General features: G+C 36.2%; 1 protein-coding gene and 1 long non-coding RNA gene across 2 annotated transcripts; both read left to right on the top strand.

Annotated features, from left to right (window-relative positions):
* LOC107627378 lies at positions 41,406–42,627 on the top strand. Its single transcript, XM_016330216.1, has 2 exons — positions 41,406–41,732; positions 41,830–42,627. The coding sequence occupies exons 1-2, from the start codon at positions 41,406–41,408 to the stop codon at positions 42,625–42,627; spliced, it is 1,125 nt and encodes a 374-aa protein (XP_016185702.1).
* On the top strand, positions 63,097–68,959 carry LOC107627379. The gene is made up of 7 exons (XR_002357605.1): positions 63,097–64,320; positions 64,454–64,550; positions 64,677–64,751; positions 65,080–65,212; positions 65,335–65,487; positions 65,619–65,747; positions 65,856–68,959. It is a non-coding gene; the product is annotated as an uncharacterized LOC107627379 (long non-coding RNA).

The following is a 72,089-nucleotide window of genomic DNA, read 5'->3' as shown; positions in this document are numbered from 1 at the left end:
ATGCGCACGCGTCACCCACGCGCACACGTGACGCTTGGCACGTGACCCACTTAAAGTAAAATCGCTGGGGGCAATTTTTGAGCTGCCTAGGCCCAAATCTAACTCGTTTCTGAGGGTATTTCATGCAGAATTAAAGATTGAGCAAAGGGGGAGCAATTGGTTGTAGCTTAGCATCATGTAGTTTAGTTTCTAGAGAGAGAAGCTCCATCTTCTCTCTAGAATTAGGGTTCTTAGGATATTTCCATCTTAGATCTAGGTCCAATTTCATGTTTTCATCTTGTTTCCTTTATGAATTCTTGCTTCGACACCTTCATTCTCTTAGTTTGTGATGTTAATTTTACTTTTATGCCTCTTTTATGTTCATGCACTCATGTTGGATTTGGATCTCTTTTAATGAAATTTGATGTTGATGTTCTTTTATTGTTGATTTGAGTTGTGATCTTACTTTTCTTGTAATTGGTAGTTAGTAGATTTATATTTCTTGCTCATGATGGTTATGGATCTTGTTAATTCTTGCATTTTGTGATGTTTACTTTTATTGCACACTAGATGTTTGATAGAATCTTTCCTCTAGTTTTTGAGTAGTTTCCTTGACTCTTAGTCTAGGCTAATGGAATTGAGTGACCTTGAGTCATTGGGTCTCATTGAATTGGTGATTTGAGAACCCTTTGTGGTCAATTGGATAACCATTGATACTAGCCTACTACTAAGTCAATTAGTAGCTAGGTTAGAACTTATGGATTGATGTTGATCAAGCCATTTGATATACTTCAAGCATAGAAGTAAACTTAATGAGCTCGGTTCCTCATAATTGTTAATATATGGTTTGTAGATAAGGATGGTGATCTCAATTACCTATTCCTAACCAAGAGTTCTTTATATTGCCTTTATTAATTCTTGATTTACTTTTCTTGTCATTTATTTCCTTGCCCTTATATAAACCAAACTCCTTGTTCCTTCATAGCCAATAATTGACCACTTTATTGCAATTCCTTGTGAGACGATCCGAGGTTTAAATACTTCGGTTAATTCTTATTGGGGTTTGTACCTGTGACAACTCAAATCTTTGATGTGAGAATTGTTTGTTGGTTTAGAACTATACTTGCAACGAGAGTTAATTTTGAGAAATTCTATACCGACACAATAATTCTCTATATCACTCGGCCGTGTGGCTTATGAGTGGATATGAGAGGTGTGTGTATGAAGGGTTATGAAGAGGGGTATTTATAAGAGCGGGGTAGGGTTAGGTTCGGCCATGAGTGGGGTTTTGGGCAGGAAATTTGATTTTGAAGTGGGTGGGGGTTGGTGGGAGTTATGATGGTTTTAGGGAGGTGATATGGATGTGATTGGGCTAAGATATATAGGAAAGTGTGTATGGGAAAGTGTGAAAGTAAGTGGGGTAGGTGAAGATGCTATGGGACCCACTGATCCTGAGAGGGTAGGAACTTCAAATTCCCTGCCCTCTTGCACTGGTGTTTGAACGCCTAGGGTCTGCTTCATGGCTGGCGTTTAACGCCAGCAACGCTGCCCATTTGGGGGTGTTGGACGCCCAGCCAGAGCTCCCTGGCTAGCATTCAACTTTTAATAACACTCCACCTAAAGTGTTCTATTTTCACTGTTTTGAAATTTCTGTTTCTGTTCTGATTGCTGCATATGATCATGACCCTAAAAATAGCTGAAAGAAAAATAAAATGAAAGAAAATAAAAATAAATAATTAATCAAGGTTGGGTTGCCTCCCAACAAGCACTTCTTTAACGTCATTAGCTTGACGGTTAACTCCTTACAGAGTGAGTATGGGCTCAAAAGTTCACCCCTTACAGTGAAATTTCTTCCTGTCTTCTCATGAATGAGCTCCACATGCTCTAGAAATAGGACACGACTCACTGTATATGGTATGACTGGGTTCTTAGTGAAGACAACTCTCATGCCAGGTGAGAGGCCTTCAGTGGGGACTTCTTTGTCCCTTCAGCCTTTAGGTACTTTCTTCCTAGTACCTTTGTGCTTAGAGCTTATTGATGGCTGCCAAACACCAAACTTAGAATTGATATTTGGGAGTTCTGCAAAGCTCTGCATAGAAAGAGAGGGTTGAAACACTAGGTGTTGCACAGTTATCTCTCTTTTAGAATTGGGATGTAGCATCTTGAACAAGATGTGATCCTCCCCTAGTTGTAGAGTCAGTTCTCCCTTAGCCACATCAATGATAGCATTGGCAGTGGCTAGGAAAGGTCTTCCAAGGATGACAGAGTCATCCTCATCCTCTCCAATATCCAAGACTATGAAGTTTACAGGGATGTAGTGGTTTTCAACTTTTACCAAGACATCCTCTACTAAGCCATATGCCTTCTTCATTGTCTTGTCTGCCATCTCTAATGAGATGTTTGCAGCTTGTACCTCAAGGATTCCTAGCTTTTCCATTACAGAGAGTGGCATGAGGTTGATGCTTGACCCTAGGTCACACAGAGCCTTGTCAAAGGTCATGGTGCCTATGGTGCAAGGAATCAGGAAGCGTTCAGGATCTGGAAGCTTCTGAGGTGGCTTCTACTGAACCAAAGTATTGAGTTTTTTGGAAAGAATTGGAGGTTCTTCCTCCAAAGGCTTTGTACCAAATAGATTGGCATCCAGCTTCATAAGAGCTCCTAGGTGCTGAGCAACTTGCTCTTCCCTAGTGTCTTCATCCTCATCAAAGGATGAGTATTCATAAGAACTTATGCATTGCAGGAGTGCATTCAAAGGAACCTCTATGGTCTTTATGTGAGCCTTCCCTTCACTCAAAGTGGATTTTCTGGAGCTACAGAACTCGAAATGGCGCGCTTCTAATTGCGTTGGAAAGTAGACATCCAGGGCTTTCCAGAAATGTATAATAGTCCATACTTTGGCCAAGAATAGATGATGTAAACTGGCGTTTAACGCCAGCTCTCTGCCCAAATCTGGCGTCCAGCGCCAGAAAAGGAGCCAAAACCAGAGTTGAACGCCCAAACTAGCACAAAAGCTGGCGTTCAACTCCAAGAAGGACCTTTACACGTGCAACACTCAAGCCCAGCCCAAGTACACACCAAGTGGGCCCTGGAAGTGGATTTATGCATCAATTACTTACTCATGTAAACCCTAGTAGCTAGTTTATTATAAATAGGACCTTTTACTATTGTATTAGACATCTTTGGATCATCTTTTGATCACCTTAGGATCTTAGGATCATCTCTGAACGCATAGTTCTTAGACCATGGGGGCTGGCCTCTCGGCCATGCTTGGACCTTCACTTATGTATTTTTAACGGTAGAGTTTCTACACTCCATAGATTAAGGTGTGGAGCTCTGCTGTTCCTCAAAGATTAATGCAAAGTACTACTGTTTTCTATTCAACTAATCTTATTTCGCTTCTAAGATATCCATTCGCACCCAAGAACGTGATGAAGGTGATGATTATGTGTGACGCTCATCACCATTCTCCCCTATGAATACGTGCCTGACAAACACTTCCGTTCTACATGAAATAAGCTAGAATGAATATCTCTTAGATCTCCTAACCAGAATCTTCGTGGCGTAAGCTAGAATGATGGCGGCATTCAAGAGAATCCGGAAAGTCTAAACCTTGTCTGTGGTATTCCGAGTAGGATTCAATGATTGGATGACTGTGACGAGCTTCAAACTCGCGAGTGCTGGGCGTTAGTGACAGACGCAAAAGGAGGGTGAATCCTATTCCAGCATGATCGAGAACCGACAGATAATTAGCCGTGCTGTGACAGAGCATGTGAGCATATTTTTCACTGAGAGGAGGGGATGTAGCCACTGACAACGGTGATGCCCTTGCATAAAGCCAGCCATGGAAAGGAGTAAGACTGATTGGATGAAGATAGCAGGAAAGCAGAGGTTCAGAGGAACGAAAGCATCTCCATTCGCTTTTCTGAAATTCTCACCAATGAATTACATAAGTATTTCTATCCCTATTCTATTATTTATTATTCGAAAACACCATTATCAATTTCTATCTGCCTAACTGAGATTTGCAAGGTGACCATAGCTTGCTTCATACCAACAATCTCCGTGGGATTCGACCCTTACTCACGTAAGGTATTACTTGGACGACCCAGTGCACTTGCTGGTTAGTTGTATCAAAGTTGTGAACCATGGTATTGGCACCATGTTCTTGGCGCCATTGCCAGGGAAAGAAAGAGCCATGAATTTTACATAATTAAAGTGTAATCATGATTACGCGTACCAAGTTGCTCACGTTGCCAGGGATTGTTCGAGCCTGGACATCACAATTTCGTGCACCAGTTTCCATATTCCCTTGAGAAGATGGGAATGGTGGTCTGTTGTTAAACCTATTCTGGTTCCCTCCACCTTGATTATTGTTGAAGCCTTGCTGAAGCTTCTGCTGATCCTTCCATGAAAGGTTAGGATGATTCCTCCATGAAGGGTTGTAGGTGTTTCCACTGGGTTCTCCCATGTAATTCTCCTCCTCCATGGAGGGTTGATCATGATCATAAGCATCTACATCAGGAGATACTTATTAGGTACTGCCAGCTGCAGTTTGCATTCCAGTTAAATGCTGAGAGATCATATTGACCTGTTGGGTCAAGATCTTGTTCTATGCCAATATGGCATTCAGAGTATCAACTTCAAGAACTCATTTCTTTTGAGGGATTCCATGGTTTAAAGGATTTCTTTCAAAAGTGTACATGAATTGGTTATTTGCAACCATCTCAATGAGTTCTCTTACTTCTGCAGGTAATTTTTTCAAGTAGAGTGATCCACCTGCAGAGCTGTCCAATGAAATTTTGGACATCTCAGATAGACCATCATAGAACACGCCTATGATAGACCATTATGAGAGCATGTCAGGAGGACATCTCCTAATTAGTTGCTTGTATCTTTCCTAAGCTTCATAGAGGGATTCACATTCTCTTTGTCTGAAGGTTTGAACTTCCACTCTAATTTTGTTCATTCTTTGAGGGGAAAAGAATTTAGCCAAAAAAACATTAACCAGCTTTTCCCAAGAGTCTAAGCTCTCTTTTGGTTGAGAATCTAACCATATCTTAGCTCTGTCTCTCACAGCAAAAGGAAAGAGCATAAGCTTGTAAACGTCAGGATTTACTCCATTAGTTTTTACAGTATCACAGATCTACAAGAATTCAGTTCAGAGCTGAGGCTTAAGATCAAAATTGTTAGCTCCAATAATAGGTACAGAGATACTTCTGCGATAAAAGTCAGAGGTAGGCATGGTGAAGTCACCAAGAACCTTTCTGACATCTTCAGGTTCGGCCATGTCTTCTATTTCTTGTTCAAGATTTTCTGAAAGGTTTCTTCTAGAGTATTGTGCTTTAGCTTATTGTAAGCTTTTCTTTAAAGTCCTTTCAGGTTCAGGATCAAGATTAAAGAGAGGTTCTTTATCCCTGTTCCTGGTCATAAACAAGAAAAGAAGAAACAAGAAAGAAAGGAAGCTTCTATGTCTGATTTGAGTATAGAAGACTCACAGTGAGATGTGAAGAAAGAAGAAGAAGAAGATAGAAAAGTGAAGATAGAAGATGAGAGAGGAGAAGAGTTCGAATAAATAGAAGTGGAGATGAGAAGAATTAGAAATAGAAAAGATAAACAAGAATTAAAATATTTTTATTTTTATTTTATTTGTTAATTAATTTCGAAAATTAAGGTTAATAGATTAAAAAGAATTGAAAATTAGTTAGTGAATTTTCGAAAATAGAAGAGAGAGAAGAAGAAAAGAATTTTCGAAAATAAGAAAAGAGGAATTAGTTAGGAAGTTTTGAAAAAGAAGAGAGTGAAGATGAGTAACTAATTAAGAAAAGATTTGAAAATAAGATAAGATAGGAGATAAGGAAAGATTTAAATTTAAAAATTGAAATTTGAAAAAAAGATGAGATAAGAAATTAAAAATATTTAAAAGAGATTTGATTTTAAAGTTTGAAATTAGAAAAGATAAGATAAGAAACAAAAAGATTTGAAAAAGATTTAAAAGAAAGATAAGATTTGAAATTTTATTTTGAAAAAGATTTGATTTTAAAGTTTGAATTTTGAAATTTTAAATTTTGAAAATTGAAATTTGAATTTTAAAATTTTAAATTTGAGTTTTAAATTTTGAGATTTGAAATTTGGATTTTAAATTTTTGAATTTTGAATTAAGATAAGATAAGATTTTGAAAAAGATAAGATTTTTTATTTTGAAAATATTTGAATTTTTAAATTTAAAAACTAAGATAAGATAAGATTAAAATTTTGAAATTAAAATCTGAATTTTTATTTAATATTTTCGAAAATTAATTGAAAGATAAGATAGAAAATATATATTTTTTATTTTTGAATTTAATGAGGAAAGAGAAAAACAAGTAAAAGACACAAAACTTGAAATTTTTAGATCTAGGACCCCAAGTTTTTGAAAATTTTAAGGAAAAACACAAAGGGACACCAAACTTAAAAATTTTAAGATCAAAACACAAATAAAACACAAGAACACCTTGAAGATTAAGAAGAACACTAAGAACAAGACTAAAGAAACTCTAAGAACACAAGAACATGTAAAGGACACCAAATTTAAAATTTTTAGAAAACCAAACACAAATTTTCAAAAAATTAAAATAAAAACACAAGAAGACACCAAACTTAAAGATTGACACAAGATTTAACCAAAGAAATTTTTTTTTTGAAAAGAAAGACTCAAAATTTTCGAAAATTACCTAGAACAAAAACAAAAAAGACTCAAACCAAGAATAAAGATTAAACAAAGAAAAGAAAAATATTTTTGAAAAAGGTTTTAATTTTTTCAAAAATAAAGAAGAAGAAAATAAAAATAAAAGACTCAAACAAAATAAAAAAAATTACCTGATCTAGGGAACAAGATAATCCGTCAGTTGTCCAAACTCGAACAATCCCCAGCAACGACGCCAAAAACTTGTTGTGCGAATCCCCACGCTTCGTAAAACTGAACCAGCAAGTGTACTGGATCGTCCAAGTAATACCTGAGTGAGTCAGGGTCGATCCCACGAGGATTGTGATTTGAAGCAAGCTATGGTTATCTTGTAGGTCTTAGTCAGGCGAATCAAGAGTTGTTGATTTTGATTTGGAAGAGGAATTATAATGATAATATTAAAACCTAGATGAATGTAAACAGCGATAAGGAGTTGGTTAAGGTTTGGAGTTGCTTTGTCCTTTTGGATTAACTCTGGTATTACTGTCTTCTTTAAGTGTGAATGATTCCTTCTATGGCAGGCTGTATGTGATTGACGCTGGTTTGAGTAGCCACCAATAATCCTCTAGATTTGAACCCCAGGGTTAGTGCGGATCCATTCTGATTGTGGGTGAAGCTCCTGTAGTTCATTCTCCTTGATGATCCTACTTAAAATGCCATAGACAAGGTCAAATCTTCCAGATCGAAGGATGCTGCACCTTTGGGTTCTAGCCTCTACCACAGAGACCCTAATCTCCCCACAAATTGGCTGAACTGATGTTTCGAGAAGTCCTTAACAAAGTCGTAGATTAGCCGTCTGAGAGATGTATAATCAAGCTGGTGGTTCATCATTGTCCGATGAAAGACACACTCTGAACCCATGTAGAATGTGATAACCTTATGCCAGTTCAACGCATTCATATTGATGAAGAACGATTATACATCTTAGAATAGAGAATCAAACACAAATTAAAGAGAAACAGTAATACTTTTATTAATCCATAAAACTCAGCAGGGCTCTTCCCCTCAAACTAGGAGGTTTAAAAACTCATACTGATAGAAAATACAATGTGTAAAATGAAAATATGGTGAATGATAGGTGAAGCTGTCTAACAAAGAGTGATCTTCTACTTTAAATACTAAACTAATGACTAGTAAGGGTAAAACAGTCTTTTTAGTGCTAAAATCCACTTCTGGAGCCTACTTGGTGAGTGTTTGGGTTGAGCTTTGATGAGATCCACATGCTATGAGGCCTCTAGGGTGTTGAACGTTGGCTAGGGGGTCCTCTTTCGGCGTTTGGACGCTGGTCTCTTCTCTTTGGACGCTGGACGCCTGAAAGGGGACAGGAGGCTGGCGTTGTACGCCAGTTTTAGGCCTTCAAATATGAAGCAAAGTATAGACTACTATACATTGCTGGAAAGCTCTTGAAGTCAGCTTTCCATATCCATTACGAACGCTCTATTTGGACTTTTGTAGCTCTAGAAAAGTTCTTCCGAGTGTAAGGAGATCAGATCCGGACAGCATCTGCAGTGCTTTCTCTATCTCTGAACCAGGCTTTTGCTCCAGCTCCTTAATTTCAGTCAGAAAATACCTGAAATTGCATAAAAATACAAAAACTCAAAGTATAATCCAAAAATGTGAATTTAATACTAAATCTATAAAAACTAATCAAAATATACTAAAAACTATATGAAAATGATGCCAAAAAGCATATAAAATATCCGTTCATAAGTGGGGTATAGGTTGCTGGCACCCATGGGTAATGGATTTTTCTGGTTTTGACTATTTCAACTTGTAGGGGACGAACATGTGCGGCTCATGTTCGACATCCATGGGAGAATCATGGAGGAATAAGTGATGGAGCTTTCCGCCGAGGTTGGAGATGTTGGTCGTGTTGGTTCTGTACACTCGACCTACGTACAAGACAACCGACCTCTCGCACAATTACCCATTCATGTCGCCATTTCAGTGGAGGAGGGTGACGAAGAGTCCGACGAAGAATATGTGGTGGATAGTGTCGATAGTGAGTCTTCTGAAGAGGGCGAGGAGGATGAGTTTGTACCGGAGATGCCTGCTGAGGCTGCGGCGCGCCATGTCTTGCCTCCACCCCACCCAATTCTGGTGCTGTCGGCAGTACCAAGTCACTATCATAGTCTGGATCTGAACGCCATGAATGAGAGGACTTGACGATCTAATTCCTGCCAGTAAAGAATTTTATAAAAATAATCGCATTGTAAGTATAGTTTCTAAACCAACAAAGAATCTTTTCGTACAAAAACTTTGGTTGTCACAAGTAACAAAACCCAATAAAATTTATAACTGAAGTATTTAAATCTCGGGTTGTCTTCTCAAGGAATTGCAGGGAGGTATGATTTATTATTGGTTATGGAAAAAGGTATATTTTTGGGTTTTTGAAATAGGGAATAAGTAATTTAAATGGCAAGAAAAATAATCTTAATTATCATGAACACCAGTGCAAGGTATGAGAACTGGAAATCCCATCCTAGTTATCCTTATCAGGTGTGATGAGAATTGTTTATTGCTCCCACTTAGTTAACCCTTACTAAATAAAGGAAAGTTAAGTGGAATAATCAATTTGATTCCTCAAGTCCTAGTCAACTCCTATAGAAAGACTAGCTTTAGAGGAATCCAAATCAATCAGCAAATTCCAATTTTCAATCAACAGCTGAGTTTGATAACTCAAGTGTCACCAATTACTCAACCAAAGCAAAGGGAGAAGAAATCTAAATTAAATTGAAAGCATCAATAACATAAATGGAAGAAATCAATCATAAATCTGAAATACCTCAAATTGCATTTAAACATAAATTCAAATCTAACATGGGAAGGTTCATAAGCCAATTTGGCTAAATAAGTAATTAACAAGTAAAAGCATTAGAGTAAATAAAAGTAGAAGAGAACATAAAATTAAAGTTGGGAACATTGAACCTGGAATGAAGGAATAACCATAAGCTAAGAGAAATCCTAATTCTAAAACCTAAGAGAGAGCCTCCCTCTCTAAAAACTACATCTAAAACCTAAAATTATGAATTATGAAAGTTGTATCTATGAATGAATGGATTCTCCCACTTTATAGCCTCTAATATGTGTTTTCTGGGCCCTAAAACTAGGTCAAAAATAGCCCAGAAATTGCCCCCAGCGATTTTTGGTACGTACAGGTCGCTGCAAAGTCACGCGGGAGCGTCGTCCACGCGTTCGCGCGGATTACATTTTTCCAGGTCACGCGTTCGCGTGATTCACGCGTGCACGTCACTTATCTTCAGAGCAGATATGGCAAATTATATATGGTTGTGAAGCCCCGGATGTTAGCTTTCCATTGCAACTAGAACCGCATCATTTGGACCTCTGTAACTCAAGTTATGATCGATTTAGTACCAAGAGGTCAAGTTGGACAGCTTTAGCAGTTCCTTCAGTTTCATGTATTCCTTCCACTTTTGTATGCTTCCTTTCCATCCTCTAAGCCATTCCTGCCCTATAAATCCTGAAATCACTTAACACACATATCAATACATCAAATGGTATAAAGGGAGAATTAATATTAGCAAATATAAGGCCAAAGAAGCATGTTTTCAATCATAGCACAAAATCAGGAAGGAAAAAGTAAAACATGCAAATTGTATGAATAAGTGTGAGAATAATGGGTAAAATCCACTAGATTAAGTACAGGATAAACCCTAAAAATGGCGTTTATCAGGACTCCATTTTCTAACACGAGGGAAGAGGATTACAACCTAGACGATGGGGTAGAGTTTCGGGTCAGCCATAGGTTCAAAAGCCGAGAGGCAATGCTGCAGGGTGTGAAGAACTACAGTATTCGTAGGTCTACTGAGTACTGGGTGATTGAGTCAGACCGATTAAAGTACCATGTGCAATGCCTTTAAGCTATGAATGGGTTTCAATGGATTCTCCGTGTTGCCCTTCGACAGAACCTCAAATACTGGTGAGTTCAAATTTAATTAAAAGCATTTGAGTACTTCTATGCAATATATTTAGTAATTTTGAAATATGGCTGAGTCGAAGCTTTTCTATTGCGTTAGGGTGGTCCGAAGGATTGGTGGATCACACAATTGTTTAGCACCCACCATGTCCTAAGACCATCGACAGTTGGATAGCAATATTATCTACAAGGTCATACTGCCATTGATTGATGCCAGGGCATCTTGGCTAGTTTCACAAGCCATTTTGAGTATGTTTTAGGTTAGTTTCATGCATCTTCTTAGGCAATAAGCAAGTACTTGGTTGAATATGCATTCATACCTTGAGTCAATCAAACATTGTGAATTCTAAACATTTTTATGAGAATAATGCAAGGATTGAATGATGTAATGAATGATGCATTATCTTATGATTAGAGCAAGATTTTGATGCAAATTGTCAGATTGATTTCAGGTAGGAAGAAGCAAAGGAAGACCCATGTTAGTAGGCCATGTTAGTGCCACTAACGTGGGCACTAACGTAGAAGAAGGGAGCAGCATGGAAAGTCAGTGGTAAAGTTAACACCACTAACTTGAGCAAAGCCAAAAAAGCCCACGTTAGTGGCCATGTTAATGCCACTAACGTGAGCCATTAACGTGGAGAAGGGAGCAGCATGAAAAGTTAGTGGTAAAGTTAACACCACTAACGTGAGCCATTAACGCGGAGAATGGAGCAGCATGGAAAGTTAGTGGTAAAGTTAACACCACTAACTTGATCGAAGCCAAGAAAGCCCACGTTAGTGGCCACGTTAATGCCACTAGTGTGAGCCATTAACATAGATGCTGCTCAACTCAAACTCCTCCAGCAAGCTGAGCAAAGCCCAATGAGTTAATTAACTACTTCAAATGAAGCCAAGGGCCCACATCCGGAGACTTGCAAACTCAACTGAGGATCAGAGAAGTAGTATATATAGGAGTAGTTTTGAACTAGAAAGAGACAGGGGGAACCTGGGTGGATCCAGGATTGTAAACACTCAAATTACTCTTCTCTATACTCAGTTTTATCTTCAATACGCTTTACATTTACAATTTCCATTCTCAGAGCTATGAACAACTAAACCCTCCCTTCATTGGGTTAGGGAGCTCTGTTATAATTCAATGGATCAATAATAGTTCTTATTGTTCTTCTTCTTTTCATTCTCTTTGATTTACTTGAAAGCTTTCGATCTTCATTCAATTGAGCAATTGTCTTGGAAGAGAAATTGTTTATACTTGGGTTTCCTCTGAGCCTTGGAAAAGGGATGAGGAAACCATGCTAGAAATATTTTCTCATGTTAGACTAAGTTGGGGGTTGGACGGATATAGTAACATATAATCCTCCCAATACTTTGATCTAGAAAAACATGTGGTATAATCATTGATCGTACTTCATCTCTTCCCATGAGCAATTAGATCAAGGAATTGGGCAATTTTTCAAGTTTAGAGAGATTGAATTGCCAAAGAATTGGGATTCAATCACCTAAGACTGCCAAGAGATCAATGAGTTGCATGGATTGAGGAAGAGATGAGAATGAACTTGATCCAGAGAATGCAACATCTCCTGAACCCGATGAGCTTCCCTACTCTTATCTCCCCATTCTCTATATTCTGCTGTTTACAATTATGTTCATCATCCCCATCCCCATTTACTTTTCCACAATTTACTTTCTGTGATTTACTTTCTGCCATTTACATTCTGCCATTTACTTTTCTGTCATTTACATTCCTTGCTATCTAAGTTTCCCGCCATTTAAATTCTGTAATTCTCTGTCAAACTCTGTTTAGTTCAACTAGAACATTCCTCTGATTAAAGTTGCTCAACTAAATCCCTACGGGATTCGACCTCACTCAATTGTGAGTTTTTACTTGACGACAATTCGGTATACTTGCTGAAGGAAATTTGTAGTGATACAGATTTCACGCTATCAAGTTTATGGTGTCATTTCCGGAGATTGATTTTGCATTGACAATGATTAAATCAGAGGATAACTAGATTGAACATTTTCTTTCCTTTGTTGATTAGTTTCAGTTCAGCTTGTTTACTTTAATTCCCAGCAATCTCATCTACCTTTCATTGGTTATTTACATTTTTACACACTAATCCACTAACTATTTGTGTTATTGCTTCACTAAGAATCCCTCATTTGTGATAAGGGGGATTTCAATTTCTTTTGGTGATTTTTGTTGATATAGAGCATTTTGAAAAAAAAATGGAGTATACGTCATCCTTAGGTCAATCAAGTTACATGGGGTACTTCTCACCACCATAAAATGATTTATGTTATTATGATAATGGTGGTTGGGAATATCAAGAATAAGGAATGAGGGGATCTCTCCCAGGGTCATAATATGACCCTTATTTTGATGGATGTAACAACTACCCAAGTTGTGGTTGGGAAGATCAAAATCAAAGATATTTCACTCATTCATACCCCATTCATCAAGAGCCATCACCTGTTAATTATCCAAGCTCACCTCCTAGTTTTACATATCCAAATTCTTCATCACTTGAGCATGCCTCAGCACAAAATTCCTTCCCATATCCATACAATTCATCTCACCACTCACAAAATTCATTCCACTACACACAAAATTCTTCTCATAGTCCACAAAACCCATATCATTACCCACAACAGTCATATCACTCTCAAAATATGCAACCACAAAATAACCAATTCCACTCACAAGCCAACCCCAACCAACCATCACAACATACACAACCTCCCTTAGATAAACTTGCTAGGACTGAACTCCTCCTTGAAGAACTCATAAGAGATAAAGAGGAAGAGAAAATAGCAAAAAGGGACCATGAAGAAAAAATGAGAAAAATAGCACAGCCCTATGATGGAGAATTAACTGATCTCTTTCCTTGGCTAAGGGAAGAATACAATACCACAAGAGGAGTAGTGCTAAGCAAGGAGGGTAAAGATCAAATTGTGGGTACAAGCCTACAAGGGAGGAATCAGAAGAACAAGAAAAAGAAGCACCCATACAAAGTGAGATTCCTATGAAGAAGGAAGAGGTTGTGAGAGTATATAAGCTTAGGGCTCCATATCCACAGAGGCTACTCAAAGTTACAGGGCAACATGCAAACTCACTCCCAAAAGACTCAATGCAACATCATGCAGTAGAAAGGGAGGAGTTCAATTAAGGGAGTCCACACTCTAATAAAACAGAGAGTTGCATAGAGGTTGAGTTCATTGAACCACAATTACAAGAAGTTCTTGATAAAGAAGACACTCCAACCATCACACAACAACCAAGTCTTAAAATCAAAGAAGTGAAGGCAATTAACAAAAGCACTGAAGAGAGGATTGTGACCAAGCTACAAAGGACAATATCTATGAATAAGAAGAGGTCAACAACAAACAATCCCACCCCTAACCCAACAAGCAACTTCACTCAAGCTAACAACAAAAGAAAGCTTGCTGGGAGGCACTCAAAACAGGGGACATTAACTGGCTCCTCTTTCTTCTTGAGGTCATTTCTCTTAACAAACTGGAAGAAGAGGAAGAAAGTCATAAACAACCGTCAAGCTAGTGACGTTAAAAGAGCGCTTGTTGGGAGGCAACCAAACCAGAGGTAACTCTTCTTTGTGATTCTTTTCTTGTTTAATAAAAGGTCAAGTTAACCTTCTGTGCATTGCAAGGAATTAAGTTTGGTGTTTCACACCAAAAGTGATTATTCCATGAGTTAATAATTCAAGGATGAATGTGTGGTATTAAGTTTGGTGTTTCACTATGAACTTCACGTGAACACACCGCAATCCTTCAATTAACATAAGAAATCATTAATCCCAAGAAATCACAGAAGCTACTTGATTTGTAAAATTCTCTTAAGTAGTTTTCTCAAAAGGACTAAAAGCATATGGTGGCACATTGCATCAAGCAGTAGGCAAGGAACTAAGATTGGTGTTCACACACCAAAGTAAATTCAGATGCCTACAAACATACATGAATGCTAACCACTCAAGTGCTTGGGAAGCAAGCAACTTTCAAGTTTTTTGTAGAAAGAACAGTCAAGCTTTTGAGAGGAACATGCATCATCATCTAAGGAGGAAAGGAAGGATACAAGAGCTAAAGGTGGTGATGACAAAGAGGAAACAAGAGTGCACCAAGAGGTTGTACTATTTCTTGATTAAAGTTGTCGATTGGAAGTGTACTTGTACTGCTGTTGATCAATGTCCCTTTAGTCTTTAAGTCATTATGCATTTAGTTCTTTAGTTTATCTTTAGCTTGCTAGCTTAATTGCCTAGGCCACTGCATCATACCTTAAGTTGTATAATTTGTTCTTAAGTTCAATAAAAGAAGATATAAGAAAATGTTGTGAAAAAGAAGAGTGAAGTCCAAAGTCTGCAGAATAAAGTCCTAGTGTTTGTGGTGGTATGTGCTAGCTAAGTTGGTTCATCAATAAGGTACAAAGCTAAAATATCTCTTGAATTATGAGCTTAATATGCATTATATGAGACTTAGATGAATAATAAGATCCTAGAAAGAAAAAGAGAATGAAAAAGAAAGAAAAGAGCAAGTAATAAAGCTAGGCACCAATAGTTTGAACCCTGAGGTATGTGCCTGTGGTGTTTTTGTGCAAGGATATGCTTGGATGATTAGGTTCTGAGGAGTGCTTCATCACTTGATAACTTGGGTTAACTAACCCAGGATTATCAACTGAAAGTCCACTATTAAGAGCAACTTTGACACAAAACATTTAGTAACTGATGAGCGGATAATTTATACGCTTTTTGGCATTGCTTTTAGTATGTTTTTAGTAGAATCTAGTTACTTTTAGGGATGTTTTCATTAGTTTTTATGTCAAATTCACATTTCTGGACTTTACTATGAGTTTGTATATTTTTCTGTGATTTCAGGTATTTTCTAGCTGAAATTGAGGGACTTGAGCAAAAATCAGATTCAGAGGTTGAAGAAGGACTGCTGATGCTGTTAGATTCTAACCTCCCTGCACTCAAAGTGGATTTTCTGGAGCTACAGAACTCGAAATGGCGCGCTTCCAATTGCGTTGGAAAGTAGACATCCAGGGCTTTTCAGCAATATATAATAGTGCATACTTTGCCCAAGTTTAGATGACTCAAACTGGCGTTCAACGCCAGCTCTCTGTCCAATTCTGGCGTCCAGCGCCAGAAACAAGTTGCAAAGTGGAGTTCAACGCCCAAACTGGCATCAAAACTGGCGTTCAACTCCAGGAATGACCTCTACACGTGTAACATTCAAGCTCAGCCCAAGCACATACCAAGTGGGCCCCGGAAGTGGATTTATGCATCAATTACTTACTTCCATAGATTAAGGTGTGGAGCTCTGCTGTTCCTCAATGATTAATGCAAAGTACTATTATTTTCTATTCAATTCATCTTATTTCGCTTCTAAGATATTCATTCGCTCTTCAACCTGAATGTGATGAACGTGACAATCATCATCATTCCCTATGAACGCGTGCCTGACAACCACTTCCGTTCTACCTTCGACTGAATGAGTATCTCTTAGATCTTTTAATCGGAATCTTCGTGGTGTAAGCTAGAATGATGGCGGCATTCAAGAGAATCCGGAAAGTCTAAACCTTGTATGTGGTATTCCGAGTAGGATTCAATGATTGAATGACTGTGACGAGCTTCAAACTCGCGATTGTTGGGCGTAGTGACAGACGCAAAAGGATAGTAAATCCTATTCTAGCATGATCGAGAACCGACAAATGAATAGCCGTGCCGTGACAAGGTGCGTTGACCATTTTCACTAAGAGGATAGGATGAAACCATTGACAAGGGTGATGCCTCCAGACGATTAGCCGTGCTGTGACAGGGCATTTGGATCATTTTCCCGAGAGAAGACCGAAAGTAGCCATTGACAATGGTGATGTATCACATAAAGCCAGCCATGGAAAGGAGTAAGACTGATTGGATGAAGATAGCAGAAAAGCAGAGGTTCAGAGGAACGAAAGCATCTCTATTCGCTTATCTGAAATTCTCACCAATGATTTACATAAGTGTTTCCATCCTTTATTTTATGTTTATTTAATTATTATTCGAAAACACCATTATCAATTTATATCTGCCTGACTGAGATTTACAAGGTGACCATAGCGTGCTTCATACCAACAATCTCCGTGGGATTCGACCCTTACTCACGTAAGGTATTACTTGGACGACCCAGTGCACTTGCTGGTTAGTTGTGCGAAGTTGTGAACCAGGGTATTGGCATCATGTTTTTGGCGCCATTACCAGGGAAAGAAAGAGCGATGAATTTTACATAATCAAAGTGTAAATCACAATTTCTGTGCACCAAGTTTTTGGCGCCGTTGCCGGGGATTGTTCGAGTTTGGACAACTGACGGTTCATCTTGTTGCTCAGATTAGGTAATTTTCTTTTTATTTTATTTTCAAAAATTTTTCAAAAATTTTTCAAAAATTTCTCCTTTGTTTTCGAAAAAAAAAAATTTTTTAAATTAAAAATGTTTTCAAAAATAAATTATTCTATGGCTTCAAAACTTTCAAGAATGAATTCTAGAGTTTCATGGTAACATGTTGAATCCTATCTGGCTGAAAAGCCATACCCAAACTCCTTTGGGATTGGTCTTCAACTAATCACCTCACTGGATGTAAATCCATTCTAAAGCTTGAATGGGTATTAAGCCATGTCTGACCCTTTGATTGGAGCTTTAGACTAAAGAGCACAAGATTCCTGGAATTCATATTAAAGATTTTGAAATCCTTATTTTTGTTTTTCAAATAATTTTCGAAAAAATACAAAAAAAAAAAAATTAGAAAATCATAAAAATCAAAAATATTTTTTGTGTTCTTGTTTGAGTCTTGAGTCATGTTATAAGTTTGGTGTCAATTGCATGTGCATCTTGCATTTTTCGAAAAAAATCACGCATTCATAGTATTCTTCATGATCTTCAAGTTGTTCTTGGTAAGTCTTCTTGTTTGATCTTTGCATTTGCATGTTTTGTGTCTTTTCTTTTTTTTCATAGCTGAAACCTCAGCTAGTTTCTCTGATGCAGCAGAACTGCAAGTTTCATGGATTTCCATCTGAAGATCCTTTTCAGTTTTTAACTGAATTCTTGCAGATCTGTGATACTGTTAAGACTAATGGAGTAGATCCTGTTCATGTTTTCTTAGGTTCATGATCATATGGAGTCACATAATAAATATAAAAATTAAAAATGGAATCAAAAACAGCAGAAGAAAAATCACACCCTGGAGGAAGCACCTGTCTGGCGTTCAACGCCAGAACAGAGCATGGTTCTGGCGCTGAACGCCCAAAATGGGTAGTGTCTGGGCGCTGAACGCTCAAAATGGGCATCATCTGGGCGCTGGACGCCAGAATGACACCCTGGAGAAGAGCTGGCGCTGAACGCCCAGAACAAGCATGGTTCTGGCGTTCAACGCCAGAAATGGCCAACAAATGGGCGTTGAACGCCCAAAATGGGCACCAACCTGGCGCTGAACGCCCAGAGTTGTGTGTAAGGGCATTTTGCATGCCCAATGGGTGCAGGGATGTAAATCCTTGACACCTCAAGATCTGTGAACACCACAGGATCACCTCAAGATCTGTGGACCTCACAGGATCCCTACCCACCTCACCCTCTCTTTCTCCATTCATGACCATCCCTTCTGTTTTCTATTCACCACTCACATCCATACACACATCCCTCCATCTCCTCCATATCTTCTTCTTCTTCTTCTATTCTTTCTTCTTTTGCTCGAGGGCGAGCAATATTCTAAGTTTGGTGTGGTAAAAGCATAAGCTTTTTGTTTTTCCATTACCATTGATGGCACCTAAGACCGGAGAATCCTCTAGAAAAGGGAAAGGGAAGACAAAGGCTTCCACCTCCGAGTCATGGGAGATGGAAAGATTCATCTCAAGGGTCTATAGCTCAGTGGTAGAACATGTGGCTGCAAATCAAGAGATCCCTGAGATACCTCAGGGGATGCATTTTCCTCCACAAAACTATTGGGAGTAAATCAACACCTCCCTAGGAGAATTAAGTTCCAACATGGGACAACTAAGGGTGGAACATCAAGGGCACTCCATCATCCTTCATGAAATTAGAGAAGATCAAAAAGCAATGAGGGAGGAGCAACAAAGACAAGGAAGAGACATAGAAGAGCTCAAGGACATCATTGGTTCCTCAAGAAGGAAACGCCACTATCACTAAGGTGGACTCATTCCTTGTTCTTACATTCTCTGTTTTCGTTTTCTATGTTATGTGCTTATCTATGTTTGTGTCTTCATTACATGATCATTAGTATTTAGTAACTTTGTCTTATAGATATGAATGTCCTATGAATCCATCACCTCTCTTAAATGAAAAATGTTTTAATTCAAAAGAACAAGAAGTACATGAGTTTTGAATTTATCCTTGAACTTAGCTTAATTATATTGATGTGGTGACAATGCTTCTTGTTTTCTGAATGTATGCTTGAACAGTGCATATGTCTTTTGAAGTTGTTGTTTAAGAATGTTAAATATGTTGGCTCTTGAAAGAATGATGACTAGGAAACATGTTATTTGATAATCTGAAAAATCATAAAAATGATTCTTGAAGCAAGAAAAAGCAGCAAAGAACAAAGCTTGCAGAAAAAAAAATATAGGCAAAAAAAAAAATATAGAAAGAAAGAGAAAAAGCAAGCAGAAAAAGCCAAAAGCTCTTAAAACCAAGAGGCAAGAGCAAAAAGCCAATAACCCTTAAAACCAAAAGGTAAGGGCAAATAAAAAGAATCCTAAGGCTTTGAGCATCAGTGGATAGGAGGGCCTAAAGGAATAAAATTCTGGTCTAAGCGGCTAAACCAAGCTGTCCCTAACCATGTGCTTGTGGCGTGTAGGTGTCAAGTGAAAACTTGAGACTGAGCGGTTAAAGTCAAGGTCCAAAGCAAAAAAAAAAAGAGAGTGTGCTTAAGAACCCTGGACACCTCTAATTGGGGACTTTAGCAAAGCTGAGTCACAATCTGAAAAAGGTTCACCCAATTATGTGTCTGTGGCATTTATGTATCCGGTGGTAATACTGGAAAACAAAGTGCTTAGGGCCACAGCCAAGACTCATAAAGAAGCTGTGTTCAAGAATCATCATACTGAACTAGGAGAGTCAATAACACTATCTGAACTCTGAGTTCCTATAGATGCCAATCATTCTGAACCTCAATGGATAAAGTGAGATGCCAAAACTATTCAAGAGGCAAAAAGCTACAAGTCCCGCTCATTTGATTGGAGCTATGTTTCATTGATAGTTTGGAATTTATAGTATATTCTCTTCTTTTTATCCTATTTGATTTTCAGTTGCTTGGGGATAAGCAATAATTTAAGTTTGGTGTTGTGATGAGCGGATAATTTATACGCTTTTTGGCATTGCTTTTAGTATGTTTTTAGTAGAATCAAGTTACTTTTAGGGATGTTTTCATTAGTTTTTATGTTAAATTCACATTTCTGGACTTTACTATGAGTTTGTGTGTTTTTCTGTGATTTCAGGTATTTTCTGGCTGAAATTGAGGGACTTGAGCAAAAATCAGATTCAGAGGTTAAAGAAGGACTGCTGATGCTGTTGGATTCTGACCTCCCTGCACTCAAAGTGGATTTTCTGGAGCTACAGAACTCGAAATGGCGCGCTTCTAATTGCGTTGGAAAGTAGACATCCAGGGCTTTCCAGCAATATATAATAGTCCATACTTTGCCCAAGTTTAGATGACACAAACTGGCGTTCAACGCCAGCTCTCTGCCCAATTCTGGCGTCCAGCGCCAGAAACAAGTTGCAAAGTGGAGTTCAACGCCCAAACTGGCATCAAAACTGGCGTTCAACTCCAGGAATGACCTCTACACGTGTAACATTCAATCTCAGCCCAAGCACATAACAAGTGGGCCCCGAAAGTGGATTTATGCATCAATTACTTACTCCTGTAAACCCTAGTGACTAGTTTATTATAAATAGAACTTTTTATCATTGTATTCACAGTCTTGGTTACTCCGGTTCCCCTCTGGGGCCGAGACCAATAAACTCCATTATCACTTATGTATTTTCATGGTAGAGTTTCTACAGTCCATAGATTAAGGTGTGGAGCTCTGCTGTTCCTCAAAGATTAATGCAAAGTACTATTGTTTTCTATTCAATTCATCTTATCACGTAAGGTATTACTTGGACGACCCAGTGCACTTGCTGGTTAGTTGTGCGAAGTTGTGAACCAGGGTATTGGCATCATGTTTTTGGCGCCATTACCAGGAAAAGAAAGAGCAATGACTTTTACATAATCAAAGTGTAAATCACAATTTCTGCGCACCAGTAACCCAAAGAGGTGTTGGGCACCAAGGTCTCAGAAATGAATAACAAACCATGTGCTTGTGGTGTGTATGTGCTGAGTAGAGGCTTGAGTAAGTAGGTCCTTAGGGGTGTTTCAACACCTAGCACCTTGAACCAACTGGTTCGGGAGTGTTGGCTAAAAGCTTATCATAAAGAGTTGCCTCAACATAAAACACTTAGCTAAAGAAAGCAATAAGCTCTAAAGAGAAAAAGAAAACAAAAACAAAGCTAAGATAAGGATCAAAGAATAAGGGTCTCATAGAAGGCAATAGAGTGAGTATTCAAGAGGATATTATAGCCTAGAAACTAGCAAGAACATAAACCTACATTCCCATGCATGAAACTCCATAAACCAAGGGCTTGAATTCTCTGAATAATCTCTTTATATTCTCATTCATTCTTCTTATGTTTTATCACTTGCTTGAGGACAAGCAAGATTTAAGTTTGGTGTTGTGATGCCAGGGCATCTTGGCTAGTTTCACAAGCCATTTTGAGTATGTTTTAGGTTAATTTCATGCATTTTCTTAGACAATAAGCAAGTCTTTGGTTGAATATGCATTCATACCTTGAGTCAATCAAACATTGTGAATTCTAAATATTTTCATGAGAATAATGCAAGGATTGAATGATGTAATAAATGATGCATTATCTTATGATTAGAGCAAGGCTTTGATTCAAATTGTCTGATTGATTTCAGGTAGGAAGAAGCAAAGGAAGACCTATGTTAGTGCCACTAACGTGGGCACTAACGTAGAAGAAGGGAGCAGCATGGAAAGTTAGTGGTAAAGTTAACACAAATAACTTGAGCGAAGCCAAGAAAGCCCACGTTAGTGGCCACGTTAATGCCACTAACGTGAGCCATTAACGTGGAGAAGGGAGCAGCATGAAAAGTTAGTGGAAAAGTTAACACCACTAACTTGATCAAAGTGAAGAAAGCCCACAATAGTTGTAACGACCCAATTTCTGGTACGTCATGATCATACTAGAAACTGAGCACTACCAACTTGTCTTCCTAATTATTATCTATTATTTATTAGATGAGCCTGATTCGTCATTAAAAGCGTAGTTATTTTGTGAGGTACCTTTTTTTAAATATTTGGATTAATAAACAGAATCATTTATAATCAATTCACAACTGATAACAGATAAAACAGTTATTAACAACCACACATAAATACATCACAAGCAGTTGACAATATTCGGTGATCCAGCCTTTATTAGAGTAAAGATCTTTAGTTAGAACACCCCTAGATATAGCTAGATAATAACTATATACAGATATATACATACAACATCACAGGCTCTGACCTGTTCAAGAAGTCCTTAAGCTGGCACCCGGGTTAGCCTAGACTCTATACTCACCTAGTCCCTCTAGACTGCTAAAGCGAGGGAAAGTACGTTCTAAGTCTTCAAAACTCGAGTCAGATGGAACGTCATCAAAAGGTAGAACATCATCTATTACTCCTCTGCACGATCATACATTGCCATATGACATCTCACTGGTACTTCATCAAGTAGCCACATAATAGGAGTCTCGTACATAGGATTTAGGTTAACGTTCGCATACAAATGGGGTGCAGACGTTGGCTGGTCTCACAGTATATACATATAAACAAAAAACGATATTCACCCTAAACTCAGAAGACCACCTAGAGTGGAATCCTTTTTGCGAACGGTCGTCAACGAACTATGGAAGGGTACTCGTGCTTCCATCTGAAGGGGGAAGGGAGAGAGAATGGGTAAGAACTGGGGAGTTCTTAGTAGGGCCGGGGTTATTAGTTACGTTCATTAATTCCATGTTGTTTAGCAGACAAATAGCAGAATACAGAAAGCAGTAAATAGAAGATACAAATAAATAGAGAAGATAGAGAAAATAGATAGCATAACACAAACAGAAAAATACAAGAAAATAACACAAACATAGAGAATAGAATACAAACAAGGAAAGCATACATTCATACAACAATCATAAAAGAGGAAATGCACAACCAAGTATGATGCATGTCTAGCCCTAGTGCAGGTAATGAGCTTATTTGTCGGTTACATACCCGCTCTGACATTACCCAGAGTCCTTTGACCAGGTAAGGCTTCCCTGTTGGCAATGCCCCTCGCAAGAGTCCTTTGACTTGTGAGTCAAACCACTGCAAAAGTCCTTTGACTTGTAAGGCGGCACTAGCAACCCACTGCAAGAGTCCTTTGACTTGTATGGCGGAGCTAGTTAACTTATATCTGCCCAATACACTTACTGTAAGAGTCCTTTGACTTACTGGAGTATATGCTAGTTGTGTTTCCTTGATACCTCTATAAGAATCCTCTGACTTACAGAATAGCATTATAGTTAAGTATCCCACAAAAGCGCTCTCAGTGGTCGTACCACCATCTATCTGACTACCTCTCTGCAGCAGATTCTTACATAATCATTCTCATTATCATCATTCATTATCATTCTCATTATTCATCATCACTTTCACATTCTTATGCAGTACCTCTTTCTTTCTCTGTTCAATAATACTATATAAACTTTACATCTTTTACTTTTACAACATCTTAACTCAAACCATTTTTCTTTATCAGATTACTCTTTTCTCTTTGTCTTTTTACTCTGGTCTGATTACTCTTTTCTCTTGATCTCTTTACTCTACTTTGGTTACTCTATTCTCTGTATCTCTTTACTTTGCTTTGATTACTCTTTTCTCTGTATCTCTTTACTATGTTTTGGTTACTCTTTTCTCTACTTAACGTATGTATTTAAAGCTTATGTAAATTTCGGTATGAATAGTTAGCCTGTCCCAAGTATAGGTTCATTAAGTCTATATTGAAACAGTTTAACTTTTCATATAGTACTGACGAATGGTTTTCTGATGGTAAAGAATTTTACAGATAAATCCTTGTTGAAAGTATAGTTTCTAAACCAACAAAGAATCCTTTCGTACAAAAATTTGGTTGTCACAAGTAACAAACCCCTAATAAAATTGATAACCGAAGTATTTAAACCTCGGGTCGTCTCTCAAGGAATTGCAGGGAGGTGTAGTTTATTATTGGTTATGAGATTGTATCTTTTTGAGGTTTCTGAATAAGGAATAAGAAAAAGTAAATTTCGAGAAATTAAATTAGTAACGAATAAAGCTCTTAGCAGGGTATGAAAACTGGAGGTCCTATCCTAGTTATCCTTATCAGTTGTGATGAGAATTGTCTATTACTCCCACTTAGTTAACCCTTACTAAATAAAGGAAAGTCAAATGGACTAATCAACTTGATTCTTCAAGTCCTAGTCAACTCCTAAGGAAAGACTAGTTTTAGAGGGATCCAAACTAACCAGCAAATTCCAATTATCAATCAACAAAGGACTTTGGTAACTCAAGTGTCTCCAATTAATCAATTCAAGCTAAGAACATAAAAAGCTAAATTAAAATCACAAATCTGAAGTATCTTAAATTGCATTAAATATAAAATCAAATCTAACATTGGAAGATTCATAACCCAAATTGGGAAAATAAATAATTAACAAGAGAAATAGATGAACCAAAGCACTAGAATAAATAAAAGTAGAAGAGAAACTAAATTAAAGGAACATTGAACCTGAAATGGAGAAGAAGTAAACCTAACCTAAGAGAAATCCTAAATCCTAAAACCTAAGAGAGAGAAGAGAGCCTCTCTCTCTCTCTAGAAACTACATCTATAACCTAAAATGTGAATAATGAATGAATTGATTGATTCCCCACTCTGTAGCCTCTAATCTGTATTTTTTGGACCAAAAACTGGGTCAAAAATAGCCCACAAATTGCCCCCAGTAATTTCTGATACGTCCAGCACGGGGCACTGTCACGTGTACGCGTCGTCCACGCGTACGCGTGGATTGAATTTTCTCCAGGTCACACGTACGCGTGATCTACGCGTGCGCGTCACCTAACAGCGTGGCAACTATGGCAAATTATATATCATTTTGAAGCCCCGAATGTTAGCTTTCCAATGCAACTAGAACCACCTCATTTGGAACTCTATAGCTCAAGTTATGGTCAGCTAAGTACGAAGAAGTCAGGTTGGACAGCTTTAGCAATTCCTTCAATTTCTTGTATTCCTTCCACTTTTGCATGCTTCCTTTCCATCCTCTAAGCCATTTCTATTCTATAAACCTTGAAAACATTTAACACACATATCATGGCATCAAATGGTAATAAGAGAGGATTAAAATTAGCTAAATTAAGACCAAAGAAACATGTTTTCAATCATAGCACAAAATTAGGAAGGAAAATGTAAAACATGCGAATTATATGAATAAGTGTGAGTATAGTGGATAAAATCCACTTAGTTAAGTGCAAAATGTACCACGAAATAGTGGTGGATCAAGCACCTAACCTAGGCGCAACTCAAGAACTAACTATGTTGCTCCTAGTTCGTTCACTAATCTCTGTCTGTTTTCTGTCATTAAAACTTTACAAACTTTTATCCGATTCTTATCTTTTCTTCAAATTTTTATCTTTCCTTTCTCTTTGCCTCACTAATATGTTTTTACCACTCCCTAAGTATTTTATGAAGGTAATTATGAGATTTTTATTTTAAAGTTGTCTTTCTAAAATTTTTACGAAAAACTGCCTTTTCCGCATTATTTAATTATTTTTATTAAAATATTATTTTGAATTAAATATTATTATTTAATATTTATTATTATTTATTATTTTAACATAAAATTTTCGAAATTTACCCTTTCTTATCCTAAAAGTTATATAAATTCATTTTTTACCACCTGTAACTTTTAATATTTCTACTTTAACCACCCTAACTTTCAAAAATTACAAAATAACCCCCCAAACACCAAAAATTTTACTTCCTTGCCATTTTTAAGATCTAAATCCTGTTCTTCAATGTTCTTCATCAAACTCAAGGCGTTCTTCGTAAATTCTTCAGATTCTTTCTCTGTTTTCACCCGTTTTTCAATCTTTTCAGTAACCGATTTTTACCATAATTCATAATAAATTGGCAGCCACTAAAGCCCCATATTTTTCACTTGATGTCAACACAAAATCAACCCCAATTTAAAGGTTAGGGTTTGAAATTCCAGTAGCCACAAGAACATGCATTCATTGCTTGAATATCATCAAATTTCATCAAATTTTCACCAAAATTTCAACAAGAATCACTCATATAAACAATCAATTTCAAGCATAACCAAACCATATCATAATCACACAACTCAAACACAATTAATCAAGATTAATTTCACCAAACCCAACCTTGGTTTGCTGATGCACGGAAACTTGTCTCTCAACAAATTTCCTTGCATCAAGTTTATGACACCGTTGCCGGGGATTGATTTTGTATCAACAATGATTAAATTGGTGGATAACTAGATTGAGCATTTGTTTTTATTTTGTTTGATTTAAGTTCATTTGAGTAATTTACTTTCTGTTTAGCTATTTTCTTCCCTTTCCCCTACCCATTTTCTTAGTTGTTTACAATTCAGTCACTAACCCACTAACTGTTTGATATATTGCATCACTCACACTAACATCATTTCTATAGAAATTACTGTCTGCATCTATTTCTCTTGCTTTTGCTTTGTTAGTTGTATGACAGGTAGAAGAAGTGGGGCTTCAACTTCCTTTGATTCTGAACCTGAGAGGACCTTCATTAGATTAAGGAGGGAAGCAAGAGGAAAGAGAGTAGTTGGTGCTGAGGAAGAGGAAGAGTACTTTGAACCAGACATGGAGGAGAATATGGAAAACCATCATGAAGAAGAGGCTCACAACCATGGCAGAGAAGGTGCAGCGCATCAGGCTGGACAAGAGAGAAGAGTTCTGGGTTCTTACATCAACCCAAACCCAGGAAACTGTGGAAGTAGCATCCAAAGGCCAACCATACATGCCAACAACTTTGAACTAAAGCCACAGCTCATCACCCTTATTCAGAATAATTGTTCATTCAGAGGAAGTGTCCAAGAAGACCCCAATCAACATCTAACCACCTTTCTGAGGATATGCGATACTGTGAAGTCTAATGGTGTTCATCCTGACACCTATAGACTACTTCTGTTTCCCTTCTCACTCAAGGACAAAGCATCTAAATGGCTGGAATCCTTTCCAAAGGAGAGTTTAGCAACATGGGAAGATGTGGTGAATAAGTTCTTGGCAAGATTCTATCCTCCTCAACGGATCAACAGGTTGAGAGCTGAGGTACAAACCTTCAGGCAGCAGGATGGTGAGACTCTATATGAAGCATATGAGAGGTTTAAAGACTTGACAAGAAGATGCCTGCCAGATATGTTCAATGAATGGGTGCAGTTGCACATCTTCTATGAAGGCCTTTTGTATGAATCAAAGAAGGTAGTAGACCACTCATCCGGGGGATCTCTGAACAAGAAGAAGACCATTGAAGAAGCCATAGATGTCATTGAGACTGTAGCAGAGAACGACTACTTCTATGCTTCTGAAAGAGGTAATACTAGAGGAGTGATGGAGCTGAACAATCTGGATGAACTGCTAGCTCAAAACAAGATGATTACCATGTAATTAGCTGACCTCACCAAGAAGATGGAGAGGAATCAAGTAACAACAATCACCACTTCAGCAGCAACCCAAGAAGGAGTGAATGAAGAAGTAGAGGGTGATCAGGAACAAGCCAACTATATTGGGAATTCACCTAGGCAGAACCATGACCCATACTCCAAAACGTATAATCCTGGTTGGAGGAACCACCCAAACTTTGGGTGGGGAAATCAACAAGACCAAGGCCAAGATCAGAGACGCCACAACTCCAACAGCAATGCAACTCACCAACACTCCACACAGAGGTCATACCAACACCCACCCAACAACACTTCTCAACATCCATACCAAAGTCAAAATGGCCCTTCTCATCCTTCCAATCTCAACTCTCCATCATCGGAAGAAAGACTATCAAGGATTGAGACTCTACTTGAAGGCATATGCAAGGAGATTCAAGATAACAAGGTGTTCAAAGAGGAGGTGCGAGCCAATATCAAGAATCAGGGAGACACCATCAAGAGGCTGGAAATTTAAGTGGGATACCTATCTGAGAAGATTCCCAGACCTACTGATAGCTTCCCAAGTGACACAGAGAAAAATCCGAGAGGTGAAGCAAAGAAAGTCAGATGGGAAGATTGTAAGATGGTTACTATAAGTGATAAGGAGACTGAGGAAGAGCCGAACAAACCATCAGAACAACCTAAAGATACATCAGCAGGAAAGCAGGAAGAGAATCATCAAGAAACCACAATTACACAGAAGGAGCTGTTGAGACTCTATGCACCCTTTTCCCAATTACTCAATGGTGGTATAGAGAAGAGAATATACTCAAGGTTTCTTGACATATTTGCATCTCTCCATATAAACATACCATTCCTCAAGGCCCTCCAACAAATGCCCTCATACATTAAGTACATGAAGGAGCTGTTGACCAGAAAAAGCTCACTCAAGGGAGGACAAACCATAGTGATGAATAAGGAGTGCAGTGCTCTCATTCAACCAGAGCTGCCTACAAAAAGAAAGGACCCAGGGAGTTTTTACATCCCCTGTGCCATAGGAGAAACAATGTTTGATAAAGGACTCTGTGATCTGGGAGCCAGCATCAACTTAATGCCTTTATCCCTTATGAAGAGGCTGCAAATCAATGAGCTGATGCCCACAGACGTAGTCATCAGGCTGGCGGACAAAACTCAAAAACAAGTAATAGGAGTGGTTGAAAACGTGCTGGTGAAGGTTGGGAACTACTTCCTTTCCACAGACTTTGTCATACTGGAAATGGAAGAAAGTCATCTTCACCCAATCATATTGGGAAGACCATTCTTAGCTACAGCCAGAGCGCTCATAGATGTGGAGCGAGGAGAGCTAATACTGAGGGTACATGATGAACAACTCACCTTCAATGTCTTCAAACCCTCACAAGAAGCAAGTCAGGAAGGCAAGGAACTAAGGACAGAGCATGACAGAGCAATGGTGGGAGAAACAAGCATTGAGGCACAAGCTGTACACTCAGGAATTCCTTTGGGTGATGAACAAAATAATCAGCAGTTGTCACAGCTAAAGGAAACTCAAGTGGAGCCAAATCCACCAGAATCATATGGGACCAGAAACAAAATCCCCCTAGGAAAAGAGACCACAAAGAGCAGGATAACAGCAAGAGAAACAAAGAAGAAGATACCAAGGAGATGGAGAAACAAAAAGATCCCTACAGAAGATTTCTCTCCAGGGGATAAAGTGATCTCAGCTTACTTCCTAGATATCCCACCTCATCTCCCCATCATCCCATCTCAGTAACCTAAGGTTTTCACCATCAATAAAGTTCTCTCCCTAGAACATGTAGAGATCATTGATGAAGCCAATGGAGACAGGTTTACTGCAAGGGGGGAAGATTTAAAGCATTACCAACCACCCTGACAAAGGAAGAACGTCAAGCTAGTGACGCTAAAGAAGCGCTTCATGGGAGGCAACCCATGTTTTACATGCTTTTAAAGTAGTTAATAAAGCAAGGTTCATGGATTGCAAATCAACTTTGACATATCCTTGAATAAATCCTTTTATGCAACATATAGTAAAGAACAAGTTTGGTGTTCAAGGCACACTAAGAGGACATGAATGTAGCTCATAGCATGTCACTCTTAGCACCTTAAACAAATCATCTTACACCACATTTCCACAAACTAAGTTTGGTGTCACCAAGGTTGCATACATGGAAATTTAATTAGTCAGTTGGTTTGCATTTGTGAATAGCACTTAGTAGTTGACAACAACAATTTTAAAAAGTAGTTACTCTTTCTTGTCTTTTAAATTTTGCCGCCACTTTCCACAAGTTTTCTTTTAATCACATTTCTTTTATTTTAAAGGAGAATTGATGGGGCAATTGAAGGGTTCGGCCACCACAAAAAGAGAAGAATATACACGTGTCTCCAGGGGGATTGCATTGGAAATTGTTGCCATGCAACATTGGAAGGAGAACAAGCTTGGAAACTGAACCAACCTCATCATAAAGTTGATGATCCTTGTGCTCATCCCATGCAAAACCCCATCCGTCCATCACACAACCACCCCATCAATCCACACCTTTCATTTACTCATCATTTTCCTATATAAGTGATTCCTAGTCTGTACTTCCCTTCACATTCCAGCAACCACTTCTTCAAACTTCTCACTCTCGAAGTACAATTCTCCAAGCTACACCCTATCCAAACCCAACCGAATTCTACCACTCATCACTAACCTCAACACCTTCACTTTTCAAAAATCATTCATGGCATCATCAAGCTCCAAGAGGCAAAAGAGAAAGGAACCGGTTGAGTAGCCCTTTTGATGAAGGGAAATTCAAAACTGCATTCCATGAACGTGAATTTGAACGGATAAAGCTTAAAAAGATATTGCCTGAGTTAACATTCCAGTTCAACGAAGATGAATGCCCACAGATTCGAGAGAAGATCGAACAAAGGGGTTGGCAAAGGCTCACGAACCCAGAAGCAAAGATAAACGCAAACCTCATCAAAGAATTCTATGCAAATATGGTCAGAGAAGACAAAACCAAGGCCCCCACCTTCAAAAGTTACGTGAGAGGAACAGAGGTGGACTTCAACCCCAATGCCATAACAAGGGTTTTTCAGCTGAAATCACCACATTTTGATGAGCCCAGTTACCACGTGAGAATAAGTAACGGCCCCGACAATGATGAACTTGAAGAAATTGTGAATGATATGTGTGTTATAGGATCTGACTGGGAAAGGTATTCAGATATAAGATCTCAGTTCATCAGGAGAGGAGACCTCATCCCGGAAGCCAAGGGATGGTTTGAACTTGTGAGGAGATCTATCCTCCCAGCTACAAACAATTCTGAGGTCAACGTTACTTGAGCTACTATGGTACACTGCTTAGTAAAGGGTGGAGGCATCAATGTGAATGAAATTATAGCTGAGGGGATTCAAGAATCAGCCGAGAAGAATGATCCAGGTGCTAGACTTTGGTTCCCCAGCACCTTCCTTAGGCTGTGTACGAAAGCCAAGGTAGTCTTCGAGGATAGCAATCCAACTTGGGTAAACCCTGGAAGGATGGTTACACTCCAGTGTATAACGTATGTGACACCCGCCCAACAACAAAGAAGGCCTCAAATAGGGAGAAGAACACCACAAGAAGAACCTCACCAAGAAGAACCTCAACAGGAAGAATATCAACAAGAAGAGTACTATGATCCAACTAACATCAACTTGAATCACATTCACGGAGCCATTGAGGAGCTAGCGAGGAGTTATATGGAGGGACAAGAACAATAACTGCACATTCAAGCCCAAAGGATGGATCGTCAAGAAGAACTGCTTTCTAATTGGATGAATCAACAAGGGGAGTGGTAGAAACAGCAAATGGAACACTACTCCTAGCTCACTCAAGCCATCAATCAAGTGACTGAAGGGCAAGAGCATCAAGACAAACACCTTTAAGAACTCAATCAACGACAGCTAGCTCAGACAAAGGCATTCAATGAGTTCAGCGTACTGAATAAAGGACGGCAACTACATAGGGAGGAGTTCAACATAAACACTCAAGCCAAGTTGAAATATATGTCTAGTCATATGTATAATCTACACTCTGCAATCCCTAGGTATGATGAGGTCCAAAAAGATCTCACAGAACAAGAGGAAAGGAAGGTGAAACAGCAGAAGGAAACATTGAAAAAGAAGATGAAAGATGCTGGCTTCTGGAAGAAGTTGATTGGAAAAAGCAAGGGAAGTGGGAGTGCAAGCACTCAAGAAAAACATAAGGAGGACAAACAGGAAGGGGAGCATGAGCACCCCCAAGAGTAAAAGGTGGTGGAGTTCCCTCATTGTTCCATCTTTCTTTTTCAAGTATTTTAAATAAGGAAAATCATGTATGAAATAGAACATGCTTCCATAGTAGCTTAGGAATTTTCAATTCTGTCTTTAAGTCTGCTTTTGCCTAGGTCTATGCTTGCTAGTTAAATTGCCTGTTTTCATTCTCATCTTGCTTATTGTATGCTTGTCCTTTTAAGTCCAATAAAAAGAGATGTTATGAAAGACCAGAGTGATGTTCAAGTTGTGGAGTAGGTCCTTAAATTTGTGGTGTAGTAATCACTTAGCTAAGTTGGTTCACCAACAAGGTGGGAAGACAACTATCTGTCTTGAATCATATGCTTGAAACACACCCCATGAGACTAGCTAAATAATAAGATCCTAATAAGAAAAAGAAAAAAATAATAAGGGTTGAAAAAGAAAGAAAAGTTAATAAAGAATAAGGCTAGGCACTAAGGGCTTGAAACTTGAGGGATGTGTCTTTGGTGCTCTTGTACCAAGGATCTGCTTGGATGAATAAGTTCTTAGGAGTGCTTCATCACTTGGTAACTTGGGTTAACTAATCCAGGATTATCAACTGAAAATCCACTATCAAGAGCAACCTTGCTACAGAACATCTAGTAACCCAAAGAGGTGCTGGACACCAAGACCTCAAGGAAAGAAAATAACAAACTATGTTCCTGTGGTGTGCATGTATGGGGGAGAGAGACTTGAGGGAGTAAGTCCTTAGGGGTGTTTCAACACCTAGCACCTTGAACCAACTGGTTCAGGAGTGTTGGCTGAAAGCTTATCTTAAAGAGTCGCCCCCTCATAGAATACTTAGCCTAAGGAAGAAATAGACCTTGGAAAGACAAAGGAATCAATAAATAAAAGTCTCAAAGGGTGCAATCAAGTGAGTATTCCAAGGCATGATAAAGGTCTGAAAGTCAGTAAAGGAATAAACCTAAGTTGCTATGCATGAAACCCCATAAAACCAAGAACATGACTTCCACAATAATGATTCATTCCTCTTGTCATTTCATTCATCATTCTCTTGTTCCAGTACTTGCTTGGGGACAAGCAAGATTTAAGTTTGGTGTTCTTCTTGTTACCTGAAATCAATCAAACAAAGTACATCAAAGTCTTGCTCTTAATCATGAGATCATGCATCATCTATTTTATCATTCAATTCACGCATAATTCTCATAAAATCATTCAAAATTCACAATGTTTGCTTGAATTATGGTATGAATGCATTTTCAACCAAATACTTTCTTATTTCCTAAGAAAATGCATGAAACCAACCTAAAACATACAAAAAATGGCTAGTAAAACTAGCCATGATGCCCTGGCATCATTTGCTGCTCCAAATCCGGTTACTCTTTGAAGTGTTCTTAAAGCACTTTTTCCTCCTAAAACACATCAAGAACAACTTTGAATCCATGAAACCTCAACTGATCAAACCTTAATCAGCATGTTAGGTAGAGATTCCTCAGCTTAGACGTGCTGGGAATTGAAGATTCTTGGCTCACAAGTCAAGCTAAGCAAGAGATCTAAAGAAAGAACATCAAGAAAATACATGTTTAGCATGGTTTTCCTTGAAAACCAAATTGAAAAGGGAGGGAGGCAGCCATCTCACCTAATTTCTAGCCATGAAAAATTACATGGTTATGTAGATGAAGAAGAGAGGATCATTTTGGTTTAATCAGAGTTTTGATTTGAGTTTTAGTTCAGAAGAAATCAAGCTTTGAAGATTTATGAACCAAGAACTTTCTCTCCTTTTTCTCTTGATAATTTTCATCCACAAGGAGCAAATGAGGCAGCCTTGGAGGTCTTGGGGGGTGAGGGGAGAGTTGTGATTGGTTGGCTTGGGAGATGGTTAAAATAATACTAAAATATCTCAGGTGTATAACTACTAAAACTAGATGTATTAGAACATACACTTAACAACACTTCTAGAGATTAATATCTGAGCTAATAGTATAAATGACACTAGTAACATGATTAACATGAGAATAGAAGATATATGATGAGGCATTAGTATTGCTAAATTCATCAGAGAGTGCTGGTGTTAATCTGCACCAGTAGACTGTGAACCCGGTTAAACCGATCTCCTATTTTTAACTAAAACAGATCAAGTAATATTATAATATTACAAGCATCTCTAATATTAATATAATAATAATATCATATTACTATTTCTCTTCTCTCATGAATCTAGTCCGGTTCGCCAAACTAAGACTAATTACGGAAACCAGAATCAAAAGCACCTAACCGATACGGTTCAAAAATTAGGTTCTTCACGATTGCATTGTCGAGCTTGTCTCAACTGAGGTCCTAACTTAAAGATGACATAATGACAATGAGGATTGAGATTCTTGATAATATAACAAAGTTGTTCCCTTTCTTAAACTTCTGGAGAAATCTGTGCCTTCAGAAAAGATCTCGCGTACTCAAAAAACGAGGTTGTTACATTAGTGGCCATGTTAATGCCACTAACGTGAGCCGTTAACGTGGAGAAGGGAGAAGCATGAAAAGTTAGTGGTAAAGTAAACACCACTAACTTGAGAGAAGCCAAAAAAGGCCACGTTAATGGCCACGTTAATGCCACTAACGTGAGCCATTAACGCGGAGAATGGAGTAGCATGGATAGTTAGTGGTAAAGTTAACACCACTAACTTGATCAAAGCCAAGAAAGCCCACGTTAACGCCACTAACGTGAGCCATTAACGTGGATGCTGCTCAACTCAAACTCTTCCAGCAAGCTGAGCAAAGCCCAATGAGTTAGTTAACTACTTCAACTGAGGCCAAGGGCCTACATCCAGAGACTTGCAAACTTAACTGAGGATCAGAGAAGTAGTATATTGGTGTGGAATTTATAATCCAAAAACTAACCGGTAAGTGCACCGAGTCGTACCATGTAGTACCTCAAGTGAATGAGGGTTGATCCCACGAGGATTGATGGATTAAGCAACAATGGTTAAATGATTTACTTAGTTAGACAAACAGAAAAGAGTGTTTTGACCTTCATCAACCGCCAATTTCTTGGTCACTTATTTCCAATTAGAGAGTGAAGTTCAATTCTAGTTTATATGCCACAGAAACCCCAATTACCCAAATATAAGAGGATTATATGTCACATATCCCGTTAAGTATAGATAATTAGAAATTTAGGAGAAATTGTTTTCAAACTGTTGTTCAAGTAAAGAGCTTTTCCAAGTTATACAAGAACTCAATTAGAATAAGGGTCATACTTTTGTTCCACCCAAATTCATAAGACAAAGAACGGAAACAATTCTTGAAATAGAAATCAGTACATGAATTAAAATAGAAAAATAATAGTATCAATCCATACAATAGACAGAACTCCTAACCTTGACAGTGGAGGTTTAGTTGCTCATGGTTCAGAGAGAAAACTAGGATTCAGAAAAAACTGTAAATTACGAAATGAGGTAGAAGAGAAGAGAGAAGAGTCCGAAGGGCTGATTCTTCCCTTTTATATCTAATCCTAATTAATGTAAATTATATTTTCTAAAACTAAATAATATCTTTTCCTATTTTTTTAAATAAAATACAATTTAATCAAAAATTAATAAAGATCTTTGCATGCGTTCAAGTGGAGTGTGGGGACCATGGCCTTCCTTAGAAGTGGCGCCTAACTTGAGAAATCTCAAGTTAGTGTGGAGGATGCAGCACTAAATGGAGTTGATTTTGTTGTTGTTGTGCCTAACTTGAAGGAGGACCATACCTAACTTGAAGGATGCAAGAAAGAGTGGCGCGAACAACCTGAGTTGGCACCTAACTTGGAGTGTACTTGTACCTAACTTGAAGGGGGTTGCATCCAATTGATATGTGATTGTAGTGCTTGGTGCCTAACTTGAGAAATCTCAAGTTAGACGTAGCCTTGGCAGCCTTGGATTATTGGGTTATGTTCACCTTGGCGCCTAACTTGAGAAACCTCAAGTTAGGCGCCACCCTTGCAGAGTTGATGGCGGAGAAGTATGAACTATTATACATCGTTGGAAAGTTCTAGAAGTTAAATTTCCAACGCCACTAGAATCACGTCCATTGTATCTTTGTAGCTCGAGTTGTTCAGGTTTGAGTGCAAAGAGGTCAGGGTTGACAGCATCATTTGCTTCCTTCTCTTTTTCTATAGAAACTCTATCAAATTCATCTGAATGCTACCTGAAATAAATAAAATTTCACACGACTCAAAGTAGCATCCATAGTGGCTAAAAGATAATTAATTCTTGATTAAACTCAATAATTTGAATGCGAATTCACTAGGAAAAGATAGGTAAGATGCTCACGCATCATATATATAGGAGTAGTTTTGAACTAGAAAGAGACGGGGGGAACCTGGGTGGATCTAGGATTGTAAACACTCAAATTACTCTTCTCTGTATTCAGTTTTACGTTCAATACACTTTACATTTCCAATTTCCATTCCCATAGCTATGAACAACTAAACCCCACTTCATTGGATTAGGGAGCTCTATTGTAATTTAATGGATCAATAATAGTTCTTATTGTTCTTCTTCTTTTCATTCTCTTTGATTTACTTAAAAGCTTTCAATCTTCATTCAATTGAGCAATTGTCTTGGAAGAGAAATTGTTCATACTTTGATCATAGTGGACTAGGTTAGGGGTTGGACGGATATAGTGACATATAATCCTCCCAATACTTTGATCTAGAAAAACATGTGGTATAATCAGTGATCGTACTTCATCTCTTCCCATGAGCAATTAGATCAAGGAATTGGGAAATTGTTCAAGCTTAGAGAGATTGAATTGTCAAGGAATTGGGATTCAATCACCTAAGATTTCCAAGAGATCAATGAGTTGCATGGATTGAGGAAGAGATGAGAATGAACTTGATCCGGAGAATGCAACATCTCCTGAACCTAATGAGCTTTCCTACTCTTATCTCCCCATTCTCTATATTCTGTTGTTTACAATTATGTTCATCATCCCCATCCCCATTTGCTTTTCTGCAATTTACTTTCTATGATTTACTTTCTGCCATTTACATTCTGCCATTTACTTTTTTGTCATTTACATTCCTTGCTATCTACATTTCCCACCATTTAAATTCTACAATTCTCTGTCAAACTCTGTTTAGTTCAACTAGAACATTCCTCTTATTAAAGTTGCTCAACCAATCAATCCCTGTAGGAGTCGACCTTACTCTATTGTGAGTTTTTACTTGACGATAATTCGGTATACTTGCCGAAGGAAATTTTTAGCGATACAGATTTCACGCTATCATTGATACAGTCGAACCCCTCCGTCAGCATCCTGGTACTGCAAGGTGTGGATGACAAAGAAAAAGGAAATTGCACAGATATACAGCGTTTAGGAGGAGTCGCACAACAAGGTGCCAAAACTGCTTCAGGCACAGCAAAGTTGTTTTCCCAGTACCATTTGTGAGCTACGATGGACACCTTTTGGTCTGTGATTGTAGCATATTCAACAAAGTATTTTGGGCTTTCCCATCTTGTGTTGTGGCTTTCAAGCATTGCAAGCCGTTTGTTTCCATCGATGGCATGCATCTGTATGGGAGATACGGTGGAGTGTTGCTTATTGCAGTGGCACAAGACGACAACAAGAACATCCTGCCTATTTGCTTTTGCCATTCTCGAGTCCGAGAGCACCGAGTCATGGTCGTTCTTCTTCACTAATCTGAGATGCCATGTCACCCCACAAGACGACCTACTGGTTATCTCGGATAGATCGTAGGTCATCAACGCAAAGATAAATAAGACATCACATATACCTGTCAAGGTTCACTGGAGGGCCAGGAACCTGCTGCTCTCCATTGAACTGCCTCTTCACCTGGTCAACCTAGTGAAATAGAACAATATTGAAGTAGATAAGGGGAAAGACTGACATCCATGTCCCCCACTCCTCCTTCTTGAAGAACCAGGGATGGCACAGAGCCTGCAGAGCAGGGTCGTCATACAGTATCCATACAAACTGACATACCCGTAACAGAGCTAATAGTTAGGATGACAAAAATAATGCAACATAATTGACTAAAATGAAAACGAGGTTGAATCATAAACATGGTACTAACCTCATCGAATCGTAACCGGTTGATCGATACCCACCAACGCAGGACCCTAGCCTCATGCTGATTTCTGCTCTGTTGCTGCAGTCTGACCAACCTGACACCAACCGAAAGAATAATAGCAGTTCATTAGGCAACAGGCGTAGGAAGTTACAAATTCATAACTAATTACAGAAAAAAAACTTTTGTTACCTCACAGCCATGGGATACTGGTAGTTCCTTCTATCTACTGGACACCACTGAGGAAATCTCTGGTAGATCTAGGATATCAAAAGCGGCATGCAGTCGGCGATGTCCTTGACGCCTCGGTGTGCTGCCGAACACTGTGACTAGTACGTCCAGGAAAGTACAGCCGAGCCCCAAGACAACGCCCGGCACCGCCCGAAGTCCTCCAAAAGTGGGAGCCAACGCAAGTGGACTAAGTTGTTTAACTTATCTGTCAAGAGATATCCTCCGATCAGCAACATAATGTAGCACCTAGCGTACTGCCATAAGGTCTCTGGGTCGTCTGTAGGGGCATCTGGCGGACACGGTCCCGCAACCAAACAAGCTTCAGTGTGAACGACTCTTTTCTTTGCGCGACTTGTTGTGGAGCCACCGAAGGCCTGGCACTGAGGAGACGCTCCACAAGCTGCCATGTCTCCGTGTGGTAGTACCTACTGAAGTCACGGAGGCACCCCCGACTGGCTCGTCGTGTGCACGTAGCCCTAGGTGGTATGCCACGTCTTGCAGGGTTATAGTGGCCTCACCCCACGGGAGATGAAACGTGTGCATCTCTGGATGCCATCGTTCCATGAATGCCATAATCAGGGAATTGTCGAATGTGAAATCCCTGAGGAGAATCGTGTCGCCAAATCTAGCCTCAACCAGGTACGAGATGATGGCGTCCGGTGGAGGAAGGGTATCACTCACCCGCTGGGGTAGTAGAAGGCAAGGCCTCTGAAGAAAAAAATAGTTCAGAATTATAAAGAGATATTTTGAAATGTTTAATTGGATCTTCGATGGTTAACGGTCCTCGTATTTTAAAAATTTTAAATAGGCTTCCATATTTTTCCTATTAAATTCTTACACTATTTTTAAGTTTCTTTAAACCTTTTGTAGTAGGATCTGTTTAGTATAAAAAAATATTAAAGTTAAATAAATATTTTTTTAAGTTAAACATATATCTAATTAAGAACATATCTACATCTTTAATTACTTGTTTTTTAGACAAGTAATAATTACTCTGTTAATTTTAATATATTTGATACTAAAAAAAAACCTAACTAAAACATAGAGTTTCAAACTAATAACTATGTCATAATAACCTACCACAATTAAATAGAGTTTCAAATTTCTACAAGCGACCTATTCCTAACATTATAAACTATATTCTAATTCTTCGCAATTACGCTAACCATGGCTACATGCAAAAATGTATCTACATGGGATTGTACAAAATTTAACACAAAAGAACTAACCTTAAAGTCGGCAACTCCCGCGTAATGCGAAGTCTTATTCTTCGCCTGTTGATGTCTCCATCGTTACCAGTTGTGCACGCCATCGTCATATGTATTGATAATATGCTTAGAAAAAGGTAAAAGAGACGAGAAAGGTGTTGAAAATGTTAAAATGGGACCCGGTTAATGGCTATGAACGACATATATCTAAAGATGTATAAAAAAGAATTGATCACTGAGTTGTTGGAAATGATCGATACCCATAATATTATAGCACAATCATTTCGAAGAGTCAGAGAATTCTATCAATGTCATCCTTCTGAGATTTTCTCTTTGAAGTTGTATTCCTAAAGGACAGTTGATCGAAGAACTTACAGTGCTCCCTCTTGTGATGAAGTTGCTGCTTTGATTGTTGGAGATTTCGATTCCTCAGATCATGGTCGTGATATTATTGTTCGATCTACTGCTGGTTAATTGCAACGTATTTATGAAACTCATGCTTTGTATTGGCCATTACAGTATCCATTGTTGTTTCCATATGGTGAGGATGGTTACCAGCTGAATATTCCTTATCGAGGTGAACAACATGGATATGTTATTGGAAGGAGAACAAGAGTTTCTCTCACAGAGTTCATCTATTTTTGTCGAAGCACAAAGATAGAATTATTCATAAGTGTAGGCGATTATTTCAACAATTTGTTATTAATTGTTTCACAATGATTGAGTCCCAAAGGTTTTATGTGATTAGAAAGAAGCAAAGTACAATTAGAGGAGAAGTCCTTCAAGGAATAAAAGAGGCTATACATCGTGGTGATGACGAAGCTTCTTCAATTGGGACGCAAGTTATTTTGCCTTCCTCCTTCACTGGTGGTAGACGTTACATGTTTAACCATTGTCAGGATGCCATGGCAATTTGTAAACATTTTGGGTATCCAGATTTATTCCTTACTATAATGTGTAATCCAAATTGGCCTAAATTTCAATGATCTAGAGAGTGAGAGTGAATTCCTATCACTGATCGTCTTGATATCTCTTGTCGTGTTTTTCATGATAAGTTAAAGTGCCTTCTAAATGATCTTAAGGAAGGTGTGTTTTTTGGTCCACTTAATGCAGGTATATAATTTCATAATTAGCATTTGAATTTTTTTCGATTGTCTTCAAACATATATTTATTTGACTTCTTTAGGACCTTTTTGTATTTTGTAGGTATGTATACTGTTGAGTTCCAAAAAAGAGGTTTACCACATGCACATATGTTACTTTGGCTTTACGCGGAAAGCAACTTACAAAGTGTTGATGAATTTATTTGTGTCGAGCTACCGAATCCCCAGAAATTTCCAACTCTTTATAATGTCGTTACTAAGTACATGATCTATAGGCCTTGTGGTCGACTTAGACCGAGTTCTTATTGTTTGAAAGATGGTAAGTACTCAAAGTTTTATCCGAAAAGATTCATTGATCAAACGAGGTTTGATGAAGATGGTTATTCAATATATAAATGTCGTAATATGGATGTTACAGTGAAGATCAATGATGTTGATATTGACAACAGATTTGTTGTCCCTTATAATCCGTTGTTGTTAATGAAATATCTAGCTCATATAAATCTTGAATTTTGTAACAAGTCAAACGTCATTAAGTATCTTTTTAAGTAGGTCAATAAAGATCCGGATCGAGTAACTGTAACTGTTGGAGATACAAATCAGAGTGCTCAATATTCTCAAGTAGTTGATAAGATCAAACAATATTACGATTGTTGTTATTTATCACCGTCTGAATCCATGTGGAGAATTTTTGCTTATGATATTCATCATAGATGGCCATCAGTACAGAGGTTGACTTTTCATTTGCCAATCCAGCAACATGTTGTATTCGATGATGCTGATATTATTACTCATGTTTATTTGAGTAATAAAGATTTGGTGATAATATTTACGAGTTGGATGATAGCCAACAGGTGGTTCCCGGAGGGACGGGTTTTAACGTATGTTGAATATCCAAGCAAATTTGTGTATTGTTCGAATTGCAGGGAATGGAAGCCAAGACAGAGAGGATTTTCAATTAGAAGATTGAGTTTTGCTCATTCTTCATCTGGTGAACTTTTCTATATGCGGATGCTTTTGAATGTACAAAGAAGATGTACCAATTTTTGAAGTATAAGAACCATGAATGGTGTTGCTTATGATACATTTCAAGAGGCATGTTCTGCTATGAAATTCTTGATCGATGATAATGAGTTTGTTTCTACTATTAAGGAAGTCGGCGAGTTAGCATCAGCTGCACAGCTAAGGAGGCTTTTCGTGATATTGTTGCTATCTAGTTCTATGGGAAGACCTTTGTCAGTCTGGGAACAAACTTGGGCTTATTTGTCTGATGATATTCTTTATTATAGAAGACATGAGCTGCAATATTCCGGTAAGACTTTAGTTCATGATAAATTTGTATATGACACACATATACACAAGCGCACACAAGCCAAAAATGATATTTTGGTACTAATATTTATTATTTAATGTTAAACGTAGATCTAACAATGAGTCAAGAAGAGTTGCAAACATTTTTTTGTTAAAGATTGAGAAATTACTGCAGAATAATGGGAAATCATTGAGAAATTATGCTGGTATGCCGCTTCCTAATACCTCTTTAGCCTCTCAATTTAGCAATTTGATGCTGTTGCATGAGTTGCAGTATGATACTGTTTCTTTGCTTCGTGAGCACGATGAAAATATCTTAAAGTTAAATGAAGAACAAAGGGTGATCTATGATAAAATTATTGATTGTGTTTCCAATAAGAGGCATGGATTCTTTTTTGTCTACGGGTTTGGCGGCACTGGAAAAATATTTTTATACAGAGTTTTGTCAGCTAGATTGCGATCTGAGAAAAAGATTGTTATAAATGTTGCTTCTAGTGGTATTGCTTCTCTGTTATTACCTGGTGAAAAGACAGCGCATTCTATGTTCAATATTCCCGTTGAGCTAACTGAAGATACTATTTGTCGAATTAAGAAGGATAGTCCTAAAGATAAGCTAATCCGATTGGCTGATTTGATTATTTGGGATGAGGCACCAACGACTAATAAATTAACATTTAAAGAGCTTGATAGGACTTTACATGATATCATGGTTTTGGTTTCTGATAGTAATAAAAATTTACCTTTTGGTGGGAAGGTGTTTGTTCTTGGTGGTGATTTTAGGCAGGTCTTGCCAGTTATTCCAAAGGGTTCTCGTGCTGAGATTGTGATGGCTTCCATAAATTCTTCCGTTCTCTGGAAATATTGCGAAGTTTTAAGATTAACAAAAAATTTGAGATTAGCAAATGGATTGGAACAATCAACTGCTCAGGAGTTAAGGTCCTTTTCATATTGGATACTTCAAGGTGAAGGTTAATGTGGAACAGTGGTCAATGATAACCTTTCTGTTGATATTCCTTATGATCTAATCATTCATGTTTGCAAAATTCAGTTAAAGATATTATAAATACAAATTATCCGAATTTGGTTTAGAATTTTCGTGATCCAAGTTTTTTCCAGGATAAGGCAATATTGGCTCCAACTGTTGAGAATGTTGAAGAGATAAATAGTTATATAGTTGACTTGTTGCCTGGTGAGGAGAAAAATTATCTTAGTGCTGATTCAATCTGTGGTAGTGATGCCTATTCTAATGTTGATGTTGATTGGATAAATGTTGAATTCTTGAATCAAATTAGGTGTTCTGGTCTACCTAATCATTCATTGAAGTTGAAAATAGGTGTGCCTATTATTTTGTTGAGGAATATTGATTCAACTAGTGGTTTGTTGATGCGAGCAAAATCGTCAGTTAAGAATTCCTTCTCGGTAAAGGAGAAATAACCTCGTTGCAAGTATAGTTCTCAACCAACAAGTAATACTCGATCAAAGTTTACAATTTCTAATATAAACTGAGAGTCTTTCAACCTCAGGTCATCTTTCCTAGGAACTAATGCCAATAAGTACACAATTTTGGTTTTGATAATCAAAGGGGTTTTCAATGATTGAGAGCAAACAAAATAAAGGAATTAAAGAATAAGACAAAATTGCAATTAATGAAGCAATAAAGGAATAAAAGAACTATGTATGTAATATGGACAAGTAAAGCTAGAAGTATAAAATTCTACAAAGCCCTAATGACACCCTAAGAGAGCAAAACCTAAAACTACACTACACTACTCCTAATGTGTTTTTCCTAATCTAAAGTGAGCTCCCCTTGTTATGTGTTGATATGCCCTTAATATAGCCTTCCAAACCAGCCTTCAGCACTTCAGAAATGGGCCTAGAGACCCCCAAAACCACGCAGCACGTGACTTTTTAATGGAGGCATGCGCTGGTACCTGTGCGGACGTACAGGTGTGTGCGTCCGCACACTTCTCCGAATTTCCACTTGTGCGTACGCACAGAGGGTTGTGTGCATGCACGCTTGCTGATTTCCTCCTTGTGCGTACGCACGCATCCTTGTGCACACGCACGAATGGCTGTGTGATTCCTCCTTGTTTTCTTCATGTCTTCTCCCTTGTACATGCTTTCTTCTACTTTTGGCTATCCATTCTTGCCTCCAAGGCCTAAAATCACTCAACAAAACTGTCATGGCATCACATGGAATAAAACTTGAATTAAATTGCTCATTTCAAGCACAAAAATGCATGTTTTCACATTTAGGTTCAATTTAGGGATCAAACACAAAAATATGCTATTATGGTGCTTAAGTGTAGGTTTATGTGATGAAATCCACTCAAATCAAGCTAAAATATATCAGAAAATATGGACTCATCAATTCTCCCACACTTAAACAATAGCATGTCCTCATGCTAAACCAACAAGGAGAATAATCAAAAGAGAAACAACTTATTGAATGCAACTACCTATGTGCATGCAAGTATGTATATACTATATATATCTATCTATCTATAATGTCCTATTAATTTGGTGAAAGCAACAATCAAATTCCAAGCAAGTGTATAGACATATAGGGCTAGGCAAAGAAATAACTCAATGCAATAAAAAATCTAAAGAAATGATTTACTCATAAAAAATGAAGCAATTTGCAAGAATACATGATAAGAGGTGTGGAAACATAGAGTTGAGTGATCGAACCCTCACTAGGTGTGTATGCACTCTAAGCACTCGGTGTTTTAGGGTTTAATCACTCAAGTCTCCTCCTAATCATGCTTTCAAAGATTTGCTTTTCATCTAACAATCAACAAACATGTGATGTGAGAGTGCAAGTATCATGAGGTCTTTAGAGGGTTGTAATGGAGTTAGGGTTAAGGTAGGATAAATATGGCTAAGTGAACTAGGGAATTGAATCTTTGATTAGCTCAAATGTCCACTCAACCTATATCAACCAAATTACAAACTATGCAACCTAACTTCCCATTCCCTGTTTATACACATTCATGCATCTTTTTCATCCAAGTCTACATATGCATTTCTTATTCATTTATTTCATTTTCTTTTTTCCTTTTTGGGGAGACCTTTGTCCCCTTTTATTTTTATTTTTTCATTTCATTTTTCTTTTTTCTTTTTCTATTTCTCTTTTTCTTCTTTTTTTTTGACAAATTCATATGGTTAAGGCAAATTGACACATGAATGTGCACCCATTTTTTTTCCAAATTTTTCAATAATTATCCAAAACAAAAATTTTTCTCTACCAATGCTTCCCAAAATTTCTCCCATACTTAAATGACACACACATCTCAACCTAAGCTAATCAAAGATGCAATTCAAGGTAATTCATGGTTTTTCGCTTAGGGTTGTAATGTGCTAATAATTAGAACAAGGGGGATTAAAAAGCTCAAAAGTGGTTTACAACGGTAGATATAAGGGTTAGGCTATATGGGTGAGTGAGTTTAATTAAAAGATGGCATCAAACATGCTAAATGCAATCACAACATCAAACATTGGAAATAAAGAATCAAGCAAAACCAAGATTACAATCATAGGAGGAGATAAAGCACACAATGAACAAAAATTGTGGTTATAATGTGTAACCACTCATTATAAGCCCAAAAACTCACATGGTATTTTGTTCTATCTTTCTTCTATGTTCCATAAAGATCATTCAAGCAAGCTTGAAAACAATTTTCCAAATTAATTCAATAAAATGCCCTAAAAACAAAGCTCTTGGAAAATCCTTGTTGTTTTTCACCAAAATTATTTCCTATATGTATGTATGTATGTTGTGATGGATGTAATTTCAAAATCTTTCCTAGTTCTATTCCTAATTTTCAACATTGCAAAAATTAACATGAACAATTATGACAAAATTGAACTAGGCGCTATACTATTCACATCATCCAATCACAACTTCTATCTATAAAATATATACTAAGTGAAATATGCAAAAATGCAACATATATAAAATATATACCAACTAAAAATGCAAAATGCAATAGTATAAGCTAAGATATATATACTAGAAGAGAATGCAATGCAACAGTTAAAAACACTCCAAATATATACAAGAAACCTAATAAAAAGAAACAAAAAAAAGGTACAAAGTGTTCGGAAAAGAAAGTTTACGCCCCCAAAATGATGAATCCTCCCCCACACTTAAGCGTTGCACGGTCCTCCGTGCATGAACACAATCCGGGGAGAATGAAGCTTTACGCTCCACCTTCAGCTGGCGGATACGGGGGCTCGGGTTGCATGGGCATTGCCAAGGCCAATGTATGCTTAGCATCTTCCTCTACGGTGTCCTGCTCCTCCACCGGCTCCTTGCCTCCACGTCTCATCCTCAAAAAGAATGAATAGAGTATAATTAAGAATCATAAGGCAAGTAGGACAAAAATAGCAAAGGAGAAAGCAAGTAAGCATCTAATTGAGGAGGCCTGCATAGTGGTGAGGTATGATGCAAATGATTGAGCCGTGTGTGTATTCCAATTATGCGCGCGATTAGAATACACACAACGGCCGGTTAAAATGGCATCCACACAATCAAAAAGTAAAGAACGAGTTCCTCAATTAGATGGCCTAGGTTGCAATTAAAGAATAAGCAAGAGATGAGGCACAAACAAACCTAGGTAACCGCAAAAGTGAATCAAGTAATTGAGATATTGGATATTATAATTGTGCAAGTGAAAGCACAAAATTGATATAAAATAGCACAATAAACAACAACCATTCCATTAATGAAAAGAAAACTACGTGTTCATCATGAAATACAAAGAAAAGGTCACATGGTATAGGTACTTGTTACAAAAAGTGATACACTTGATAGCAATCAAGTAAAGTCACTCAAACAAATGCCAAGCATTAACAGGGAGCAAGTACTGGTCATGTGATAAATGTGATATGAAAAATCATGATAAACAAGTAATTTCAACTTAATTCACTTAATTCAATATGCACTTATAAAAATTTTACCTAATATGTAACAAAATGTAAATATGAAAATCCAATTAGGTGATAGTAATTTAAGGCAAGGTATAAGTGCGTTGATGAAATTCAATCAAGAAGCAACCCAATCAAATAATAAGTAAGCACTTGCAACTTATTCAATTAGCAAACAACTAAATTAAGACTAATATAATTACTAAAATGAAAATGAAATGCAATGAAAACTAAGTAAAACAAGAAGAAAATAAGGTAAAAGAAAGAGAAGAGAGGTATGGAGTGGGCGGGAAGTGCGTTAGGGCTTATTTAAAGTGGAATAGGAATGCTGCCCAAAACAGCACCTGTGCGCACACACAGGTACGTGTGCGTACGCACAAAAAGGTAAAACAGGGGGTGTGTGCGCTCGCACAAGGCGTGCGAGTGTTCCGATTAGAACGGAGATATAGAAGTGTGCGTACGCACAGAACACACACACTTTTTTTTAGATGAAGGATCATGTGTGCGTGCGCACACAGGTCCGTGCGCACGCACGGAAGCAAGGAGGGTTGGGGTGCAGGCGCACAACCTGTGCTAATGCTCCCACAAGAGGGGCTGCAAGCTTGCGTGCGGACGCACAATGCTGTGTGCTTGCACAAAGTGGCAAAAAGATGGTATGTGTGTGTACGCACGAGTAGGTGCGCACGCATAGGTGCCCTATTTTGCAAAAATTTTCCTTTCATTTCTAAGGTGCTATGCCTTAGCTCAATTAGCATTCAACCCCCAAAATATTCAAAATATCACAAAATCATGATCCATTTGCAATTCAACCTATCTAAACTCAAAACTAAACTAAGCCTAAGCTAGCCAAAATAAAAAAAATGCAATAAACCAAGACTATAAACAAAGAGAAAGGGTAAGAAAGATGTTACCATGGTGGGGTGTCTCCCACCTAGCACTTTGGTTTATAGTCCTTAAGTTGGGCTTATTGAGGAGACTCTAGCTAGGGTGGCTTGTGTTTCCACTCCTCTTTGAACCTCCATCCAAGCTTGCACTTTGAGGCTCCTCCGGGATCCCATATTCTAGGCATCCGCTCTCCCTCTTGTTGATCACTACGCTCCAAGCCGGATGGACAAGCTCTCAAATGACCATTGTAACAACCCAACATTTTCCAAAAATCAACCAATTGTGCTTTACACCATTCTTGAATCCCAAAGCTTAAATTGGATTTCTTGAAGAGCCTTGGATTCTTTTGGCAACCAATACCTCTTTCTCCACCATGTACTAACCAAAGAAGGACCTTAAGTTGGTAGTCCGTCTCTAAGATAGCATATTGATGGAGGCCAATAAAGATCATAGGTGAAATTGCCACCCACTCAATATGTTCTTGGACCGGAGTTGCTTCATCACCAACTTCCTCTTCCCCCTCACTCAAGTCATAACAAGGAGGTTGTGAGAAGTCTACCTCCATGTTTCTCTCAAACTCAATGGGGAGATGCTCATTAGGATCATTGAGGGGATTGACCAAGGAGTACAAAAAATCACTTAATGTGAAATCCTCATTTTGATCAATCTCCCTCAACTCCTCCTTTCTCTCCTCCGGTTCACATACTTCACTTTCTCCCTTTTATTGCACTTAAAGCTCTAACCCTTTTTCTTTTCCTTGTGGCTCCATGCTCTCCTCTTCACTACATGCATTAGTTGACCCTCCACATTCCTCAAGAGGAATGCCTTGATCGGATGAGTGTAGGAGAACTAAGCGGTTTACCGCTTCGGCTATGGTTGCCACGAATTGCCCTTGTGTCCTTCGGAATCCTTCTTGCTCTTGGATAAAGGCTTGAAGGTCTTGATGGTCTTGGGTCAAGGGTGGAAAAGCTTCACAATTAGGTAAAAAGGAAGGTTCATTGGTTGGATAGAAGGTTGGATATGTGGGAGGTAGTTCATGTTGATGAGTATCTTGAGGTGGTGTGTAAGAAGGTGTATGATGGTGGTGGTGTGGTGATTGAAAATACGGTGATTGAGGGTTGTGTTGAGGGTATGGGTCATAGGTATATGGTGATGGAGGTGTATAGTCATAGGGAAATCCACCATATCCTTGGTTTGGGTATGCATATTGGAGAGGGTATGGTTCATTGTAATATGGAGGAGGTTGCTCCTCCCAAAATTGATGCTCCAAACCCATGATGCAATCCACAATTGAAGTTATCAAACCCTACAAAATGATCACAACCAAACTTCAAACCAAGAAGGTGATAACTCAGAGAAAATGGAAAATAAAAACTAAAGACATCAAGTAACAAAAGAAACAAAATTCTAATTAATAGCAAAAACAAGCAAACAACCCAAAAAGTATATATTTACACTATGGACATATTTACAACAACCAAAATAAAGCACTCATGACGCTAGCTCCCCGAAAACGGCGCCAAAAACTTGATGCGAGCAAAATCGTCGGTTAAGAATTCCTTCTCGGTAAAGGAGAAATAACATTGTTGCAAGTATAATTCTCAACCAACAAGTAATACTCGATCAAAGTTTACAATTTCTAATCTAAACCGAGAGTCTTTCAACCTCGGGTCGTCTTCCCTAGGAACTAATTCCAATAAGTGCACAATTTTGGTTGTGAGAATCAAAGGGGTTTTCAATGATTGAGAGCAAACAAAATAAAGGAATTAAAGAACAAGACAAAATTGCAATTAATGAAGCAATAAAGGAATAAAAGAACTATATATGTAATATGGACAAGTAAAGCTATAAAGTGATGGAAAAGTAGTTCAAAACATAAATGAAACATTGACTTGGGATGAGTTATGGAATCCCTTCCTTGCCATAATCACAACTATGATAATTATGATGGATTAATCTCACTGAGTCATCCCTTAACATCGAAGGATAACTTAACTGAGCATAATTGTTATTAATCCACAAGTCCTAGCTAACTTACTAACTACCTTAGTAAAAAGCTAGCGTTAGTGGAAACAATAACAACTAACACCCAAGAATTATCACGAAATATTGGACATTATGGCTCTAGTAATCTATAGACTCATTTTCCCCAAGCCAAGGGGTGAAAATTATCCCATAACTAAAATTGGCATTTCATCGAACACAAAGTGGGCATAAACATAAAACATGGCAAAATTGGGAAATTGATAAAAGCTATGAACCATAAATGCTCAAAATCAATTAAGGTAACTCAAACAAACGTAAAACAAGCATCAAACATCAAATTCATCAACAAGAACATCAAAATTGCAAAACCAAGCATATATTGATAAAGGAAAGTAAAAATAGAAATAAGTGTAGAACAAGTATGGCAATTGAAAGAGACAATTAAAGAAATACTTACAATGTAAATTGCAAAATCCAAAAGCAAGACTTGAAGTATAAAAATGGATGTTTTCTCCCTTGTACATGCTTTCTTCCACTTTTGGCTATCCATTCTTGCCTCCAAGGCCTGAAATCACTCAACAAACCTGTCATGGCATCACATGGAATAAAAGTGGAATTAAATTGTTAATTTCATGTACAAAAATGCATATTTTCACATTTAGGTTCAATTTAGGGATCAAACACAAAAATATGCTATTATGGTGCTTAAGTGTAGGTTTATATGATGAAATCCACTCAAATCAAGCTAAAATATATCAGAAAATATGGACTCATCATTTGTGTAATGGGACTCGACTTGTTGTGCGAGATCTAGGGAAAAATGTGATCTGTGCAGAAGTTATTTCAGGTAGCAGTACTGGAGATAAAGTTTTTATCACTAGAATGACTTTGATTCCTAGTGATACGGTTATACCATTGAAATTCCAACGCAGACAATTCCCAGTTTCCTTGTCGTTTGTGATGACAATTAATAAAAGATAGGGTCAGAAATTATCAATAGTTGGTTTATTTCTGCGTCGTCCTGTGTTTTCTCATGGTCAACTTTATGTAGCTTTTTCTCGAGTCAGTAATAGAAATGATCTTAAAATTTTACTTTGTGATGAAGGATTAATTGATTCTGCCAGGACTGAAAATGTGGTATTTAAGAAAGTTTTTTATAAGATATAATATAATTTTTTTATTATATTTTCCAATTATTTTTATGTAATTTATAATTTTGTTTTGGTCTACATTTTCTTTAGACAGAGACATCTTCTTTAGTGCATAAAATTGATAGTTCATACCTTCATTTAATTATCACCCATCTAAAGCTAAAATTTGATTCTACTTTTCATGACGTGTGCCATTAATGTGATTATTTCGACGTATTGAGACTCAAATTAGAGGATCGGCCTCATTATTATCTTTTTCATCGACATATTAAAATTAATATTTCATTCTCATAATCGAAATTTCATTTGTTCCAAAGAGATTTGCTGCCTCATTGGATAGCAGATTTCGTATACTTTCTTCCCTAACAATGGTAAGATTTCACAGCATATTCAACAATACTCTTATTTTCGTGTCTTCAATAATTACCACCTCATCATCTTCTCTCGTGCTAACTGTTGCATCAATCCACACTTCTCATTATTTTCCTTTTATTTTTGTTAATTTTGATTTTATTTCTTTGATTTTTTTTTTTGTTCCTTGATTCTAAAGTCTGATTGTTTGACAAAATCTTGATTCTACATTTCAATTTTTTTATATAACACATATAGTATTACGAGTTGCTGGTTTTGTTTTATTATTTTGTTTTTGCTGATTATGGTCATTTTGAATGGATGCCTTTGATTGTGATGATTTTAGAATATTTGTTATTGGCTTCAGTTGACTTTTTTATTGAAAAAATTACTTTTGTTTTAAAAAGTAAATTACTATTATTCAATTTAATACTTATTTCGATTTGTCTATTAGAGAAGGGTTTTTTTTTGACAAAGTAAATTATTTATCTATTTTTAAAATCAATCAATACCTTGTTTAAAAAAAATAAAAAATATTTTCAATTGTTAAAAACTCTTTTTAAAAACCTATCCAAATTTGAAATGATTTCTCTTTGTTTAAACAGAAGTTTTTTTTAAGAAATAGAAAAAAAAAGTATATTTTTTAAAAGCTAATCCAAATTTATCGTTATTGTTGGTTGGATTGCTTTTTTCGATTAAAAAGGTAATTTTTAAAATAAAGTTATTTTGTCCAATCTCAAAAACCCACCTAAATACGTTTTTTTGGAAAAATTACTTCTATTAAAAAACTTAATTATTTACTTTTTTTTAGCCTAACAAATTTTTTTCAAAAAAACATAAATAAAAAATATTTTTAATCTTTTTAAACATATGAATAAAATTGTTGTTTTTTAAAAAATCAAATCCAATTTGATTTTTTAACCTGTTAAACTCTAGTCTAATTTTTTCAAGTATGTTGAACCTATATAAAATTAAAAAAATTAAATATCTAAAGATGTGGCTCATTTTTTCTACTATTAGGCTAAAAACACTGGTTGGCAGTACTTTTATTTATTTATTTATTGAAAATAATGAACTCAATTCAACCATTAACATAATTAGAGTGAGACCATCTCAGTTTATGTCAAACACGTATAAAATACAATTTTCAGGGTGTTGATTGTAAATATTTCTATACTCCTCGTGAGTTTCTCCTAGATTAGAGAACGGTAAATAATGGCATTAACTCATCCACACCTCCTCCATCCCCAATCCACTCTCCATCAGCCACAGTGTGTCACAGCCCCAGTTCCCACCGCGTCTCTCTTTCTCCCTCTCTCTACCTCATTATCCATCTCGAACTCTCCATCTCCGAAAGAACACATCGTTGCCGGTGTTCTAGAGGTCACGGTTCTCTACCGGTCCATTTTCCTGCTCTTCAATGTCTTCCTCCATTCCTTCTTCAGTGTCATTTTTGCGAGTTAATTATTATTTTTTTGGAATTAATTCTTTAATTTCTAATTGTTTGATTCCTGATTTAATCTTCTTGATTATTAGTTGTTTTTGTTAATCAATGGTTGTGTTTCTGATTTAATAATCCCATCCGTTGGTCATTATCATTAACGTGGGAGCTTGTTTTTGCTGAATTAATTATCTTACATTTCTCGGTTAACTTTGTACATGATACTGCCCTCCAGTGTCTCTGCAGTTCTTTGATTGTTGTTAACAGTAAATGAATGTTAATGGTATTTTTGTTGAGTTAATTATGTCTAATTGTTATAAAAATTTCATACCTACCTTTGTACTATTTGTCTTATTCTGAAATAATTTTTTTTGGGAGTTTGCTGATTATTAATTATGTATTATGTATATTATTTTTTTTATTTTAAGCAGTTTGGTGTTTCAGTGTTAAGTACAGAGTCATGTGTCTTCTCTGTCTCATGTTCTCTTACAATAGTCAAACCTATTGGACTGAAGTTAACTGTAGTGATAGGTACAATTGACAGATAATTTTTTTGGTTCATTATCAGTTGTCAAATCAACTATATGTGTTAGGTTTTAGTAATTTGGAAGAGGTTTCCTCCCATGCTGTTTGTGCTCTTTTCCCATGAGATATTGGTTACTTGTGAGATCTTTCTAAATGATGTGTGTATCTATATCAATCTGTATATGCCTATCTGTCTATATCTGTTACATGTATATGTCATTATATGTATGTCTATCTATACATATATTCATATATATGCCTATCTATATGTATATCTATATATATCTAGGAGAGATAACATGTACAAAAAAATTATATAAGTGTCCCATATGTAAAGTTTACAATATAAGTTTTAGTGTTTCTTTGCTTTAAAAGTTTATAAGTCCAACTTATCTTTTTATCTTCTCATCTTAGTTCTGAATTTTTCTTTCCATATTGTCTTTGTTTGGTGTTTTTATTCTATATATCTTGGAAATGAATAACCATGTTGATCTAGTGGAGAAAATCACTCCGTAGAAAGAATCATGAAAACTGAATGTTAAAATTGTGAAGTTGTGGTACCGTCAGACTCCTGCATTGGATGGATATCAAAATCTATTGCATATGCTGTTAATAGATGAGAAGCTGAGATTTATTTGATGTTACCATTTTTTTAAGTTGTTGCAACTTTTTTCTAATATTATTCATCTGGAAATTTTTTATTTTGATACATAATGATATATTTTTGTTCTTTTATTTTTTTAATCAAATGTCTGTATGATGTATCTATACCTACATAAGTTAAATAAGTCAAAATATAAAGAATTTTTTTTTCAACTGCAGTTACACAAGATCCAAGCAACCATTAGAGATCAGCTTATACCAACATTTGTCGTGTATCTAACTGAAGGAGATGTGTATTTGATGACCCATTTTACAGTTCTACCAAACACTGATTTGAACAGAATGACAAAACATCGATTCAGACTTTTGTTCCAATACAAAAATTCTGTTGTTTCTGTGGCATCTTTAAAGATATCTCATTGGGGTTTGTCTTTTACTTCAATAAATTAAATTGATCAAAGGACAAAGGATGACAATTTTCTCATAGGTCAGTACAAGTTTTTTGCTCTTCCCTCTTAGATACATTGTATTATGTAATAAAGAATGGGATTTTCTAACTCAAAATGTATATATGTTTCAATCCAATCCTTAGACTTTGTTGGGATCGTTCCTAGTGTTCGAAAATAAGAGATGTAGAATCATATGGCAAGATGATCAAAGCAGTTGTGCTAGAAGTTTTTTCTGATGGGTATTATCTCTCCCAATTTCCCCCATATCATTAGTTATCTTTTATTGATTCTAATTTTTTTTATTATTCCAGCCTTTATCTTTATAACAATAAATATATAGTTACATTCTTTTGAACTTTTTCAACTTATTTGTTAAGCAAAAAGTTACAATGCAATGTGTTTGGAAATGCTTATGATCTATTGGAATATGATAACTTACAAAAATATTCAAGACCTTCGGTGATTGTTTTCGAGTCTTTTAAATCAAAGCAATTGAATGTTAGTTTCAGACATATTTAAGAAATTTCTACTCTAATAGTTAGTTTTGTCTTTTTCATCTTTTAAATATGGTTTTTTTCATCTTTTAAATATGGTTTAAGGTTAATAGAATAGGATTCTTGCGTGCAGGTCAGATAAGCCTACAAAATGTAATGAATGTCTCTAGGTTATTCATTAATCTCGACATTCCTGATTCTGTTGAGTTCCTTAGCAGGTTAGTTTTTATAAAAAAAAATTGTAAAATTACAATCTGCTATGTTTATTTTGTTATTATTCATGAATATGTTTTGTATTATGAACATTACTTATTGTATCTTGTACGTAGATTTAGTATTGCCAGTTATGGATTCTCAAGACTTATGACCAATGAGTTTGGATACTTAGTTTCTGAAATTGATGGTGATTATTTCAATCCTGAAGAGATCAGAAGTATTCAAGATCTTGATGCAGATAACGAGGTACTATTTTATATTGAAAAACTCTCCATTACATATTTAAACTTGAATTTATTAAACAGGTGTGTGGGTGTTCATATTTTGGTTTGTTAATCATTATTCTATAGTATATCATTATTTTTAAAATTTTACAGGGTGGTCATTACTTTGTTATTGGGACAATTAAGGAAGTTATGGATGAACCAGAATGGTGGTACTACTCATGTGTATGTAGTCATCCCGGTGTTGAGTATGAAGATCTCTACCTTTGTGATATTTGTGGTTCATGTGTTGAACATGTTCTGGTCAAGTAAGTTTCGTATATAACTCTATTATGAAATAAATTTAGTATCAATCTTTTGCAATTTTGTCAGTTCTTTATTATACACAACTCTTTATGTTGTTAAGCACATTTCTTGCTTTTAGTTATTATTCTTCATTGTTAACTGTTGCAGATATGAGATTTGAGTAAAGATTCACGATGGTGGCTGTGCTGTTGTATTTTTTCTCCTTGAGAATGCAACAAAAAAATTATTTGAAAAAACTTGTTCTGAAGCATTTCTTAGAATAGAATAGGAATTTTTTGTTGATTCTAATGAATTTGCAGTATAAACTCTTTCATAGTCAAGCTCATTGAATCTTTATTATATTTTTTCATGTTGAAGTTTCTTGATATTTATTCATCTCCCTAGGTTCGTCGGTCATATTCTCCACATATGTTTGATGATGTCATTGGAAAGGAGAAAATTTTCAAGATTGAAATGCCCTCTGCAGCTGATCAAGATTATTCCGGTTGCTTTAAAATTGTAAATGTCTTAAGTGATAATCCCAAAACAACTGCAATGGATGATTATATCAATGTATGATTCCTTATTGTATCTTAAAACATGTTGTTCATTAATTTTTTTTTGTCAATCATTGCATTGGATACTTATTCCAACTAAATTATCTCAGGAAAGCGTTCACGGTCCCATTTTTTACCATCTATGACAGCTATTTGCAGTATGCAATTGGGGAAGATTACAAGATTTAGATAGTGTGTGATAATTCTATTCAATCAGAAACTATTGAAGAGATTATTAGTAATCTTCTTTCGCCCAATTTCTACTATTCTGATGTTGAGAATGTATTTTTTTCCCCTTATTTGCAATAAAATTTCTAAGATAATTCAGTTTTATTATTCTTATTATATGATACTTGAAAAACATAGAAAATGATAGTCTTGCAAATTATTTGAAATGCTGTAATGATTTTTTCTTTGGTAGCAGAGTGCTTCCTATTTTATTTTGGGAACTATATCATCAGTTTCAATGCATTGATGTTATCGGAAGGTGTTTTATTCTTTCATTTTATTATGTTTTGCTAAGTAATTTTTATTTAAATGTTTACTAAAATTTTGTTTCTTTTTTCATCTTTTTCAAGATTTTGTTTAAAGGTTATTGTGTCTCATACAAATGACAACAATATATTTATCCTTAAAGATCGTGAGGTCGTGCAAATAACAAAGACAAAATGCTCGACCTTTTTGGATAATCAACCAGAGTTGAATCAAGTTGTCATGTTATTGTGGTTTTAATTACTATATGGATATAGATATAGTTAAGTTATATCTTTCCACATTTCTAAGAAAAACATAAATTATTATTATGCTATTTGTTAACTATTTCGTTTTTTTAGGGACTTTATTGAAAAGTTATTCCATTGAAACTCATTCATGTGTTTTGCATAAAAACTTGTATTCATAGTTGATGCTAGGACTGTGGGATATGAGCTAAATCGATCTGTGTATATTGTACAATAAATTTGGGATGATGCCTCGGTTACTAATCTTTTTGAGGCTGCTACTCACATGAATGATCATAAGGTTGGTGCTTACTATGATAATATGGTTAATTTAGCTGCAGAAACTAATCATCTCCCGAATTATTTTTTACAGTCTCCACATGATGTAATACCTTTCTTTAGGTCAAGCAATGCAGAAGTTGTATTATATTTAACACATTATTTTTTAATTTGTTTATTGTGTCCATAATTGGTATCTTACTTTTTTATTAGGTTACTATATTAGATGTAAGTGAAAAGTTACTTCTATTATTTTTAAAATTTTGGTTAATTATAACTCTGTAGTATATTTACTAATTAGTGTCTATAATTTGTTCAATTATTAGTATATAAAAATATCAATAACTGAAAGGATTTCAATTTTCTTCAGGCTTAGTTTCTGGTTGATTGTATACCAAAATTTGAAGATGCTTTGAGCCAATGTGGAACCGATCATGAGGCTGTGGAGGATCTCAATGCTTTTTAGTTTAATATGTTCAAATATTACTTTACTATGTTGTTTGATTTGTAATAGGATGTTAAGCTGTTTTGAATTCTAATATGGATATAACTATGATATTTATGTATTTAATGAAAGTTGTTTTTAATTACAAGAAAAAAAAGAAACAGATGCGTATATTTTATCAATTTGAAATGAACCGATGCAATAATAAATTAATGATTGAATCAATTCCAAAAAATAAGAGAATTGCAAAAAAATATAGATCATGGTTAATAAAATGTTTTTGATTTCCATCTTCAGAGGTCTTCAATTTAAAGTTAAATTTAATTGAGTTATTAAAAAATATACATCTTGTGTTCATTTAAAAATTCATAACAATTGAAATTGAAATTTAAATTTGAATATAAAGTTAACCTCGGTTGTTTCTAGTTTTATTTTCTTCTAATTGTAATGATATTGAATTAATGCTATCAACTATAATAATGTTAGAATATTTAGTATTGGGTTATATTAGTTTAATTAACTAGTTCTCTCCTCTCTGGGCTGAAAAATTAGAACTTATATACCTCGCTAGTTTCTCCTTCATTACAGAAACCTAAACCCTAGCAATCTCTCTTTGTAAAATTTGAAAAATTAGTAAATAATTAATGANNTGATAATTATTATTTAAAGAAATTATAAAATAAAATTTTATAGTTTAATAAGATAGAGCTAATTAAAATAAGAATTTTGACACTAATTTTAAAAAATTTGACACAAAATTGGACCGAAGCAGACGAACTAGATCCGTATTGGGCCCATGGCCCAATCCAACCCCCTTTAAATGAAGGGCATAAGCTCTTCTTTCCCAAACAAAAGGGGAAACACGCTGAAACATAGGAGAGGGGAAGAAGGAAAAGAGCAAACCCTTGGCTCCAATTTCATTCTACCATAACTTTCAATCCGGAGCTCCGATTGACGAGCCGTCAGCGGTCACGCGTCCATCTTAAAATTCTTCACAAAGACCAATACTTAATTTGGTAAGGAAGTCACATTTTCAGTTTCAATTCCCTCTTCTCCAATTCGAAAATTATGTATTTTAGGTGTTGAGATTTTTTATTAATTTGATATTTTAGAGTCAAATTAACTTGAAGGATTAGCAGGCTTTTGTTTAATTGAGACATATTCAAGGTAAGGACCCTTAAACCCTAGTGAATCCCTTAATTAATTGTGTTTGGGGTATTGAATGTGTATGTATAGATATATTATGTGAAATAGGTAGTGTATATATGTGATGTGGAGTAAGATTGTGAAGATGGAAGCTTGACTGGGCCCTTGGATATTGAATTTTGGCGGTGGAACTTGTGAACTTGCTTAGTTGGGTTATCTTTGGGTTTTAAGAGGAATCGACTAAGGTACAGTTTAAGTTTCATTTAACTACCATGTGATATGATGTGAATTTCTAGGTTAGGTGCCCCTAGGATTAAGCTTGAATGGTATGATTGATTGGTATGATATGTGAAATGGATGATATTGATATTGGATAAGGATTGTGGAATTTTTCATAGTTGATTTGTGGTTTAAAATTGATATTAGATAGTGAATTAGGTGGTATGAGTTTATTTGATGAAATATTGGGCCGGAGGCCGTGAATTTAGGCTGGAGGCCGAAAAGAGGTAAGAACGATAAGTGATGGTTGATGATGCATGTGATTTGTATATGATGATATTGATTTATATGTATGGTAGTGGATGAAATTGAGTATTGTTGGAACTTGAGATATGGAATGATGTTTGACATGGTATGTTGTTTGAAGTTGAATTATAGCATTTGAGATTGGTCAAAAGTGGTGGATTGAATAAGAAAGTTAAAAATATGAGTTGAGAGTAGTATGATGCTGAATAGCTAAGTTTGGGGTTGAGTTTTTTAAAAGGTTTAGGTTGGTTTCAAAGGTTTGGAAAGTGTATGTTTTGAAAATTGAGGTTTGTTTGGTTTTGTGAAAATTGTGGCCAAAATTTGGCAGAGCATAACTTAGTCTTCGAACCTCCAATTTATGTCAAACTTGTTTAGAAATAAAACTTGGTCCGAGATGTTTCTGCCGTTCAAAGAACAGAGGAAAAATGTTTTAAAATGAGGGAGTTATGCTCAATCAAAGTTTGGTGTACAAAGTTGAAAATTCTGGACTTAGCAGTTTTTGGAGCTTCTGCATTATATGCGTATGCATACCCTTCATTCACAAAGGGTCATTTCTGTCCAGCGTACATGTGTATGCGGACAACGCTATGCGTACGTGAAATGGGCCAAAATGCACGCTCTACGCGTGACCCTGTTTTCAGCAAAATTATATTTTTATGACTCTAATATGCTTTTGGACCTCTAAACCTCTATTTTTACTCTTTGGGCCCCTAAACCTTAGTTGTAAGTTGGGTGGTGAGAAGAAGGTAGGGAGGAGTAGTAACTTAGAGATGAAGAAAGTCTGAAAAATGAATGAATGAATGTAAGGAAAAATGAATAAATAAGTAATATTGAAATATGATTGATGATTTAATGATTATGATTAATCGAGGAAGCATGAAAAAGTGGCGAGTATGCCGAAGATGCATATATGAGTTAATGAATGAATGTGAAAAATGAATTATGATGGAAAATGTTGGATGAGTATGCTTGTATTTCTCTCTCTGGTTGTAAGGGTGACAGGGCACCGATACCCTCTAATGGTGACAGGGCACAGATACCCTCTAATGGTGATAGGGCACGGATTCCCTCTAATGGTATTAAGGCGCAACAGAGAGATTGTGTCCGGATTAGCTACCAGACACGTCAGATTGGCTTGATAATCGACAGATGAGACTCATTAGCCATAGGATAGACATACATCATCTGCATATGTATGAATTGTTTGGGTATACTTAATTGCTTTGGTTTGCCTAATTGTACATGTTTCATGATTATTTGCTAATTGACTTACTTGCCTTACTTGTGTATTACTTGTCTGTATTGTTTGTGTTTGATACGGTTCTTGGGTTAGGTAGATTGGGATGTGGTGAAGTATGAAGGATATTGTGTTAGAATTAAAATTCCCTATGATAGTGTCCAAGTTATGGATTAGTGAGAACTTAGGATGGATATGACGAGATAAGAAGTTTAGGATGCTTAGTGAATTTATATTATAGTTCATTGTATTTATTTGGCACTTTACCGTACTGGAAATCCATGGGTCGAGGGTTCTCATTCCATATATATTTTCTATTTTTCATATGCAGGTCCTGGCACTCAACAGTCAACTGGATTTGTCTGAATGACGGCGGAGTTTATTTGATTCTATTTTGTGCTTTTAGACCTCCCCCCTTATTTTGTAAAACAAACTATGATGTATGTATGTATTCTTTTAAAACTTGCCTATAAAGGCTTTGATGTATTTTGGGAGAGATATGATTTTCTGTTGTCAACTGTTTTAACTCTGTAACCCTAGTCGACCTAAACTTCATAGGTCGCGACTAGTGGCTAGTATACTTATATTTATGTCTACTCTGTTCTGTTCTATTTCTTCCTTATATGCTTTAGTTATTTTATCCGTTAGCCGAACGCGTGGAATTTTCTTATGCTTTGATACGTGAGTGTTACGACTTCGTGATTTTATTTTACTCCTTTTCAGGCTACACGTTTAATATTTCCCTTCAATATATATATAATTACGTATTATAATCCAGCTTGAGAGTCCTACCACCTTAATATCATTGACTTATGACTCGAGCATAAGGATCTGTATATTAGTGTGTTAGATTATGGTATCAGAGCAGTTCATCCTCGTGAGCCTGAGGGATGGACTGCTTGTGTTTCAATGCATACTCTGAGTTTGTGCTTATGCTAGTTAGGGTATCTAATTGATACGTCTAGCATAAAGTTCATGAGTGTACCATTGGTAATTTGAAGCACTTAACTTGCGATATTGTTGCGATCACCTTGGTATCGCTTGTTTAGTGTGGACAGGACCCGAATGGTGTTTCATGGACATGAGCGAGCTACTCGAAATGAGAATCTTGGATGTGGGATATGTGAGATTAGTGTGTTGACTTTGGATTGTTGAGTGAAATACTTGGAGGTGAATAGTTAAAAATGATTGGTTTAATTAGGCTTGAATTCACTGGGTCTTGATGATTGAGAAGAGAGAAGACTTGTAGACAGCATTGGTATACCTTGGGTTTGAACTTGAAGTAAAGGTTTGTAAATTTGCATAATTTTGTGGAAAATGACTAATTGCTAGGAAATTGATGTTATAGGTTTTGAATAATTAGGTGATGTGAATATTGAGATCTAGGATTTTAATGAGATCATGATTGAGTCTTAGGATGAGCATAAGAATTACTCCGGTCAAGATGAGAATGCTTAAAATTGAGTCTATGTTTTATGATCCGATAAGGGGAATATGACGCGAGTACATGATTGGATTCTCAGTGGCTAATGATCAGAGTGACGCAGTAGAAGCTTGAGGAAGCATTCAAATAAGATAGTTACAAATGGGAGCTGTAGAAGATGATTAGAAATATTTTAGGTTTGAATACCTGAAAATTTTAGCAAGTTAATGCCAATAGTGATTCTCAGGTAATTAAATTTGATTGTGGCTAAGAGATTAGATTAAATGTGAAATAGTTGTATACATGATTATAGGTGTAATTAGATTTGTACTTAATTGTGATGGATAAATTGTTGGTCTTTGGATGATGGATTTGGAAAATATTGAATTGAAACTTTGAAGTTGTAATGAGGTCAATTTGAGGGAACCCGTGAAGGGTGGAGAGGAGTGATAAGAGGTCAGTCGAATATAAGAGAGCGTATATGGAATTAATGAAATTAGTAAATAATTAATGAATAAATTAATTATTATTTAAAGAAATTAGAAAATAGAATTTTATAGTTTAATAAGATAGAGCTAATTAAAAATAAGAATTTTGACACTAATTTTAAAAAATTTGGCCTAAAATTGGGCCGAACTGGGCAAATCAGGCCTGTATTGGGCCCATAGCCCAGCCCAACCCCCTTTAAATGAAGGGCATCTGCCCTTCTTCCCTAAACCAAAGGGGAAGCACGTTGAAACATAGGAGAGGGGAAGAAGGAGAAGAGAAAACCCTTGGCTCCAATTTCATTCCTCCATAACTTTCAATCCAGAGCTCCGATTGACAAACCATCAGCGGCCACGCGTCCGTCTTGAAATTCTTTAGAAAGCCCAGTACTTAATTTGGTAAAGAAGCCACATTTTCATTTTCAATTCCCTCTTCCACAATTCAAAAATTATGTGTTTTAAGTATTGAGGTTTTTGGTTAATTTGACATTTTAGGGTCAAATTAACTCGAAGGATTAGCAGGCTTTTGTTTGATTGAGGCATATTCAAGGTAAGGACCCTTAAACCCTAGTGAACCCTTTTCTCTGATTCTGTTTTGTGCTTATAGACCTGTCTCCTTATTTTATAAAACCAAATATGATGTATGTATGTATTCTTTTAAAACTTGTCTATAGAGGCTGTGATGTATTTTAGGAGAGATAGGATTTTCTGTTGTCAACTGTTTTAACTTTGTAACCCTAGTCGACCTAAACTTCGCAGGTCGCGACTAGTGGCTAGTATACTTATATTTATATCTACTCTGTTCTATTCTATTTCTTCCTTATATGCTTTAGTTATTTCATCCGTTAGCCGAACGCGTTGATACGTAAGTGTTACGACTTTGCGATTTTATTTTACTCATTTCCAGGCTTCCCATTTAATATTTCCCTTCAACATATATACAATTACATATTATAATCCACCTTGAGAGTCGTAACACCTTAATATCATTGACTTATGACTTGAGCATAAGGATCTGTATATTAGGGTGTTACACTCTTCCCCCCTCCCCTCTTTCCATATTGGAGCTACTCTCCTTCAGCCAGCGGTGTCGCTGCTCACGCAATATCGGATGCACATAATGCATCGGTTATTCACCGACGATTTTCATTTCTCCATGTTGTGCTATTGTGGGCATCGCAGTGGGTGTTCCCCCCTTTGCATCACTGGTTCGCTACCATAACTCCTTCCTTCGATCTCTTCATTGCCGAAAAAATAGGTCACCACCAGCGTTCACATTGTCGCTGTTCTCATCCGGTGTCGCTTACGCTATATTCGAGCCCCTTCCATTACTTCTTCAGTTTCAATCTTCAGATGAGTTGTTATTTTTCCAGATTAATTTTTCTGATTTTTTTGTTGTAAATCTGTGTTAACTTTCCTTATGGTTACCTTTTTATTTAAATTAATTGATATGTTCCTGAGTTATTTAATTTTCTTCCTTTGTGATTATTATTAAGAGAGGATGTTGTTTTGGTTTGGTTAATTATTGATGGTTGTTGTTGGATTTCTGATTTAATTTTGTACATCTTCTAATCCACTGCTCCTTCTATTTTATTTTTTCGATTTAATTGATTCCTTTGAATAAAAGTTTTTTGTTGTTATTTTTCTGAGTTAATTTTCTTGGTTTCTTATTGTTGTCTTTTTTATTTAATGGTTGGGCTTCTGGGTTGATTAATTTCATTTATATTTTGATGTTGTTAATAGAAAAGGATTGCTAATTGTTGTTTTTTAAGTTAATTATGGTTGACTATTGTTAATTTCTAGAGCTAACTTTGTACTATTTTTCGTCTGATTGAATGGTATTTCCTTGATTTCTTTTTAAATAAAGAGGTGAACATCAAACTGTTGAATGTTGAATATCTGTTCATACTTATCAATTTTCAATTTCAAGAATGCAATTTCTGTTTCTGATTGTCAATAATTTGACATGTGTATGTGATAAATTTTTTGGCATGCAATATGTCATAATATATGCAAATGCTGAGACATTATTTTTTTTTACAGTACCACAAGATCCAAGCAACTGTTGAGGATCATTTGATAACAAATTTTATTGATCAGTTAAAAGAAGGGGATGTATTTATTATTTCTGATTTCAAAGTTATACCTAATGGTGGATTGGTCAGAGTTACAAGAAATCTATTTCGCATTCTTTTCAAATGTAGCACATCTGTTATTCCTGCTGCAAGTACAACCATATCTAATCCTGGTTCAACTCTAATTTCTGTGGACGAGGTTCATCAAAAGTGCACTGATTATGATTACTTAATAGGTAACCTTTATTTTTTTTTCAATGTTAATTGGTATGAAAATCTTTTAAAGTGAAATTAGTAACAATTCGAAAAAATGTCTCATAATACTAATTCTAATGATTTATTGTTATTTAACATAATTTTACTTAGCAGATTTTGTTGGGATCCTTTGCGGATTGAAAAGACAAAGGGATGTTGAGTCAAATGGAAAGATATTGAAAGTTATGAGCCTTGAAGTTTTTGTTGATGGGTATTCATTATCTTCCATGTTATCTTATTGTTGTTAATTTATTCTATTATTGTCGATCTTTTTTATAATCATTACCCAGGATGAAAATTCTCTACAATCTGCTCAGTGATTGTTATGCTTTTGTAGACATCAATAGTTTTAAGAAGTATCAGAGACCACCTGTTGTTCTTCTTCAATCTTTCAAAATCAAAGTGAATGGAGGTAAAAAATTGTTCATGTTGTGCAGATGTCTCAGTTTGATTTATTTACATATTTTTGTTTAGGAATAAATAGTTTCTCTATGGATTAATTTCTTCTTTATATCTATTGTGATTTGTAGATAAAGTCAGTCTCCAAAATGTGATCAATATTTCTAGTGTTTCAATCAACCCCGATATGTAGAAAACTGCCAATTTTCTGAATCAGTTAGTTGGATTCAATATTTCTAGAGTTTCAATCAACCTTCCTTCTCTTTCTCTCTCTCTCTATAACTCTCTTTCTGAAATTTTTCTATCTTAATATTATTTTTGTGTGTTTTTTTTTCACGTAGACACGATATTGCAAGACACCATTTCACCAGACTCGGTAGTAATGAAATTGGGCATTTAGTGTCTGTGATTGATGATGAAACTTTTAATTGGAAGCTAATAAGGACTATTGCTAATCTTAAAGCAAACAATGAGGTATTTACTATTAGTTCTTTAATATCTTTTGATGTTATGTGAAAAATACTAATATTCTTTGATAGTTGATATTGTAGACATTCCTTACTCATTCAATTATTTCTATTTAAAAAAAAAAACAGGATGGGCAATTCTGTGGTTGGGAAAATTAAAGAGATTGTTCAAGACCTAGAGTGGTGGTTCTTTTCTTGTGTTTGTGGTCATCCAATTGTAGGTGATGATAATGTATTTCATTGTCAGCTGTACAGCAGAGACGTTGAGCACTTTATTATCAGGTAAATCCCAGTTAAAATTTAAAAATTTTCTTTCTTCTATTATGATTCAATAATATAAATTAGGTCCCTGTATCATTCTCTATTGAGATTGACAAATAGATGAATCTCATATTTACTTTTTTTTATTATAGTTACAGGATTAAAGTATTTGTTGAAGACGGGACTTCTTGTGGAATGTTTGTCTTGTTAGACAATGCAGCTACTAAGTTATTAGGGAGAACCTGTTCAGATGTCTTTTTGTTTTAGAAGATGAAATAGAGGTATGGTTTATTTATTTAATTTTTATTCCTATATACTCTATAAATAACTATTTCTTATACTTTAATTTCATTAACTAATTAGTGATCACTTTTCAATATCTATGACAGAAAATTGAGCACCCATACTATCCATAGTTTTTTCATCAACTCATTGGGAAAGAAATCGTTTTCAAAGTTCAAACAAAGAGGATTAATACTCAAGGTTACTACAGTACATTTAAAGTTATCAATGTCATAAGTGATGCACCTTTTTTCAACAAACTTCAGGCTGATAAATGCATCAAGGTGAGTCCTCTTTGTTTATGTTAGATATGAAGGGAAAGAATAATTTTCAAATATACTTTATTGATTCCCATTTCGTAATTCTTTCGATATTATTTTAAATGATATCCTTTACATGTTAACATGATTTGCTTCCTACTTTTAAACATTGACTACATTTTATAATTCATATTTCTTTTTAAATTTTTAAGGATGATAGTGCTGATTCAGCCTTTAGCCCAATATTTGAAGACATTTTTCAATAATCATGGCAACCAAGTCATCTCTGATGTTCCAATACAAGTGCATACCATTAAAGAGATGCTTGCTGATATTCTTTGCACTAAAATATATGCTTCCGCATGAAAGAATGTTAGGATTTATATTTATGTCTTCAATTATCACAATTTTTGTTTCAACGTGTAATTTCATAAAACATATATGATAATATATGAATTACCCTTTGTCTATAGGACCAATTTTATTTCTTGATCGGTGAAATTATTGCTGTGTTGAAACATCAGAAATGTTGGTACTTGTGTTGTTTGTGTCATGCACCAATTTCTCATGTTGGGAATGTATTTTATTGTAATCTGTGTAGAGTTGAGTGTATTGATGGTTGATAAACCCCAATTTTGTGGTTTATTTTGTGTTGAATTTGGTGGGTTTTATCAACTTTCCTCACATTTATTCAATGAAATAGCATGGTTTTTGTAATTCTCCCTAATTTGTGCTTAAGAGTAAAAATATGCGTACGCGTCTCTTTCTCTTCTCCTTCCTTACTCCATTGAAGCGACACCACTCACCACCATCCTACCTCCATTAACCAGCACCGCCCACACCAGTCCGGCGACCCCAAGCTACCGCCGGCCACCTCTCTTTCTTCCCTATTCTTTCTTTCTTCTTCCCTCTCTATCTCCCTTTCTCGGCCGTTTCGCCTTCTCCCCTACCACCAGCTCCGTCGCGCTCACACCATTGCCACCGGCATCCTCTCTGACCACCACCACTCCTCTTCCATCTCTGCGTCTCTGTGTATTTCGCTCAGCTCCCCTGATTCGGAGAACCTTCTCCCTGAGCCACTCTCTGTTCAGCTCTGTTCTTCTGCTACCACCGCGGACCACCGTTTTTGCCGCTCCTGTGGCGGCATTGTTCAGCTCGTCCTCTTTCTTCCTTTCTAGTTTATACTTTTGCTTTTGAAACCCTCCCAGGTTTCCCCTGCTTTCCTTTCTGCATTCTATTCTTTTTATTCTGTTAAGTTAGGATTACCTACATTGTTTAATTTCTATTTAATTAGATTAGTTAAAAATGCATGTTAGTTAATTATAGGTGGTTAGGTAGTTTTAATTGATTTTGTGGTGGATTTAGGATTTAAATTTTGGTTACTGTTAATGTCTGGAATCACTGGTTCACTGAACAGTTTGGTTAAGTGATGATGATTATGTTCTTCTTGTTCAAATTTGTATAATGCTGCTACATGCTATTGTGCTTGATGTTGTTTGGTGTTGTTTTGCTCGATAATGCCCAATTCATGAGTTTCATTCTTGTTTAAATATATCCTAAGTTCATATGGATTGAATTTGCTGCTTGTTTGAATTTCGGGTACACTCAATTTACTGCCGAGATGCTGCCAAAATTTTCAAAAAAAAATTATGCTATTACATTGCAAATTGTGAATTGAATTTGGTACATTTTATTATTGCCAAGTTCAATTCATGATTCATTCGGTTTGCATTTCCTTGTTTCTTTTGGTTCCCTTTTCATTTGAATTTGTGATTAACAGAATCAAGGAACTATTTGATGGATTTCTGTGTCAAATAGGACCTTGGTTAACCAAGTCAATGTGAACTTCTTTTGTGTTTTCACTCTTTCAAGTTTAAGTCAAAACCTTTTCGTCTTCTTGGTTCAAGTTTAATTTCCATTTTCCTTAACCAATGAAGCTATTTTCGTAACTTTGCCATTTGACTTGAACTTATTTCCTTTTAATTGAGGTTCTTTATATTTGTAACAATTGGTGCTTTTCACTAGTGTAAGCCCTTTTGAATGGAAGTTGACTTCAATACTCTTTTGGTTACACCAAGTGCATATTTCAATTCTTTCATACCAATTCTTACAAATTTAGTGATCAAACACATTGATGATTATCTCACTTCTTTTTGTGCTTATGTGCATTACATATTTCATCATCAATGACTTGCATTGCATTCATGAATGTGAGCATGCTTGTTCTTAAACTTTTTTTTTAATTTCTCTTGGTTAAGTTTAGTAATTATCATGCCACTGATTTTTAACCTAATTTACTGACTTTTGATTTAATTAACTTTTTCACTTTTCTTTTAATTTTTCCTTTTTAAACTAACTCTTTTAAATTCTTTTGAGGCATGATAATTGCTGTTTCTTGACGAACAAGCATCTTAAACATTATTACATGAATTCCTTGGATTGTGTGTGTGTGTTAGGTGATAACTTAGGTTAGTCAAAGATTCAAATGATAGCTCACTTGGCTATACATATATCCTTACCTTTACCTTATCCCCATTACAACCTTGAAAAGTCCTCATGATATTTGCATATGTACACTAAATATTTGTTGATTGATTAGATGAAGAACAAACTCTAGAAACCATGATTAGAGGAGATTTGAGCGGATTAACCCTAAACATTTGAGCGACTAGAGTGCATATACACATCCGGTGATGGTTCGATTGCTCAAAACCATATGTCCATCTTTGATCATTGCTTATCTTGCAAGTTTGTGAACTCTTTTGAATAACTCAATTCAATTGTGAATTTAGTTTTGGTAAGATTATTTTAGCCCTTGATTGTGCATACATGATTTCTTAGAGATTTGACTCACTTTGACCTTATAGTAATTAGAATAGCTAGATGCATGTAGGTAGCTTGCATTTAGATAGTTGCATTGAATAAATATTATTACCCCTTTCTTGTCTTTCTTAGTTTAATATGAGGACATGCTTAGTTCAAGTGTGGGGAAGTTTGATAAACCCCAATTTTGTGGTTTATCTTGTGTTGAATTTGGTGGGTTTTATCAACTTTTCTCATATTTATTCAATGATAATAGCATGCTTTTTGTAATTCTCCCTAATTTGTGCTTAAGAGTGAAAATATGCTTTTCAGGCCTTTAATTTGCTAAATTTAATTCATCTTAATTCCAATCGATGCCTTGATATGTTTGTTGAGTGATTTCAGGTTCATAAGACAAGGATTGGATGGAAGATGTGAAGAGAAAAGCATGCAAAGTAGAGAATTCATGAAGAAATAAGGATTTGCTGGATTCAAGGCCACCCGCACGCATCATCCACGGGTACGCGTGAGGAAGAAATCTACTAGCGACGTGCACGCGTCATTCACAAGTACGCATGAGGAGGAATTTTGCAATGCGATGCGCACGCGTCGACCACGCGTACGCGTGACGCTGGTCACGTGACCTCATTAAAGTGAATACGCTGGGGGCGATTTCTGAACTTTTCAGGCCCAAATCCAACTCATTTCTGAGGCTATTTGATGTAGAGTTCAAGATTGGACAAAGGGGAGAGCAATTAGATAGTGTAGGAAACATGCCTTAGGTTTGTTCTAGAGAGAGAAGCTCCCTCTTCTCTTTAGAAATTAGGGTTCTTAGTTTAATTTCCTACTATACTTAGGCTTTGATTCTTGTTTTTAATTAGTTTTTCTTGTAATTTCTTGTTCCTACATCTTTGTTCTCTTAGTTTACATTGTTAATTTCTCTTTTATGCCTCTTTTTATGTTGATGAACTCTTATCAATTTTAATTTCCTTTTAATGCAATTTGAGGTTTCTTTGTTTATTATTGCTTGATTGAGTTTTTATTGTCATTTTCTTGCATTGGGTAGTTGTAGAATTTATTATTTCTTGCAATTTACCATACTTTTCTTTTATGCCTTCCAAGTGTTTGACAAAATGGTTGGCTTAGGTTTAGAGTAGTTTTTGAGTATTCTTGGCTTGAAAAGAGGAATTAGGTAATCTTGAGTCATTAATACCCAATTTAGATTAGTGATCTAGAGTGATTAGTTAGTCTTGTGTCCATTAACATCACTTATGGATTGGGATTAACTAGTCCTATTTGACTTTCTCTCAATATGAAGATAACATCATACCTTCTTCCTATGTTGGAGATGACGAAATAGGATTAGCTCTTGTTAAGTATTGTATTATGATTAATGACTAGGATAGAAAGCATTGATTCTCAATCCTTGCCATGAAAGCCTCTTTTTAGTAGTTGTTATCCTTAGTTGTTTGCTTTATTTTCTTGACATTTAATTTCTTGCACTTTTATCAACCCAACCTATGAAAATCATAACCAATAATTGAGCACTCGATTGTGATTCCTAGGGAGAACGACCCGAGACTAATACTCTCGGTTACTTTTATTGGGTTGGACTTATGACAACCAAAACTAAACTTTGATTGAGGATTGTATGTTGGTTGGGAACTATACTAGCAACGGAATTATTTTGTGAACATTCCTAACCGACGATAATCCTCATATCAATGCTATACGAAGGTATCTATTTTATCCCCTGGAATTTTTAGTATCAATTCTTTTTTTCCTTATTATATCTTCTAGACACGTTACTCAGTCTATAATTTTTCTGCTGTTTACATTATTTAGGTATCATATCAAAATTATTGTTTTACATTCAAATGGCAGTAATATTTTCATACTAGAGGACGATGAGGTGATGCAAATACTTAAAAAAAGTTGTTCAGAATTTTTGGAAGATCATGCAAAATTATCACAAGTAATGAATTTGGTTTTAGTTTCATTTATTTGCCGTTCCTTTTTTTTTTAGTATTTATCATTTAGGTATCTAAATTTCACTAATGGAAAATTTTTTTTCTTAGTCAACTGATGATTACACTATTCCAAATAGCATTATTTCTCAAATGATGAACAAAAAAATTGTCTTCATAGTGAATCCTAGACCCATTGGATATGAATTAAATACATCTCTTAACATTGTTTGTGCAATCTTTGATGATATTGATATAGTGAAGTTTTTAGAGGAATGATGAGCGGATATTTTATACACTTTTTGGCATCACTTTCATATAGTTTTAGTAGGTTTTATTTAGTTTTCATTAAGTTTTTATAGGTTTTAGTGTTAAATTCATATTTTTGGATTATACTATGAGTTTTTTGTATTTTTGTACAATTTCACATATTTTCTGGCTGAAATTGAGGAGCTGGAGCAGAAGTCTGATTCAGAGACAGAGAAAGCATTGCAGATGCTGTCCAGATCTGACCTGCCTGCATTCGAAAGAGCTTTTCTGGAGCTGCAGAAGTACAAATGGAGCGCTCTCAACAACTATGGAAATATGACTTCCAGAGCTTTCCAGTAATATATAATAGTCCATACCTTGCTTCGGATTAGAAGGCCCAAAACTGGCATCCAATGCCAGCTTCCTACCTCCCTTCTAGGCATCCAGCGCTTTGGCAAGGTATGAGAAATTGGAAGTCCTATCCTAATTATCCTTATCAATGGTGATGAAAATTGAATCTTAATTCCACTTAGTTAACCTTTACTTAAAGCAAAGGAAGGTCAAGCGACTAATTAGTTTGATCTTCAGATCCTAGTTACTTCCTAAGAAAAGATTGAGATTATTGAAGTTCAATTCAATTAGCAAAGGTAACAATTATCAATCATGTTGAGTTTGATAACTCCTGAGTTACTGATTTCTTAACCAAGACCAAAAGGGAAAAAGTAGATCTATTCGAATAAAAATTTCTTCAGATTGGAAGCAACAGTAACATAAATAAAAGAGAGCAATAATAAACTAAAATACCTCAAATAACATTAATTAAAAGAATCATCTGTAACATAGAAAAGTTCATAAGTCAAATTGAGAAAATAATTAACTAAAAAGAAAGTTGAACCTGATAAAAAGGGGCAATCATGAAAGCAAGAAAAATCCTAAATCCTAATCCTAAGAGAGAGAGGAGAGAACCTCTCCCTAAAAACTACATCTTAATCATGAATAGTGAATAATTGGAGACTCTCTCGAATGGATGCATTCTCCCACTTCATAACCTCTGATCTGTGCC

Source organism: Arachis ipaensis, chromosome B02 (assembly GCF_000816755.2).
Source record: "Arachis ipaensis cultivar K30076 chromosome B02, Araip1.1, whole genome shotgun sequence".
NCBI lineage: Eukaryota > Viridiplantae > Streptophyta > Magnoliopsida > Fabales > Fabaceae > Arachis > Arachis ipaensis.
The sequence above is the reverse complement of the archived record's forward strand: the minus strand, read 5'-3'. Positions and strand labels throughout refer to the sequence as shown.

Bases quoted from the DNA above. Each gene is read 5' to 3' on its own strand.
- LOC107627378 (XM_016330216.1), top strand. From the start codon at position 41,406: ATGAATGGTGTTGCTTATGATACATTTCAAGAGGCATGTTCTGCTATG. The intron at 41,733-41,829 runs GTACTAATATTT...AAATTACTGCAG, and splicing joins AAGCCAAAAATGATATTTTG to AATAATGGGAAATCATTGAG.